Below are 60,948 nucleotides of genomic sequence, written 5' to 3' on the forward strand. Positions count from 1 at the left end.
CAAAATGCGAGATACTCAAGGATTCGATAAAATACATGGGCAGGATGGTGGACAGGCACGGCATCAGACCCGATCCAGATGCAGTAGAAGCAATTCTAACTAGGAAATCGCCAAAAACGGAATAACAGTTGATGAGCTTCCTGGGTTTTGCGAACTATTACAGGGAATTCATCAAGGGCTACGCGGACAAGGTATACCCGATGCAACAATTAATGAGACACAAAGGCAAGAAATTCACGTGAAACAACGCAGCGGAAGAATCATTCCAGAGAATAAAGAAAGAGTTATTCGAGGCACCGGTGCTAGGGATGCCGACAGAAAAAGGGATGTACGTGCTAGACACGGATGCGTCGGTGGTAGCGATTTCGGGCATTCGCCATCAAGAACATGAATGGAACGGGAGGATAGTTTTAAGACCAATCAGGTACGGGAGCAAAGTCTTGAGTGACACGGAAATGAAGTACGGGGCGCCAAAAGCAGAGATGTTCGCGGCGGTTACTTTTGTTGAGAAATATAGAGCATACTTAGGCAGTGAGCCATTCAAGTTGCGAGTCGACAACAGGGCACTCAGCTGGCTGAAGACGTACTCAATGGACCAGAGCTACATTGGGAGGCGGATAGTTCGCCTGGATGGATACAACATGATAATTGAGCATAGAACGAGGGACAAACATCAGAATGCCGATAGCTTGAGTAAGAAGACGGAGTTCTACGAGAGACACGAACAGAGGGAGGCGGATAGGCCTGAAATAAAAGACGGCTTCTCCTTCATGAATAAGGAAACGTATGATAATCTTCCACTCACGAGATGGCTCGACAAGTCAGGCAAACCGATACAAGATCACCCCGAATTACCGAAAGAGCCTCCAGAGAAAACAGTTTTGCAAAAGACAACAGGAATGCCGATAGGGATAATGCTCAAGTCAAAAATTGTGCGGGAGACACTCAAGGCGAAAGGCTACGATCTCAACCAGGTAGAGAAGGGAGATACTCAGATAGACGAAGTTTTGATGAGATTACTCGAGAAACTGGCAGATGACAAACCCGTGATCGAAAGAAAGGGTAAGGAGGAACCGGAAGTCACGATACTGCGAAGGGATGAAACGGTTGGCGAAGAAGACTCTTTAAGAGGAAGCAATACTGATGGCAAAGAAGTCGTGCGGTCACTGGTTGACAAAATCCCTGATAACGTACTTGAGCGGACTCGCGTTAGGAAAAAGAAAGTGGCGTTTAAGGAAGAAGCTGAACACCTGGGACTAGGTCAAGAGTCCGGGGAGTGGTCCACGTTCACAGAGGAAGAAGATACTAGAGAAGAAAAATTGTCCGGGGAGTGTGAAAAATGGGATGAAGATTCGGAAAAGAGCACCGATGATCAGGATAGTCTATGAATGATACTGGCAGAGGAGAAGTTGAGACACCGCGACAGGGAGCTACAAACAGATCCCTCCTCAGGAACCTACAACTCGGATGAACAAGAAGTACAAGGAAAAGAAGAACTTGAGAAAATTGCGGTATCCAGGAAACCATTCAGGGAACTATCGTGCAACTCAAATGTCAGAACAAATCTGGTGCCAGAAGATGATACGAAGATCGTGAAGAGGATAATATGCGTACAGCTGAAGGATGGCATCCACAACCCTGGGGAAATGACTGGACAGATCATGGCACTAAAAGAACATGTCAAAGCAAGATATAGGCTGTCGGACCTGATAAGGGCCCAAAAGAATGACAAGATGACAAGTAACCTCTCCAAATGGATCTGGACGGAGTTCAAGGAGAAAGGAGACCTGGAGGAAGACAGCTACAAGATCTTGAGCCAGTTCTACAAAGAAAGAAAAGATTTAGTCTATCACAAAGCTGATGGGGTGGTAGCGTGCAAGAGAAAAGATGAGGAGAAGATATTACACAAGCACAACCTCATCATATTACCACAATTGTATCAGAGGGAAGTGTTATTCAGATCGCACGATCAGATGGGGCACCATGGGATAGACAAAGTGCAACAGAGAATACTTCACAGGTTTGATAGGCCAGGATTAAGGAAAGCTTGCGAGAGATGGGTGAATGCATGCCTGGCATGCCTGCAAGTAAAAGACCCAAGGAAAATGAAGTTCCCACTCAAGTCCGTTGAAAGCTGGGAATTTATCGAGGTTGAGCAGATAGACCATCAAAAAATCTGCATGATAGAGTCGGGATATAACCAGATACTGGTTATAATAGATCACTTCACAAAGTTGGCAGAAGCGGTGCCGTGTCAGACAGCCTCAGCGGAGGAGACTTTTGACCACCTGATAACGCATATGATATCACGGTATGGTTGTCCAATGACTTTTCAGTCAGACAACGGCAAAGCCTTTGTGGGGGACTTGACAAAAAAATCGACGAAGAGGTCACACATTGCTCAAGCACACTCAACGACTTACCATCATCAGACCAACGGGTTGGTAGAGAGACAGAATAGAACGTTGGTAAACATGTTGAGGGTATACTGCTCAAGATAGATGACAGACTGGGATAATATCTTCCGCAAGTCATAGGGGCGTACAACAGTACGCAACACTCAACAACGGGTATCAGTCCTTTCATGATGTTAACGGGCAGGGAGAGAGCAATGCCCCTGACATTCTTTTACCCGGAATACGAAGGGAAGAGGACGTCACATCAAGCTTACGTGAAAGAAGCGATCAGGAGACAACAGGAACTAAACGAGCTCTCAGGAGGAAAACTGCGCAAGCACAAATGAGACAACGCAAGAAATATGATAAAAAGATACTACAGGCGAAGCCATATGAAGTGGGCCAGTACGTGTGGGTCTTCCAGAATGTCATACCGCCCAAAGGGACAAAGAAACTACTTAAGAAATGGAGAGGACCATTCATGATAACGGAAGTACACCAACAAGGCCGGTTCTACCGCTTGAGTACGGGGCGAGCAGCACATTATGAAAATCTGAAGCCTCACGTCCCATCCCCAGACGACTGGTGTATATCACAGGACATGGAGGGACTTGAGTACCTACTGGTGGAGGCAGCGTGTGAAGTGAACGAAAAAGACACCAGAGAGAAAAATTATGGCAACGAGAACTTGAGTTTGGATGACAATGAAAAGATAGAAGCGGACTCTGAGGCGGAATCCTTTGCGGAAGAAGACTGGAACGATCCTGAGCAGGAAGAGGTGCCAAAATGGACAGAATCAGAAATACAAATACCAGCGGGGACTAGGAGTAGCAATTGCAAACGGACAGGCATGAGGTACAACAGGTACGGATATGATTTCTTGATTGATAAGATACAGCCCGATGAACTAAGCGAAGAGCTACTAAGTGTGGGCGAACTAGCAGCCGACGATGAATGGCAAATTATCAATGATAGTGAACACTACCCGCAGGAAGACTACTCGACACCAGAGCGAGAGACTGATTTGGAACATAACGAGATAGAGAGGAGGGAGAATACGAACTTGAGGATATTAGAGTGGATGCGCGATGTCAAGAACGGAAGCGGCGAAGGGCAAAGCATCCAACAAGTCGACGTGTCAGCGGGAAAGCACATGAAAACAGGGGATCCCCTCTTCGGCTGGACAGCAACAGACAGGCCGCTCGATATTCCACCAGATAATTTGGACCCAGCACCATCGACGGGGACGTCGATAAATATTTTTGTCCGGGGAGTGGGGGTAGGACTTACCCACACCAAAAATTTAATGATAAAGAAGATCAGGGAATTGAGAGAAACGAGCGAACTGGAACTGTATGGGGAGGAGGCTGAGCCTACCATAGGACGGAATTTCAAAACGAAGTTTGAAATACCCAACGAGTACTCGGAGAACATCATGATAACGGACAGCGACTTCATTCTGTCAGACAGGACTAGCGCGATCTGTATCACGGCGAGCATGAGCTTTAAATCAAGACTAGAGGCCGACTTCAAGAGAGAATACCAGAACGTGGAATTTCTATTTAGACAGAGACTGGGGCTAGGAGGAATGGCTGCGCTTCCTCCATCAGTAGCACAAGTCCCAGGCAAATATCTATGCTTCCTAGTGAAGAGGGTCAATGAGAGGAACACGATAGATCCTGAACACGTGATGTTAGCACTAACCAGACTGCGAGACTTCCTGGTTGAAAAAAGGGATAATGGATGTCTCGATGCCTGTGTATGACCCAAACAGGTGCAAAATGAGCCCAAGGGAGTTATATGCCATCCTACACATACTCTTCGCAGAAACGGACATAATGGTACAGCTGCACAAGAAATACTACTTGAGTATCGCCTGAGTCGGGTACATGGGGGGTCTCAAGTTAGATGTTGGGGCACGGAACAGGTAATAAGATCTTAAATGCGATTGGCATGGCAATTAACTTTTAAATGATTGATTGTGCTAAAACATAAAATGAATCTGCATGCTCTTAGAAAACTTCCAATTGAATTATTTTAGTAGAACGAAAGGATAAGGTTTTAACTATAATAATATCAATCTGAAAATAAAACTTGATCTTTAGACTAAGATGCTATGTTCCTAACCTAAACCCCCCAGGTTTAGGTTAGGAACATAGCATCTTAGTCTAAAGATCAAGTTTAATTTTCAGTATTTTCAGATGGATTTGGTAAGTCAAGTTGACGACCCAACTACACTCAATTGAAAGAGAAAAAGAAGGTCTTGAACAGATTCGCGATCAGCAACATTTGCAAGAGATATTTCTTAAGCACTCAAGTTGGTACGATAATACTCAAGCTGGTAGTGCGCAAGATCATCTAGAGATTATAAAAATGGCAGATCGATTCTGGAAGTCCATGCCCGCGGCTCTAAAGATGCCGACGCTTGATGAATTATACAGGCGCTTGAGGGACTTGGACTATACCCAGGTAGATGAGAGGATGGCAGTGATGCTGAATGCCATCCTTCACTTGGAAGAGCAGGTGAATGCAGGGAGTCTGCAACAAAAGCGGTTTTAATGGTCGGCTACACCACTGATGGCATATCCAACCAATAGCAGACCAGGTGGCTGTCCTGGAATGTGGATGGAGGGGTGAGAGGATTCGACTTGGCAAGAAATCCTGGCTTGAGCAACAACACCGAGTACGGCGCAGGGGAGTTCCCACTACCAACCAGACCATCGGTAAGGTCAGCGGGCCAATCCACGAGTAAGCCACCCTCCATGACGCGAGCGCAGCAAACGGAAGAGGCGTATCCCGATCTCAGTAATCTGAAAAGAGAACTTGAGAGGGCACAAAGGGAAAAGAACAAAGCGAATCTTGACCGGGATCAGGCGAAGCTCGAGAGGAATCAAGCGAATCTGGAGAGAGATCAGGCGATCATTGAAAGGGACCAAGCGCGGCGTGAATTTGATATTCTGAAGGCCGAGCACCAGCAAGAACAAAGGGTGCGAGAGAATGCGGCGAAATCTGAACAGCTAAATTCGGAACTTGAGAAATTCCAGCGGCGACAACGAGAGCTCGACATGCAAAAAGGGAGCCAGGCCCAAGGAGGGAACAACCGCAGGTTCGAGGCCGGAGTCACGTATGGAGGTGGATGAGGCTCCTAGATGGAAGGGACGGTTTAACCTAGACCGCGCGGCTTAAGAACACATGAACGAGGGGCTAGAGGTATGGATACCGGTTGAGTCAACGTCCTCCCTGCGTGGTTTGCAGACACAACCGATACGCCCATTGATGGACGTAGCATTGCCGGGGTATACTCCAGGCAGTCAGGTGAGTGGGAGCTCGTCACGTCTGAAAGAGTTGAATGAGAGGCTCCAATTGAGAAGTCGTGAGAGTCCAGCCAGAGTGGAGTTACCCCCGACTTGGAGGGAGCAACCGGTCAGGAATGTGGTAATCGCAAGTTATAAAAAAAACACGGAGGGCAGATACCACAGGCACAACCGCATGGATTGGAATACGGCACAAAGAGCCAGAAGGGATTGCTTTCATGACGCGACTTGGGTGGAGTACCATACGTAGCCACGTGTGCCGGAGGTTACGGTCCACCTAATCATAGGGGACAGCCTGCTGCGGGCGCTGATTCGGACTCAGTCGCATTGGCAGACTGGGATCTTGAGTTTCTCTGGAGCCGCAACGCCACAGATATTGGCATCACTCGAGATGCTAGGGATGGCAAGAGTATACACGGAACTTTAATGATCGGGACTAATGACGTGTCCAAAGGGGAGTCAAGGAAAGTCATGAGGCTACATGACAAAATGAGCTGTATCCTTGAGGAGTTGCGGATTCAAATGGATCCCGCCATACTCACAGTTTGCACCATCCCTTAAAATATGAAGGCTGACCAACATGCGATGGAGATGAATACAAAAGTACGGAACCTGAACGAGATAGTCAGGCAAATACATCAGAGGAGTGTCCTTCCCATTGGATTGCTGGATGTAGCCGAGCAAATGGGGCGATCCTTCCCCGACGATGCATCTTCAGATGGAATCCATTTCGACAAGCCTAGGGGAGTGGAATGGTTAAATGACGTTTTCCAAAGTCACATAAGTGCATTGGAGGCAGATTTGCTTGAGACGGCCCAGTTCACATTTGGCCCACCTCCCAACCCCCCTTTCCCTGGGGGCAAGGGTCGATTCTAGAGACAGCTCGAGAAGTAGCCGGACTAGATTACCGGGTTCCGCGCCGATGGAAGCCGAGGAAGCAACCTCACCAACGCCCCAGAGTTCGGTAGTGTACTCGGTGGTAGTGGTAGAGAGCAAGAGAGTGGAGAGACCGGCGGAGACAAGCCGGACGAGATATCTGGAGAAGTTAAGAGAGCTGGACCTGGAGGACCTGGAATGCGGACAAGAGTTGAAGGAAGCTCTGGGTCTCGAGCACGTGTCGCACGAGGACTTGAGTAGACACCAATGCGTGGACTGGTTAAAGGCCCATGAGACGCATTTCTCGAGTGCAAGAATGATGGAGACGGCAGATCTGACTGGGATTCCCATAAGATCGGTCATGGGACCGATCAATTACAGACCTCTCAAGTTGCTGGGGAGTCCGGTTCATAGTGGAGCCCCCTAAGCACCGGACTAGTGTAGCCAGAATCAGGTTGGCAACTCCCGCCCAGTTGAGGGTAGTGGACAAACTACTGGACCCAAAAGAAATGGAACTGCCAGTGCGAGATTGGCGGACGACCCGAGATATGGGAAACCCTGCGGGAATGCCCAATTGGCCAAGACTTTGGCAGTTTATGATCCAGCAGCCGCAAGGGTAATCCAGCAGCCGCAAGGGTAATCATCGTGGCGGGATCGGACTTCGAGGGAACGTCTCCCAAATTGTTCTGGCCGGAAACCTTGATATAATCACTGCCAGGGGCCGAGTTGAACCAGATGTTAACCCTGGTGGTCGCGATAAAGTCGGAGATGCCTTGTGAGCCAGAGTTACTGCTGTTTGCAGGAATGAACGACCACCTGCATGCGACTGGTTTTCTTGAGCAACTCGAAAGCGATGAGCCTGCGCCAAAGAAAATCTGGGAGGCTATGCAGACGTTGTTTGCGGCGATGAACGAGGTGCAGGAAAACGTCACTTCCCGATTTGGACCCAAGAAAAGAGTGGTATTCACGACGTCCCCCGGGTACGCGAGCATGCCTCCCGCTTTGCAGTTTGTGTGTGCTGTTTTGGTCTTAATAGCTGAAGGGAATGCATGGCGGATCCTGATGGCAGCTCCCAATCTAGAGTTGGAACCGGCGAACTTGAGGCTTCGCAAGTCAGAACTGGCGGCGGCGTGAGCGGATGTGTCCCACGCGTTGAGGGGCTTCTATGAATTAGCAGATATCCTCATTGTATTGGATGAAGTCCTCTTGCTAGTGATATCGAATTTCGCCAGACAACTCAAGTTCAGTCCGGCTATAGGCGATGAACACCCAATAATAAATCACTTGACGGCTAGCTTGTGGTTCCGAAGTATGGATTTGACCATCACGAGCTTCACCAGGAAGTCAAGGGGACCAAGTAACGAGAGAAAAAAATGTGGCTGTGACTGAGAAGCAACTGGAGTCGATGATGTACCGACTAACCCAAGAGAGAGGCAGGTGGCCGTTCCTAACACCAAGGCTAGAAAACGCCACAGACAAGACAAGGGAGAACGCCCCACCTCTTGTGAAGCAGATCTGGAGATTTCTTGAAGAGCATTTGGAAGTGGCCGAGAGTAGGGAGATGACGGTGACCAGGTTCGTCACGGCTGCAAACGAGGTCACCATCGGGGGATTCTGGAGGGACACGCGAAGGGCGAGCTGAGGACAAGAAAAGATCACGAGATTCTCAAGTTCTTGAGTCCTTGTTGGTAGAAGGAATTCATGGCTGGAGTGCTTAGTGCGGAAGAGACCATTTTCGGGGCCTTTGTACAAGAAATACTGAGCATGCCCATAAGCTTTTGGTTGGCCCTGTACCTAGTTTACCCGAGGTACCTATTCAACATGGGTCCAGCGTATATGTTCAGTCGGGGTGTGGAAACACTACGGATTGATGGATATCTGGCACTGGTGCTCCTGACCCATGGTGAGCTGATGTCATTTCATCGGCTGATGAAATATGGGGAGCCCCTGTCGATGGGGAAGACCCTCTCGAGTATAGACACCTACTCGTATAAATGTGCTGCGGGACTGAAGACGCTGCTGGTGGAATATCTCCTGATGCAGAATCGACATATGACTGGCGAGGAGGTTCTTCTCCTCGCCAGTCATATGTCGATTCTGCATCAGGAGATATTCCACCAGCAGCGTCTTCAGTCGCGCAGCACATTTATACGAGTAGGAAGGGTTCAAAAGAGTTGGAAGGGTTGGATGGAGACAAGGAGGTCGAATCAGTGATGATAATGACGACACCCCCAAGTAGAGACGTGAAGTCTCGCAAGAGAAAGAGAGAGGTAGAAGGTTTGAGTACTCCATCGGCGGACGCAGTCTCAGAGAAAAACCTGAGAAGAAGGCTCCCATGGTTCTGGCACGGCGGAAGACAGCAGCCTTCAAGATCAGCTCCGAACCAAGGAAATTGCTCGAGGTAGAAAAAGAGATGGAAGTTTCCACCAGTTTGGCAACAGAAGAAGACTTCCGACCCCAGAAGACGAATACGAAGAGGGGTACGACGAGTGGACAGACCTGGGAAGTGGATGTTGGCAAGGAATGGATCTCAAGTGGACACCAGGCCACCGGGAAGCAAGTAACTAGTGATCCTCTTGAGAGGAACAAAACGAGGAGTACCTCCCGGCCGTGGTGGGTGGCTCTGGAGACATTGAAGGAGCTAGAAGACTGCCTAAAGAAACTCGATAGTGGAGTGTCGCGCAAGCGACGCAATTGGGCTACCCATCAAAAGGCTGAGATTAACAAGTTAGAAGTGGGGAGCCAACTGAAAAGAACTTAGCAGAACTTATTGCGGGATCATTTTGAGGAAGCGATGAGGACACCCTCATCGGCGTTGCCATTGATGACGAATCCCATCGTTAGAACGGCGGGACAACTGATGTTCGCATGGAGCCTGGTGTGAATAGAATTAGAGACGTTAACTCACATGACAAGTTGAAACTGGGTAGAAAAAATCTGGAAGTTTATCAAATGCTAACGCAACACGTCGCCAGGGATAATTCAGGCTTGAGTCTAGCAAGGAGGAAAGATGCTACTTGTTTCTTGAGTTGGATAATGTCGCTGATGACTGATAATACCGTCCTAGCGTGTCAACAGAGAGCCATTGGAAGTAATACAATGGAAAGGAGGATCTCAGCAGTCATTCTGAACGTGTACCAAAGCACTGGGATAGAGAAGGAGGATGGTTCCAGGCAGTCTCTGGAGAGTCACAGAAAGCTAGATAAGATACGGAGGTTTTATAACAAAAAGTTTGAGGAGGGACATGACGTGCATCGCAACTTGGCCTCGTCAGGGGAATACTCAAAACCCAACAAGAAGTGAAAATATCAGTACGTGTCTGGAGTAATGGGGATAGCGTACAAGCCCTTCTTGGACTCGGAAGCCGGAGGCGCTCACATGAACCACGAGGTGGCGGAGCTACTGAAGTTTTGGACGGAGAAGCTAATAGAGATAGACACGGTGGAAAGAGAAAGACCAAGTTTGGGCATGATTCTCGAGAAAGCACCAGAGGTAATAAGCGTGCCGCGCTCGAGTAAAAGAGTTGAACTGAAAAGGAGCAGAGGGAATGGATGCGGTCTTATGAACAATTGAAGGCTTGGGAGGAGATTGTAATCAGCTCCGATGATGAAGAGGCACTGTTGAAACAGATTGTGGGGTCAGATGCGTCCGGGCCTAGTACCTCGAAGTTGAAGAGCGCGAGGTGAGCAGGTGGCTCCATGGGAAATTCTGGAGTCTTGAGTCTTGAGAGGGAAGGAAAGGGGATCGAGAGTGAACTCGGATAAAAACTGGGCTCACAAAAAAGAAATTTTAACAAATGAGATATTGTTACTAATATGCTATATCTATAATATAAATCAAAATGCTGCATGACACTTTCCTGATTGAAAAGGACAAAAGAAATTTTAAATTATTAGCTTAAAAAGTGAAAATTCAAAAGTGCAGGTGTATGCAGATTTTGATTGCTGTTTAGCAATAGTGTGAAAATTTTAAATGGTTGTGAATTTTGGGGTGTAGATAAACTTAAGTCTGCTGCAAACTTCTGTAAATGACCACTGGCACTGTAGCTTGAGCAACACTCGGAATTCTGGGGATTCGCTGACAGGCGGCAACGCGCGATGAGGACATCGATCTTGAGTCCGGGGAGTATGTGCCAGTCGGTCATATTTGGAAGTTTGACCTTGAGCAGTGTGCGGAAGGCATAATTTTGGGGTCAAATTCAAATTTTCAAAAATTCGAAGGGATCCTGTCATGCTCAGTTTTCTCGCGGAAACTGAAAATATCAAAAAAAAAGAAGATCAGAACAACCGAAACACAATTGAGGGAAAGTGGCAAATAAAAACAGTGGGAAATTGCTATTCGCAATTTCCGTCAAAAAAAGCGAGAGTAGAGCTGTCTTGTTTTTGACAGAAAATAATCAACTGAGAAGGGAGAGTAATCCCGAGTGGACCAGAGTGAACCTTCGGTGGAAAGGTGGAAAGCCGAAGTCTCCCAATGGTCCAGACCAAAAACTTATTTCTTGAGTGAAAACTGATTTATAACAAACTTCTCGAGTTAAACTTAATTACTCATCGATTCTAGAGTTACTTACTAGTTTAACTACCTCTAATTCTCAAGTGTGCTGCTTTGTGAGTACCCAATTTAATTCTCTTGAGTGTGTTTTATGATTGTTATTTTGAGATAAGGGGAGTTTTAGGTTGATCGATCTGAAATGAATCGAAGTTCCACTGTCTAATAAAAAGCAACTGTACGGATTGTTCCGACCCTGTTTTTAAGGGCGTTCGTGTATTTTGGGTATTTTGAGACGTAAGTATGGGGACGTTCTTATTTTCTGGACGGAGGGGGGTATTTTGGTAGTGGCTTTTAAGCTGTTTCGGGTTTTAGTCTCATGTCGCAAGTGAAACGACTTGGCTCTGACCTTTTTGAGGTAGAAAAACACAAGAGAGAGTGTCCCTGACTCTTGAGCCAATGGTTATAGGGCCTATTTTTCTTAAGCCCCATATGTGACCGAAAGAGGCGACTGTTATACATGGATGGGAACCACCAAACACACCACATACATGCCCATGTGTACAACCGTTCGCACTGACGCACTCTCTACACTCTCCCAAAGGTGAATACACTCACCTTAGACATAATGAAGTTCGCGATACCTTAGCGACACTCCTGGACGAAGTATGCCATGATGTTGAAATAGAGCCGAAACTTCAATCGTTGGAAGGCGAAAGCTTTCACAACAGAACAACCACTACTGAAGATGACGCTGGACTTGACATCAAGGCAAATGGACTCTGGGGAGGTCGATTCAGCCGAACCTTTTTCGATGTAAAATTTTTCAACCCCCATGCTAAATCCTGCCCTAAAACTATATCTGACGAACATACAAATACCATGAGAGTGTCAAAACATTAAAATACCAACAAAGAATTCTGGATGTGCATCACAGCAGCTTTGTTCCACTAAATTTTGCGTGTACCGGAGGAGCAGCACCGGGCTCTACAAAAATTATCCAGAAACAATGTGCCAGTCGGTCATATTTGGAAGTTTGACCTTGAGAGGAGCAAAAAAACACTTGATTTTGGAGTGAAATTTAATTTTTCAAAATTTCGAATGGAACCTGTCATGCACGATTTTCTCGCGAGAACTGAAAATCAGAAAAAGAAGTTAGAACAATTTCAGAACAATTGAGTCGCACACGCGGGAAAGTTGTAAGAAAAAGCAGTAGGAGATTGCTATTCGCAATTTCTGTCACTATAATAATCGAGAGTAGAGCTGTCCCATCTGTGACAGAGACGAGAGCATTCCCTCGAATTGGATTATAGCGACTGGAGTATTATTCGGAACTGGACTAGAGTGAACCTTCGGTGGAAAGGTGGACAGCTTGAGTGTCCTAATGGTTCACAAGAAAACTATTGTCTAGAGTATAAACTCGTTCTCATTGTTAAAACTATAAAACATTAGACTCATTTAGTTACGTTATTCAATTCTTGAGTTAACTACCGACTGGATTATTTCCCACTTCTTGAGCGTGCTACTATGTGAGTACAAATTTAAATTCCTAGAGTGTGTTTTATAATTGTTATGTTGAGGTAAGGCGAGTTTTAGGTTGATCCATCTGAAATGGATCAAAGTTCCACTGTCTAATAAAAAAGCAACTTAACGGATTGTTCCAACCCGGTTTTTAACGGCGTTCATGTATTTTGGGTATCTAGAGACCTAAGTATGGGGACGTTTCTAATTCTAGAGTGGGGGGATATTTTAGTAGTAGCCTTTAAGCTGTAACGGGTCGTAGTCTCATGTCACAAACGAACCGAACTGGCTCCGACCGTTCTTGAGGTAGAAAAACACAAGATATAGTGTCCCTGACCCTTGAGCCAGTGGTTATAGGGCCTATTTTTCTTAAACCTCATGTGTGACCGCAGTAGACGAATGTTACATAGTGTTTTTATGGCGCTCCTGGGTGTTTACGACATCAAGACTACGGAGTCGAACCCGCTTGAGACAGCTTCGGGCTGAATGCCCATTCTAGAGTACCGGCGGTACGGTTCGACAGGAACGTGCAAACCTTCCGGTTGTACCGTGATAGCTTTTTAAGAAAACTCGAGAAAATTTCCTGGTACGCTCTCCGAACGAGGCTTAGCTAACCGAGTAAAGGGGGGCAACTAGGGGGACAAAAACACGAGCAAAAAGACAAAAAGCAAAACAAAAAAAACCAAAAAAGAATAGAAAAAGGAACAAAAACCATAAAACGAAAAAAGACAGTGACTTTGACACCAGATCAGTTGGATCAAACCTTTATATTAATTAAATAGTATACCCATACTGTTTTATAAGTTCGATCGTTTCGATCAATCTAGCAATTTAACCCAGTAACCATAATAAAGTGCCCGAGTGTGGGGCGTTGTCAAGGGTTTTCAGATAGTTTGGAACTTAGCTGGACAACAAGGAAACTTGACTGGAAGAGGTGACCAGCCGAGTGGGAGGGTTGTTCAGGAGTACCTGAGCTGAACCAATAGGAGACTCGACTGGAAGAGGTGACCGGCCGAGTGGGAAACTGGTTCAGGAACACTTGAGCTGGACCAATAGGAGACTGGACTGGAACAGGTGACCAGTCGAGTGGGAAAGCAGCCAAGAAGGATTTGACAGTTCTCGAGTTCTCAAGTTGGGCAGAACGGGTATCGTTAGAATCCACATTACATTATAGGAGATAAGTGTAAAATTGGATAAGCGAAATCCCCCAGTTTTGAGGAACGTTTTTACTTGAGCAGGCCTGGAAACAGGTCTACGGTTTTCTCTTGAGAGGTTTAGCACCCGGCGCTCAAAGAAATTTTTAGGCTTAAGAAGGGGGGCTAGAAAGGGGGGAGGTTAGAAGGGGGACTGGTTAGGCTAGAGGTGAGCGGTTGCAAATTGTAAAAAGGGGAGAAACTAGAGTAACTAATTAATCGACATCGTTGACTTAGTTACATTAGCCATAACACGCGTTGGTGATAATAGGTGAATATCCAAAATTCAACTCGAGTTAAGACTGGTACGCTGGTTGGTTTGGTAGGGGGGACCGGATATAGACAGCTTTTGTGATACCCCATAATATCACTAGTGGGGGGAGGAAAACGCGTGGCAATTAGGTACCAGACATTTTTTTTTAGACGAAAGGTAGACATTGGTCACCTTAGAATTTCAGGTGGGCTCATTTTTCTGTTTTTATTATTTTTCTTACTTAGATTTTTGTTGCATTTTAGTGAGGATTTGTGTTTGGTTTTATACGAACAGGTGATCACAAGATACCTGCGCACCTACATTGAAATAGAAACAACCAAAAGAAGAGGGGGGTCAGCATTTGGCTTTTAAGAGAGGGTTTTTGGGAAAATTTTACTAGAGCTTGAGTGGTGGTACAAGGTACGGTGATTCAAGAAGACCCTACAACGAGGAAGACACTCCGTGACGAGTATTGGGACAAGACCGAAGAAGTCTTGGGACATAGTGGTCTTGGGACAGGGTCTTGGGACAGGGTCTTGGGACAGTGGTCTTGGGACAGGGTCTTGGGACAGGGTCTTGGGACAGGGTCTTGGGACAGTGGTCTTGGGACAGGGTCTTGGGACAGTGGTCTTGGGACAGTGGTCTTGGGACAGTGGTCTTGGGACAGGGTCTTGGGACAGTGGTCTTGGGACAGGGTCTTGGGACAGGGGTCTTGGGACAGTGGTCTTGGGACAGGGGTCTTGGGACAGGGTCTTGGGACAGTGGTCTTGGGACAGTGGTCTTGGGACAAGGGTCTTGGGACACTAGTCTTGGGACAGTAGTCTTGGGACACTAGCCTTGGGACACTAGTCTTGGGACAGTAGTCTTGGGACACTAGCCTTGGGACACTGGTCTTGGGACACTACCCTTGGGACACTAGTCTTGGGACAGTAGTCTTGGGACAGTAGTCTTGGGACACTAGCCTTGGGACACTAGTCTTGGGACAGTAGTCTTGGGACACTAGTCTTGGGACAGTAGTCTTGGAACAGTGGCCTTGGTACAAGGGTCTTAGGACACTAGCGGAGAGTACTGTGATAGTGACGAATAGTCTTGGGACGGTATAAAAATTGAAGTAAAATTACAACAAGTGTGTCTTAAGACAAAATAAGACAAATCGAAATAGGTACGGTTGAGACCACATTAAGGGAAATTTTTCAAAGGTTTTAGAAAGAGAGCTACAACAAGGTTTTTAACACGTTGTACAAAATTTGTTACCACAAAAAATTTTTTTTTTGTTTTATTATTTTTTTTATTCTTAGAATAGAATCGTGTATATAATAAAATTGTAAATAAAAGCAGTTGTAAATAGAAATAATGAGGCGGAGTAGGGTACCGGTGCTCGAAAAAAGGTCAAGTGGATCAAACACGAAATATAGTTCATCGCTGCGCGGAACGACATCAACAGGCCCAAAAATAACAAAGAAGAACTTTTCAGTTAACATGGTCAGTACGAGGAGTGGCACCGAGAGCAAGACACGAGAAGATGTGGGGGAAAAACAGGTGGAGCCCACAATCGAAATCGACCTAGAGACACCAGACCAGAGCGTAGATGAAGTGGAGAAGAGGACAACGGAATCCACACCGATGCCCCACGTGGAAGACCAAAGTCCAAAAACCGTGGAGTTTTCACGAATAGACGCATTGGAAGACACAACAGGCAATACCCGAGAGACTGTGAAAAACGACTCTCAAGTGAAAAAGACATCCTTCACAGACAAGTTTGCAATGATGGTCGGACTCAAATCGAAAGAAAACGTGACTGAAGAACCAAAAACAGAAAGAGCACGAACATTTGGTACAGTGAGCACGAAAGCGACAGAAGCCGGCCAGAATGAGGAACAAGCTAAAGCAGAGGCTACGGCCGAAGAGAAACCGACGGCTGACCATGAAGAGACTACCATTGAGCTGGGCGACTTGTTGGCGAAATTAAATCAGATCGACAAAAGACTTAAGAACAGTGAAGAAGACAGAGAGGTGATAAAAAAGGAGATAAGATACAACAAGCACGAGTATCTAGACAGTTATTTTAACCTAGCTAAGGCAACAGAGGAGAGACTCAAGGAAATGTCAGATAAGGTAGAAGCCACCAATGAAGAACGAGAAAAGAACATCAAAACAGACATGCAACAGTTGAAGAACCGATATGATGATGTCAACAGCCAATTAGGGAGCCTGGAAAGGAGAATGGACACAATGAGCAAGAGTCAAGCCGAGAGTTCGTGTGCAATACAGGCGAAGTTGGATGCAATCTTGAGAGGTTCTACTCCACAAGAAAGACCGGCAGCGGATCGTACGCAAGGCACCAGAGTTGACTTTGTAGAACCACAAAGGAACAAACGGCAATCGACACCGTTGCCCTTAACCAGGGATGCGATAAGCATAGCACCAACAGCTGCGAAAACAATAATGAAGAATGGAACGTCGAATACAACGACTGGTCCGGGAGATGCAACAGCTAACAGCAACACAGGACCGGATGCTATGACATGGGCCAGCACTTGGGAGATGATGAACAGGACTCTAGAGGCCTTCGCCACGAGGAACACTGACTCGAGCGACAGGAGAGAGGGAAAAACAAGAAAGACATTCAAGAAGCCAAAAGAATTCAAAGACGACTCTGATGGATGCATTGACACTTGGGTGGAAGTGATGAGATTACATCTAGAACAAGATAACTTGAGTGACGAAAGACAAACATGTACAGCCATACTGAGCAACTTGGAAGGAACGGCATTAAAATGCGTGGTCGCAAAGAAGGAGGAAGAACGCGACACCGCGGACAAGATCTTCGAGATATTGCTGAATCGATTCGGGTCAGGCATGAAGGGTCACCAAGCGATGATGCGATTTGAAAAGAGAAGGCAGAGGGACGACGAGTCAATAGATCGGTTCCTAGATGACCTCGAGAGCTTGAGAAGGAGGAGTGACCCAGAGGAGTCGACAAGTAGACGGAATTTTAGCATTGCCTCGAAGTTCATCGATGGGGTGAAAAGTGATGACTTAAGGACAATGTTAGCAACATACTACACATTGTCGAAGGACAGCGCACCCACCCCAGAAGAAATGAGACAGAAATCAAGAGAATACATGCTGATGAAACCTAAGAAGTTCTCATATTCTGAAAACAGGAACACGCAAGGGGGAAGCCAACCCCAGAGGTCATCATGGTACAAACCTAGAGATGATATGGACAAGCGCAGATCATGCGCGAACTGCGGGTCAGCAGATCATCATGTGGCTGACTGCACAACGTACAAACAAGGCATGAAGAGCCTAGGTTATGCACCGGATGAAGAGGATATGAGCCAGATGGAGGAACACGAGTACTATAATGGCTTAATCATCAAGATAGGCGCCAGATGCTTCTTCTGTAACCAGGAGGGGCACTTCAGAATGGATTGTCCCTTGTTCTGGGAAGCGGTCAAGGACCAGAATCACCCCAAACATAAGTTGGCATTAGCGGCGGTGCAGAATCAGCGGAACAGGCAAAACGAGTTTGAATCTAGGAACTTAGGGGCACCAAACACCGAATTGCCGACGAAGACAGTGAAAGCTGTAACACATGTTAGCGGTGCGTTAGAGTCCGCGGCCGGGAGCTCTCTAGAGATAAATTATGAGAAAGCGGCGACGGAAGCAATTGCCAAAGTGAAACAAGATCTGGCTGCGAAAGAAATAGAGCAACGACTAAAGTTGGAGATCGAAAGACAGAATTTTAACGAAGCATTAACCGGATCGAACTCAGTACCAGAGGCTAGAACGGGCTCAACAAAGAACGGGAATTGTAACACCGTGAAAATGGTGACAGGTAAACCTTTTGGAATATCGAAAATCGGAGCAAGAATAATGTCGATAATCACAGTGGGCGGCCACGAAGTAACCAGAAACTTGAGCGAGCCAAGCGACCAGACGATAATGCACATTGACGTGTATGCAGACTACTTGATTGGAATAAGTCCACAAACGACTTCTAGAGCGCTCAGAGCACTACTCACGAGAGGGGGCAGCAAGTCGGTACGTGTTGATAATAGGTACACTGAAGCTTATGGTCCACACGAGGTGATGCTAAATATAGATGGAATCAACATCTATACCAAGACGATGATAACATGCGACGAAGACCTAATTGGACAAATCTATGTAGGGAAAGAAGAGTTGAAAGTAAGGTCGATCGGACACTGTGCCATGCTTGAAGAAGATGCAATGAACATCGGGACGGAAGCAGACGTGACAGGGCACGTGCTAGACATAAATGGCAAAAAGACTCAGTTGCGTGGATTACTTGACACGGGAGCAGTCTTGAGCGTCATACCAATCGAAACATGGGAAAAGATGGGCTTTGACAAAGGTGACTTGATAGACTCGAGAATACGGCTGTCAGCTGCAAACAAAGGGGCCCTACGGGTGCTGGGCAGGACGCCGATAATAGCCCTCAATTTGGGGGAACGTAACCTGTGGATGAGCTTCATCGTGGTAGAAAACCTAGATGAATCTGACCAATTCATTTTGGGCAGAGACTTCATCAGGAATTTCGACGTAACGATAGATCTAAATAATGCAATGTTCAGGATACGGAACCCGGATAGGAGGTACGCAATCAAACCGGTAAATTTAATAATGGCAAATGAGAACAAAGCACCGGTATTCTTGAGTAGGAGAGTGAGGTTAAAAGCTAATGAAGCGGCAATCGTAAGCTTGAGGATGAAAAATTATAATGAACTAAGTGACAACAAGCAAGTGTGTATAGTTCCAAATCCTAATAGTCAAAGCGCTGCTGTTTTAGGAAGATCATTTTCGATAACGAAGAGCGGCCTCTGCGTCAGTGTCTTGTTGAATACCCTTGATATACCGATCACGATACAGAGAGGGAGGAAGCTGGGATATGCTTTACCGGTTAAAACTCGATATGAAACAATTGAAAACTCAAAACAAAATGAAGTTGTTGATTGTCCCAACCACAGGGACAAAATTTGTATCTTGAGACGATTGCAGAGAATAAAAGATTCTTCAGGTCTTATCAAATCACTTAAGTCAGAAACGGACGATGGGCTTTCGAGCTGTTCGAACTTTCCAGAGCGACCCACACCAGATGAAATGCAAACTGATAAACCGGTTCTGCCGGAGATTGAACATTTAAGGGGCAAACTGAAAGATGAACAGCTCGAAGCTATCAAGGACGTACTAGAGCGGAACGAGGAGGTTTTTTCAAGGCATAAGGCGGATATCGGGTGTTGTAATTTTGTTGAACATGAAATAGAACTTGAGGAAAACGCGGTACCACACAGGGAGGGGGCGAGGCGCATGACCCCACACAAATCGGACGTGTGTAGAAAAGAAATCGAAACGTTACTAGAGTATGACATGATAGAACCATCCAAGTCACCGTGGGCGTGTGGAGTAGTGATGGCCAAAAAGAAAGGCGACCAGTTAAGGTTTTGTTGTGACTTTCGATACCTGAACTCCGTCACGGTGAAGGATGCCTATCCCATACCTAGACTTGATGAGAGCCTCTCGAAGTTAGGTGATGCGAAATTTTTTACGACTCTTGATTTAGGCTCGGCCTTTTGGCAGGTACCATTAAGGAAGCAAGACAGGGACAAGACAGGGTTCGCCTGCGAGTTGGGTCTGTTTCAATGGAAACGGATGCCGTTTGGACTCTGCAATGCAACAGCCACGTTTCAGCGGCTGATGGCACACGCGTTGATAGGCGTGACGAAGAAGTACGGCAACCTGGTAATGTGCTACGTGGACGACGTGGTAATAGCAACGCCAACACTAGAAGACCACATCGAGAGGCTTGACGAGGTGTTCGCGTGCATGAAAAGATCGGGGCTGAAGTGTAAACCATCAAAGTGCGAGATACTCAAGGACTCGATTAAATACTTGGGCAGGATGGTAGATAAACACGGTATCAGACCTGACCCAGACGCCGTGGAAGCAGTCCTAACCTGGAAATCACCGAAGACGGAACACCAGCTGATGAGCTTCCTGGGTTTCGCCAACTATTATAGAGAATTCATCAAGGGCTATGCGGACAAGGTATACCCGATGCAACAATTAATGAGACATAAGGGCAAGAAGTTCACGTGGAACAACGCGGCAGAAGAGTCATTCCAGAGAATAAAGAAAGAGCTGTGTGAGGCACCAGTACTGGGTATGCCGACTGAGAAGGGGATGTACGTGCTAGACACGGATGCGTCAGTAGTCGCTATTTCTGGGATTCTCCATCAAGAACAAGAATGGAATGGGAAGACAGTCTTGAGACCAATAGCATACGGGAGCAAGGTCCTAAGTGACACAGAAATGAAGTACGGAGCACCGAAAGCAGAGATGTTCGCGGTGGTCACCTTTGTCGAAAAATACAGAGCATACTTAGGCAGTGAGCCCTTCAAGCTGCGAGTCGACAACCGAGCACTAAGCTGGCTGAAAACGTACTCAATGGACCAGAGCTATATTGGGAGGTGGATAGTTCGCTTGGATAGATACAACATGATAATTGAGCACAGAACACGAGATAAACATCAAAATAATGACAGCTTGAGTAAGAAGACGGAGTTCTACGAGAGGCAAGAACAAAGAGAGGCGGATAGACCTGAGATCAAAGACGGCTTCTCCTTTATGGACAAAGAAACGTACGACAGTCTTCCACTCACGAGATGGCTGGACAAATCAGGCAAACCGATTGAAGATCCTCCCGAATTGCCAAAAGAGCCTCTTGAAAAGACCATCTTGAAGAAAAGCAGAGGGATTCCGATAGGAATAATGCTCAAGTCCAAGATCGTGAGGGAAACACTCAAGGCAAAAGGTTATGATCTCATCCAGGTAGAGGAGGGAACGGTCCGAATAGATGAAGACTTAATGAGGTTACTTGAGAAACTATCAGATGACAAGCCCGTGATCCAAGGGAAAGGTCAGAAGGCACCGGAACTAACCATACTTCGGAGAGAAGAAACAGTGAACAATACTGACGTCTCAAAAGGAAGCATCACTGATAGCAAGGAAGTTGTGCGATCACTAGTTGAAAAAATCCCCGAAAAAATTCTGGAGCAGACAAAAGTCAGGGATAAGAAAGTAACATTCAGAGAAGAAGTTGAACACCTGGGACTAGATCAAGAGTCCGGGGAATGTGGTCCAGATTCATGGAAGAAGACGAAACCGGAGAAGGGAAATTGTCCGGGGAGCGTGAAGAATGGGATGAAGACTCGGATGAGAGCAGCGAAGACCAAGACAGTCTATGCATGATACTGGCGGAAGAGAAGATAAGACAGCACGACAGGGAATTACAGACGGATCCATCTTCAGGGACGTACAATCTGGAAATACAAGAGGTACGAGGTGGTGAAGAGCTCGAGAAAATAGCAGTTTCAAGAAAACCACTAAGGGAACTATCGTGCAACTCAAACGTCAGAACGAATCTGGTACCAGAAGACGACATGAAAATCGTGAAAAGGATGATATGTGTGAAACTGAGCGATGACATCCACAACCCTGGTGAGATGAATGGACAGATCATGGCGCTAAAGGAGCACGTTAAGGCGAGATACAGGCTGTCTGACCTAATAAGGGCCCAGAAGAATGACAAAATGACAAGTAACCTCTCCAAATGGATCCATTCGGGAGTCAAGGAGAAGGGGGAACTTGAGGAAGACAGCTACAAGATCTTGAGCCAGTTCTACAAAGAAAAGAGAGACTTACTTTATCACACAGCTGAAGGGGTGGTAGCGTGCAAGAGAAGAGATGAGGAAAAAATATTACACAAACACAACCTCATCATACTACCACAATTGTACCAAACGGAGGTGCTTTTCAGATCACTCGACCAGATGGGCCACCAGGGGATAGATAAAGTACAACAAACGATACTTCACAGGTTTGACTGGCCGGGAATGAGAAAAGCTTGCGAGAGATGGGTGAATGCCTGCCTAGCATGCCTTCAAGTAAAAGACCCAAGGAAGATGAAGTTTCCCCTCAAGTCTGTCGAGAGTTCGGAATTCAATGAAGTGGTGCAGATAGACCATCAGAAAATCTGCATGACAGAGTCGGGTTATAACCAAATACTAGTTATAATAGATCACTTCACCAAGTTGGCGGAAGCGGTTCCGTGCCAGACAGCCTCGGCAGAGGAGACATGTGATCACCTGATAACGCTTTGGATATCGCGGTATGGTTGTCCAATGACTTTCCAGTCGGACAACGGCAAGGCTTTTGTGGGGGACTTGACAAAAGAGTTGATGAAGAGATCACACATTGCTCAAGCACACTCGATGACCTATCATCCACAGACCAATGGGTTGGTAGAGAGACAGAACAGGACACTGGTCAACATGCTCAGGGTGTACTGCTCGAGATACATGACGGACTGGGACAAATACCTGCCACAGGTAGTAGGAGCCTATAATAGTACTCAGCACTCAACGACGGGTATCAGTCCTTTCATGATGTTGACAGGCAGGGAAAGGGCAATGCCTATAACATTCTTCTACCCGGAGTACGAGGGGAAGAGGACGTCACCTCAAGCATACGTGAAGGAAGCGATCAAAAGACAACAAGAGCTAAACGAGCTATGTCGGAGAAACACGGCGCAAGCGCAAATGAGGCAACGCAAGAAATATGACGAAAAGATACTAAGAGCAAAGCCATACGAAGTGGGCCAATACTTGTGGGTCTTCCAAAATGTCATACCGCCCAAGGGAACAAAGAAACTACTCAAGAAATGGAGAGGACCGTTCATGATTACGGAAGTACATCAACAAGGACGGTTCTATCGCTTGAGTACAGGGCGAGCAGCACATTACGAAAATCTGAAGCCTCACGTCCCGTCCCCGGAGGACTGGTGCCTACCAAAAGACATGGAAGGTCTTGAGTATCTGGTGGTGGAACCAGCGTGCGAAGTGAATGAGAAAGGCACTAGAGAGAAAAATGATGGTAATGAGAACTTGAGTTTGGACGACAACGAAAAGATAGAAGTGGAGTCGGATGCAGGTTCATTTGTAGAAGAAGACTGGAACGACCCAGAGCAAAACGAGGTACCGAAGTGGATGGAGCCGGATCGACCAACACCACCGGAAACCAGGACTGGCAATCGTAAAGGAACAGGTATGAGGTACAATAGGTACGGGGATGACTTCTTGATCGATAAGATACAGCCAGACAAGTTGGGCGATGAACTACTAAGCGCAGGCGAACTGGAAGCCGAAGAGGAATGGCAGGTCATTGACGATGGTGGACATTATCCGCAGGATGATTACTCGACGCCAGAATTGGAGACGGATCTCGAGCAGAGTGAAATAGAAAGGAGGGAGAACACGAACTTGAGGATTCTAGAGTGGATGCGTGATGTCAAAGACGAGAGCCGCGAAAGACAAAGCATTCAGCAAATCGATGTATCAGCAGCAAATTACATGAAGACAGAGGACCCTCTTTTCGGATGGACAGCAACAGACAGGCCACTGGACATCCCTAAGGACAATTCAGACCCGACTACATCGACGGGGACGTCGATAAATATTTTTGTCCGGCGAGTGGGGGTAGGACTTACCCACACCGAAAATTTGATGATAAAGAAGCTCAAGGAAGTGAGGGAAACAAGCGGATTGGAACTGGAGGAAGAAGAACCAGAGCCTACCATAGGAAGGAATTTCAAAACGAAATTCGAAATACCCAATGAATACTCAGAGAACATCATGATAACGGATAGCGACTTCATCCTGTCAAACAGGACCAGCGCGATCTGCATCACGGCGGACATGAGTTTCAAATCAAGATTGGAGGCTGACTTCAAAAGAGAGTACCAGAACGTAGAGTTTCTGTTCAGACAGAGGCCAGGACTGGGAGGCATAGCAGCGCTTCCACCGTCAGTGGCACAAGTCCCGGGCAAATACCTCTGCTTCCTAGTAACGAGAGTCAACGACAGAAACACAATTGATCCCGAACACGTGATATTGGCACTGAGAAGACTACGTGACTTCATGATTGAAAGAGGAATAGTGGAGGTCTCGATGCCGGTGTACGACCCAAACAGGGGCAAACTGAGCTCGAGGGAATTGTATGCTATCCTACATGTGGTCTTTGCAGAAACAGAGATAATGGTGCATCTTCACAAGAAGTACTACTTGAGCATCGCCTGAGTCGGGTACATGGAGGTATCAGGTCGGGTGTGAGGGAGGAGTCTTGAGTTAGGTACTGGGGTGCGGCGCAGGTAAAGGGATCTTAAGATGTGATTGGCATGACAATTGAATTTTAAAAGAAAGAATTGATGGGGCTAAAACATAAAATGAATCTGCATGTTCTTAAGGGAAATCCAATCAAATTGTTTTAAGTGATATGAGAATGATAAGATTTTAACCATATGGGTAAAAGGGGGGTCTCTAGGTTAGGAACGTGACATGCTAAGTTTTAATGAGCTTTCTGTTTTCAGATCAAGTTTGAAAAACAAAGTGAAAATCCAACTACACTCAAGCGAGAAACAGAAAGAGAGAATCTTGATTGAACACGCGATAATCCGAATCTACAGCAAGTACTTGCAAGAGAACAGTTCTAGGTAATTCTTGAGTTGGTAAGGTAATTCTTGAGTTGGTAAGGTAATTCTTGAGCTGGTTAACATCTACCTACATACATCCCGAAGTTACAAAGAATGGCAGACCGATTCTGGAACTCCGTGCCCGCGGCCCTGAGGAAGCCCACTCTTGATGAGCTGTACAGGCGCCTGAGGGACTTGGACTATACCCAAATAGACGAGAGAATGGCGGTGATGCTGAATGCCATCCTCCAGTTGGAGGACCAGGGTGAGTGCAGGGAGTCTGCAACGGAGGCTGTCTTGATGATCGGCTACACCCCCGAGGGAATATCGAACCAAGAACAGACCAGATGGTTGTCTTGGAATGTGGATGGAGGAGTAAGGGGTTTTGTCTTGGCAAGGAATCCTGGCCTGAATAACAATACCGAATATGGCGCAGGGGAATTCCCACTACCGACTAGGCCAACAGTAAGGTCCACCAGCCAGAGCTCGAGTAGGGTGCCATCAATGTCACGAATGCAACAGACGACCGAGGCATATCCGGATCTAGGTGTTCTAAAGAAAGAGCTCGAGAAGACGCAGAAGGAAAGGAATAAGGCGAACCTCGATCGGGATCAGGCAAATCTGGATCGGGAGAAGGTTCAGCTGGAAAGGGACCAGGCGGTCAATGAGCGAGACCAGGCTCTGAGGTTGCTTGAGATACAAAAAGCTGAGCATCAACAGGAGTTAAGGGTGCGGGAGAACGCCGCAAATCGTGATCAACTGAGGTCGGAATTAGACAGAATAGAACAACGACAACGCGAGCTTGATGCACAGAAGGGAGCCAGGCCGAAGGAGCGAGTGGTCACCAGCTCGAGGCCAGAGTCACGTATGGAGGTGGATGAGGCCCCCAGAGCAAGAGCACGGTTCAACCTTGACCGCGAGGCCCGTGAACACATGAGTGAAGGGTTGGAAGTTTGGATACCGAATGACGCAACGTCTTCCTTGCGTAGCCTAGAGACGCAACCCATACGCCCACTGATGGATGTGGAGCTGCCGGGATATACCGCAACCTCGACCTCGAGTGACGGTCAGGTGAGCGGCGGCTCATCGCGTCTGAGAGAACTGGGCGAGAGATTGCGACAAAAGAGTCGTGAGAGTTCGGCAAGACCGGAGCTTCCCCCGACGTGGAGGGAGCAGCCGGTTAGGAGTGTCGTGATCTTGAGTTATAAGAAGAATACAGAGGGGAGGTACCACAGGCACAATCGGCTGGACTGGAGTACGGAGCAGAAAGCTAGGAGAGACTGCTTTCATGATGCGGCCTGGGTGCAATACATGGCGCCACCCCGGGTACCAGAAGGTGCGGTTCATCTAATCATAGGGGACAGCCTGGTGCGGGTGTTGACCCGGATCCGATCGCACTGGCAGACGGGAATCTTGAGTTTCGCTGGAGCTGCCACGCCACAGATGTTAGCAACGCTTGACATGCTGGGGATGACCAAAGTATACACGGTGACCCTGATGATCGGGACCAACGATGTGTCAAGGGGTGAAGCGAGGAAAATAACAAGGCTGCACGATAAGGTGAGCTGCCTTCTTGAGGAACTGAGGATTCAGATGGACCCCATCCTGTTGACGATATGTACTGTCCCCTACAATATGATGTTTGATCAGCACGCCTTGGAGATGAACGAGAAGGTGCGGAACCTAAACAAGGGGATAAGAGACATCCACCGGAAGAGTGTGCTCCCTGTCAGACTGTTGGACGTGGCAGAGCGCATGGAGAAAGAGGGATTCCCTGAAGACACCTCCAGTGATGGAATCCATTTTGATAGACCGAGGGGAGCAGAGTGGCTAAACGACGTCTTCCAAGAACACATGAATGCGCTGGAGGCGGATCTGCTAGAGACAGCCCAATTCACTTTAGGACCACCTCCGAACCCACCATTCCTGGCCTCAAGGGCCTTGTCTGGTCGCTTGGGACCTAGAGTTGACACTAGAGACAGTTCAAGGAGCAGCCAGACCAGATTGCAGAGTGCTACGCCAATGGAGTCTGAGGAGGTGACGTCATCAACACCTCCAAGCTCGGCGATATCCTCAGTGGTAGTGGCAGAGAGCAAACGGGAAAATAAGTCTATGGAGACCGCTCGCTTGAGATATCCTGAGAAGGTGAAAGAACTGGATCTAGAGAGTTTGGAATGCAGGCAAGAATTGGCGGAAACCCTGGGGATCGAACGAGTATCACACGAGGATTTGAATAGGCATCATTGCGTGGACTGGTTGAAAGCTCATGAGGCGCACTTCTCGAGAGCGAAGTTGATGGAGACCACAGACCTGACGGGAATTCCCACAAAAACGATCATGGGACCCATTAACTACAGACCTCTCAAGCTGCTGGGGAGTCCGGGACTTATAGCAGAAACTCCCAAGCACCGAACTAGCATCGCCAGGATCAGGTTGGCAACCCCGGCACAGTTGAAGGTGGTAGACAAGCTACTCAATCCGGGAGGAACGGGATTGCCAGATGCCGCTTACGAAGGCTCGAAATTGGCGGAAGATCCCAGGTACGGGAAGCCCTGTGGGAGTACCCAGCTGGCCAAAACCCTGGCAGTGTATGATAGAGCAGACCCAGCTGCTGCGAGAGTAGTCATTGTGGCGGGATCAGACTTCGAAGGAACGTCTCCCAAGTTGTTCTGGCCGGAGACTTTGATATACTCTTTGCCAGGAGCTGAATTGAATCAGATGTTAACTCTGGTAGTGGCAATAAAGTCGGAGATGCCCTGCGAACCTGAGCTGCTGTTGTTTGCAGGGATGAATGATCACCTGCACGCGATGGGACTTCTTGAGCAACTAAAGGGCAAGGAGATTCCGACATCAAGGAAGATATGGGAGGCTATTCAGGCGTTATTTGCGGCGATGAATGAGGTACAAGAGAACGTAGCCTCGAGATTTGGGTCTAAGACGAAGGTGGTGTTTACCACATCCCCAGGATACGCAAATATGCCACCCGCCCTACAATTCGTGTACGCGGTCTTGATCCTGATAGCAGAAGGGAGTGAATGGCGGATTCTGATGGCAGCCCCCAATCGAGAGCTGGAGCCATCGAACTTGAGGCTTTACAAATCAGAATTGCCGGCGGCATGGGCTGACATATCTCATGCACTGAGGGGCTTTTACGGACTGGCCGACGTCCTGATTGTATTGGATGAGGTACTCTTGCTAGAGATATCGAACTTTGCTAGACAACTCAAGTTCAGCCCAGTCATCGGGGACGACCACCCGGCGATAAACTAGTTGACGGCCAGCCTGTGGTTCCAGAGTATGGATGTGAAAGTCGCAAATTCCACCAGCAGGTCTAGAGGTCCCAGCAACGAGAGAAGAAATGTGGTCGAGACGGAAAAGCAATTAGGATCGTTGAAATATCGTTTGACTCAAGAGAATGGCTGGTGGCCATTTTTGACACCAAGGCTGGAGAACGCCACGAATAAGACAAGGGAGGAAGCACCACTCCTCGTGAAGCAAGTCTGGAGTTTCCTAGAGAAGCAACTGGAGCTGGCCGAGGTAAGAGACATGACGGTGGCTAGATTTGTCTCGGCCGCCAATGAAGTGACGATCGCAGGGTTCTGGAGAGAGCACGCCAAAGGCGAATTGAAGACTCGGAGGGATTACGAGATTCTCAAGTTCTTGAGTCCTTGCTGGGAGAAGGAATTCTTGGCAGGAATATTCGGTACCACGGCGACTATCTTTGGAGCCTTCGTGCAGGAGATACTGGGCATGCCCATCAGCCTGCTCTTGGCCCTGTATTTGGTCTACCCCAGATACTTGTTCAACATGGGTCCAGCATACATGTTTAGTCGGGGAGTGGAGACACTTCGAGTTGATGGGTACCTGGCACTAGTGCTCTTGACCCATGGGGAATTGGTGTCGTTTCATCGATTAATGGAATATGGAGAGCCTCTGTCTATGGGGAGAGTCCACACGAGCATTGAAACCAGCTCCTACAAGTGTGCCGCAGGATTGAAGACGTTGCTAGTGCAATACCTCATGATGCAAAATCGGCACATGACGGGTGAAGATGAGAATCCAACTTCGAGAGAAGAATGGAAGAAGACGAACAGAGGGATGCCTCTGCTGACGGACCTATGCCTGGCAATGAGGTCGGACCCAATGGGGATAATCCGGGGCCTAGAGGAGGTGGTGACCTGCATTTATGGTCCAGCAGTGACGTACGCGTTCCCAGACCCCCTGGTGACAACGTATCGTCACTCTGTAACGCACTTGAGCCTTATCAGTATACTGGATGGGACGGCGTTAAATTGGTGTCAGCAGGAGGTGCTCAGAGGGCGAATGAGCAACACGGTACTCTTTGGAAAGGTGAAAGATGCCGAGCTGATAGTGTACAACTTCAGGGGGCAAATGCAATGTAGAATGGGAGGCAAGCGAGAGGGTCCCATTGAAATGTATCCCAAATTCTGGAACTTGAACCCATTGACGGCGGACGGACGAGAAATCTTGAGAATTCCTGCCTGGAAGGAGTGCTTCGCACTGGTGAAGAGGGAGCTGGAGACCATAATGGAGAAAGAAATCCTCCCGGCCACCATGCCTGAGTTCCCAATAGTCAGGAGGATGACCTTAGGAATGAATAGTCCCTTGGTAGTTCCCTCCATAATGGCGAGGATGACGACGGAGGAAATGCAGAAGGATTTCACTGATGGCTGGGACCCCCTGTTCATTGGCTACACGGCGGCGGTCTACTTCCATACCAGCGAGATGAAGGTAAATTCGTGGACGACGCAAGCGAAAAAGAGTAGAGGTTCGCAGCCCCCAGGGTATGAGGTGCGGAAGGTCTTGAGAACTCTTGAGAAGGAGGGACTTGAGAACATGTTACCCATATGGGATGATGGCAGGATGATCGTGATGGAGGGGCACGTCGCACTGGTGGACGACATGAAATTTGCCACGAGAAAATATAAGGCGCCCTATGGCTTGGAACAGGTGGAAATAAGTAAGGAAGGAACAGAACTAGATGCAGCAGGTCAACTGCATGTAGCACTGACGGAATACAAAAAGCTGGATCCTACGACACCATCACCACTGTCCGTGGACACACCTGGAGACAAGAGGAGCGGACCCGTCGAGGACCGATTTAAGAAAATTCTCGAGAGAAGGAGACATGAGTCAGAAGAAGAGAGTATGGATGAAACTCTCAGTGAAGCCGGTGAAGACATGGAAGTGGGGAATACGCCTGAACCAGGGCCATCAGGGGAGGAGCTCACCACTCAAGAGCTGTTGAAAGATTTGAGCGAGGAGAATTGGGCAGATACTGCCACACCACCCCTGATTCCGTCTCCCCGGAAGGATCTGGAATTGCCATTGGCAGGTGAGACCTTCAATATGGGGATGTTACTCTTGAGCTCGGAGGAAAGGGAGAAGAACACGTTCGAAGGGAACAGGGACATATTCTTGGGATCTCTCGAGGATGACGCTTGGCAGGAATTCCTGGAGGAATTCAATCGAGAAGTGGGCAGCGAGACGACGCTGGACAAGTTCAAGAAGGAACTGTGGGACGCAGTAGTGAGATTCGGGGAACCGCTCCTGATAGGAACGGGCCTGGATGAGAAATCTAGAAAAGAGCTGCTGAACAAGCTAGTGGAGCTGAGGAACGCACGATCGAAGACTAGAAAAGAGAAATGTGAGGACAGCTCTACTCTGAAACAAAAAACTGTGGATAAAATGGTTGATGATATAAAACGGGATAAGGTTGGGACTAGTAATATGATTAAAAGTACTAATATCCTTAAGGCTCGAGCAGGGGGGAGGCAAGAGTTGGAAGGAGTGGATGGAGAGGTCGAATCAATGATGATAGCCACAACACCCTCGAGCAGAGATGTGAAGACTCGCAAGAGGAAGAGAGAAGTGGAAGGATGGGGTAGTCCTTCAGTGGATGCTGTTTCGGAAGGAAACTTGAGAGAGACGGCGCCCATCGTTTTGGCTCGATGCAAGACGGCGGCATACAAGAACAGCTCGGAGCTCAGGAAACCACTTGAAGTAGAAAAGGAAATAGAGGTTTCCGCCAGTTCGACGTCAGAAGAAGACTTCAAGCCTCAGAAGGTAAACGTGAAGAGAGGTTCAACGAACGGACAGGTAGGGGAAGTGGAGATCGGCAAAGAATGGATCTCGAAGGCACATCAGGACATGGGCAAACAAGTGACGAGTGATCCATTGGAGATGAACAAGACGAGGAACACTTCCCGGACGTGGTGGGTGGCCCTCGAAACATTGAAGGAAATGGAGGACTGCTTGAAGAAGTTGGACAGTGGAATAGCTCGCAGGCGACGCAATTGGGCCACCCAGCAAAAAGCCGAGGTTAATAAGATAGAGACGGCAAGTCATCTGAAGAGGTCCTGGCAGAGTTTGTTGAAGGATCATTTTGAAGAGGCGATGAGGACATCCTCATCAGCACCGCCACTAATGGCGAATCCCTTCGTTAGAACTGCGGGACAATTAATGTTCACCTGGAGTCTGGTGGGAATAGAGTTGGAGACATTGACCTCGTATGACAGGCTGAAGTTGGGAAGCAAGAAGCTAGAGGTGTATCAGGCACTGATGCAACACGTGGCCAGGGACAATTCAGGCTTGAGCCTGGCTAGAAGAAAAGATGCCACATGTTTCTTGAGATGGATAATGTCAATGATGTCTGATAGCACCATCCTGGCATGCACCAGAGAGCAAGTGGAAGTAAAACCATGGAGAAAAGAGTCTCAACGATCATCTTGAACGTATATCAGAGTACAGGAATAGAGAAAGAAGATGGTTCCAGACTATCCTTAGAGAACCATCGAAAGCTGGACGAGGTACGGAGGTTCTCTAATAAGAAGTTCGAGTAAGAACATGATGTTCACCGTAACCTGGCCTCGTCAGAACAGTACTCGAGACTCAGTGAGAAGGGGGAATACCAATATGTGTCTGGAGTGATGGGAATAGCCTACAATCCCTTCTTAGCCTCGGAAGCTGGAGGAGCCCACAGAAACCATGAGGTAGCGGAGCTACTGAAGTTTTGGACAGAAAGAATAATGGAGATAGACGCGGTGGAGAAAGAGGGGCCGAGCCTGGGCCTGATTCTTGAGAAAACACCAGAGGTGATAAGCATACCGCGCTCAAACAAGAGAGTTGAAGTGAACATGGGCGGTGGAAATGGCTTGTTAACTACGAACTTGGGAGTGATATGGAAGCTACTAAGACCCTCCTGGTGTCCACATCCCCATGCGAGTCTAATCGAGGAAACCACCGAGCGAGTGAGGTTAGCACCAACGGAAGATGAAGATCTGGCGAAGTTGAGTGTGCTACATAAGCTAATCACGCCCCAGATGCAAGAGCCAAGCGAAGGGACGAGCGACCCCGGGTCAGCAAAGAAATTGGAGCCGGGTAGCTGTCTGGATTCGACGTGTGGGAACGGAGAGCACATCTGCGATGGACGGTCATGCGTCAGAATACTGTCGTTTCAAAAAGAAGACCTGGTCACTTGGTTCGAAGACATCACAGAAAGGGAGAAAAGTGAAGTGCAAATAATAGCGGAATGTTACGCGAGAACCACGGTGAATATAGCGACAGCTCTCGGATTCTTCTCGAGAATGTGTGGTCTGCAGGCACTGGAGAGACTGGAATCTGAACATCATTTAGTGACGGCGTTGAGCGTAGAATCATGGCCCGGGGTGTTGCAGGTGACTCAAAAACACATCCGGAGCTGGAAGGTTGGTCTTGAGGCGGAAATGGGATTTCCCATGAGCGAAGCTTATGGCTTGCCATTGAACGCGAAATCGCTGATAGGGTCAATGATGGCCAACTTGTGCGGAAATCACTACCCGCTACACATGGCGATGGTGGAAGTGTCCAGCCAGAGAATACTGGTGGACAAGGCCTTCTCAGTGCCCAAGTGCGTGAGGTTGGCTCGGATGTCGCATCACTCGCACAAGTTGTTGAGAAAAATCAAAGGGACAGTACCAAAAGAATTGAGAGATGACTTAAGCGAAATCTGGGGAGAAGATCTTCTGAAGTTGGAAAGAGAAAACACAAGCGATCACGAGAGACAAAACGTGATCGGAAAACCTGTGGGAAGTACTCCGAACCTGGAAGACAACGACACGATGCACGAGAAAATGATGGAGCTTGAGCCTCTCTTGGAAGCCTCAGGGGAGCGTAATCTCAGGAGCATTGAGATCTCTCATGGGGAATGCCCATGCCACTGTTTGGCACAAACGGTGTGGTATCCAGATCACAAGAACCTTTGCCTGGTGTGGGATGTGGAAGAGATTCGGTCGATCGGGCTACCGGATCACCGGCAGAAGGTGACGCTCTTAGTAGTGAGTACGATGTTAGCTCTGAGATGGATAGAAGAGAATATAACGAAGTATCGGGAGGCGACGACGCCAACGGCTGAGTCAATATACGCGATAGACTACAGCAGGAGACTCGAGTTGTTTGAGACTGCGTGCAAAGTATTCGCCATACCGACGGAAGTCAGGCACGTATGGAGTCGCTTGAGGTACTTTCCATGGTTTCGGGCGACACTGACGTCTTGGTTGTACATGACAACGAAAGATCACATGAGAAAACATCAAAAAGAGTATCGACAGTTCCAGGCCGAGATTGGGCCGGAAGCTTTCAAGAGACCCCTGCTAACCCATCGTAATGCGATCACGACAGGATGGAAAAGAGTGGGTAAGATGTCTAGAGACAATACCAAAGCGAGGGAGTCGATACTAGAGGAAGACCTGGCGAAGAACGTGAGCTTGAGCCTGCACAACTCCTTTTGTTTGAACCGGGAATCTAGGGTGAAGGCACTACCCAACCAAGCAAAGAGGTTGCAAGAGCAAAGAGAATGGATGCGATCCTACGAACAGCTGAAGGCTTGGGAGGAGATTGTGATTAGCTCCGATGATGAAGAGGAACTGTTGAGACAGTTTGCCGTATCTAGTACTTCAGGGTGCAGTACCTCCAAGGCGAAGAGTGCGAGATGAGCAGGTGGCTCGAATGGATCTTGAGTCTTGAGAGGGAAAGGGGGGCTTGAGCGTGGATCCGAGTGAAACTTGGATTCACGAAAAAGAAATTTTAACAAAGCAAATATTGTTACTAATATACTATATCTATTATATAAATCGAAATGCTGCATGACAATTTCCTGATTGAATAGGACAAAAGAGATTTTAAAATGATTGGCTTGAAAAGCGAAAATTCAAGGGTGCAGGTGTATGCAGATTTTGGTTGCTGTTTAGCAGTAGTGTGAAAATTTTAAATGGCTGTGAATTTTGGGGTGTGGATAAGCTTAAGTCTGCTGCAAACTTCTGTAAATGACCACTGGCACTGTATCTTGAGCAACACTCGGTTTTTCTGGGACTCACTGGCAGAAGACAGCGCGCGATGAGGACATCGATCTCGAGTCCGGGGAGTATGTGCCAGTCGGTCATATTTGGAAGTTTGACCTTGAGAGGAGCAAAAAAACACTTGATTTTGGAGTGAAATTTAATTTTTCAAAATTTCGAATGGAACCTGTCATGCACGATTTTCTCGCGAGAACTGAAAATCAGAAAAAGAAGTTAGAACAATTTCAGAACAATTGAGTCGCACACGCGGGAAAGTTGTAAGAAAAAGCAGTAGGAGATTGCTATTCGCAATTTCTGTCACTATAATAATCGAGAGTAGAGCTGTCCCATCTGTGACAGAGACGAGAGCATTCCCTCGAATTGGATTATAGCGACTGGAGTATTATTCGGAACTGGACTAGAGTGAACCTTCGGTGGAAAGGTGGACAGCTTGAGTGTCCTAATGGTTCACAAGAAAACTATTGTCTAGAGTATAAACTCGTTCTCATTGTTAAAACTATAAAACATTAGACTCATTTAGTTACGTTATTCAATTCTTGAGTTAACTACCGACTGGATTATTTCCCACTTCTTGAGCGTGCTACTATGTGAGTACAAATTTAAATTCCTAGAGTGTGTTTTATAATTGTTATGTTGAGGTAAGGCGAGTTTTAGGTTGATCCATCTGAAATGGATCAAAGTTCCACTGTCTAATAAAAAAGCAACTTAACGGATTGTTCCAACCCGGTTTTTAACGGCGTTCATGTATTTTGGGTATCTAGAGACCTAAGTATGGGGACGTTTCTAATTCTAGAGTGGGGGGATATTTTAGTAGTAGCCTTTAAGCTGTAACGGGTCGTAGTCTCATGTCACAAACGAACCGAACTGGCTCCGACCGTTCTTGAGGTAGAAAAACACAAGAGATAGTGTCCCTGACCCTTGAGCCAGTGGTTATAGGGCCTATTTTTCTTAAACCTCATGTGTGACCGCAGTAGACGAATGTTACACAAGCAGAGAAACTAAGCGAGAAACGGAACGAATCATACTCGGACACAATGAACTTTATAAGAACAAAACTAAGTTTTGCATTTCTGAGGAGTGCAATTCTCTGCCTAAGGTTCAAAAATCTTTAAAATAAATCCAACATAGACAATTCTATCTGTGCTATAAACGAGGAGGGTAGATTTTATTTGACAATTCTCTTGATGCAATAATATCGACTTGATTTATTCATAAAGTTTTGCCGATGTATTTATGTAGCGTTGGTGCGACCCTATCCAATTTGTGCACGTACCGTCGCATGACGGAAGGGCCCATTTTAATTGACGCTTTTTTTAAAAATTACAAATGTAAGAATTATTTGTTTTAACCATTCAGGTTTTCATTTTCTAAAATAATTCTTGAAAAGTGACTCAAGCAGGGAGCATAATCAAACAAGTTAAAGCGACGTTTTCTTACGTTGATTTAGAAATCATTTATCCAAGATATCATGTCAATTGTACGTTGTGCAGTGAAGAGTTTAACCAGCTCAGTTGAAAAACAGTGCTGGGCTCTCAAAAGCACTGCAGGCCTTAATATTCTACCATTTGACATGACTGTAGAAAGTATCCACAAGATGAATTGGTCTCAAATGGAAAAGTGCGCAATTGATACCGTGCAATTTGAAGATGTTAGCCTGCTTCCTCTCTTTGATAGACGGCCGGATAAAATTCTGGGAATTGGGTTAAACTATCGAGATCATTTAGAAGAGCAGAGGGTTCCTTTAGAAAAATATCCGCAAGAACCCGTTGTGTTTAATAAGGTAAGGTTCGGCCCCTCCAGCTATTATAATTTGTAAATTTTTTTAAAAACAGATTTGAATCATATCTTCAGTTTGCTTCAACAGTGATTTGTCATGGAGAAACAATCAAGCATCCCACCGTGACCAACTCACTTGACTATGAACTTGAGTTAGCTGTAATAATGGGAGCTGGTGGTCGCCATATCAAAGAAGCCAAAGCAATTGAGCATGTTTTTGGATACACTATTGCAAATGACATTACAGCGCGTGACTGGCAGAAAACCAGAAATAACAAGCAGTGGATTTTGGGGAAGAGCATGGATACTTTCTGTCCATTAGGTAAAAAATGCTGTCAGTAAAAAAAAAAACAAGTTGACCTATCAGTAACGAACCGGTTGTTGAAGCCTAAAAAAGACATCTCAGCTTTCTACTTGAACTAAATCTACGATTGAACTGATTTACTTATTTAAAACCGCATTTTTACAAAAATCAATTGACTTCTATCTATAACTCGTGAAATAATTTACACTCTTTGCAAATCACTAGTTTTATTCAGTCGGATTGGTGATTTTTCATTTCCCAACTTTTGCTGCACAACATTTTTGGTGCAACGCGACTCACGAACGAACCAAAGATTAGAAACAAAGAGGAAAGTTAAAAATGTCATCACCTGCTAGTGACATGAGCAACGTGACGCTCACTCTTCCTGCTTTGAAGCGATCAAGAAGTGCTAACATCGGTGTCATTACCCGATCAGAAAATGCCGTCTCAGCAATCTTCAACAAAGAGGCATCTGCTCTAACCTACAAGGAAATTGGAACTCTCAAGGCCAATCTCACGATGTGCGAACGAAAGAAAAAGGAACTGGAAGAGCTTAATCAGCAAATTTCAAATTTTCTAAACGATGATGAAGATGCACTTAAAGTTGAATTGGAAGAAACTGAGAAAATCTACCTTCAAGTAGATTGTTTGATGGAAATGATCACAGCTATGTTAGATGACCGAGGAAAATGTTCAACTGAATCGGTCAAAGATGACGACAGCGCAAGCGGAACCGGATCCTACAAATCCACTTCCCAACGTGGTGCTGGTCGAAAACAAGATACTTGCCTGAAGTTGCCGAAACTGAATTCGCCAACATTTAGCGGAAGGTATGATCAATGGCTACCTTTCTTAGATTCCTTTGATGGAGCAGTTCACTCAAATGCATCGCTGTCTGATGTTCAGAAACTGCAATACCTAAAGGGTGCCCTCAAGGATGAACCGTTTCGTTTGCTATCCCACTTGCCTACTACAAACGCGAACTACTCAGTCGCAAGGGAACTTCTAAAGGATCGATATGCTGATGTCAAGATGATCTCACACGCTCACTTGGAAGCAATTTTTGAATTCACTCCAATGAAGCATGAGTCATCCGCTGCAATACGTCGCTTGATTAACACCTACACGGAAAACACGATGGCACTGACAGGACTTGGACTAAAAATTGATCAATGCGATTTGATCTGGGTTCACGTTTTGGCCATGAAATTAGATCCTGTAACTAGAAGACAATGGGAACTTTCCTGCGCGGGAAGTGACATGCCAAAAATCAAGCAGATGAAGAAGTTCTTGGAGGAACGATCTCGCGCCCTAGAAGCTACGAAGGACCTCCAGTTACCTTCAATTCATAGAAAAAATCATCAAGGAAGTTCAGACCAATCTGGAAACTCTAAGAAAGATGACAAGGTACAGACATACCACACGAACTCTGCTAAGACGATCATCTGCCCATGCTGCAGTGGTGATCACCGCGTGTATCAATGCACAAAATTTCAGGAAATGTCTATTTCCAATAGAAGACAAGAAGCCAAATCAAAGCGATTATGCTTCAATTGCCTGTCCCTTGGACACCAAAATCATGAGTGCAAGTCGAAGTCAACGTGCCAAACTTGTCGAAAGGGTCATCACACGTTACTTCACATCCATACAGACCCAAACAAGCAACCAGGACCTGAAAATAAGTTTGCGGGTCATGGTGGTACTACTTGTGCCACTACCATACTGGGAACTGTACTAATTGAGGTGAAAACTGCAAATGGCGGTTATCACAATTGTCGAGCCTTACTGGACAGCGGATCTGAATGCAGTTTCGTTACAACCAGCTGTGCTAACCGACTCAAGCTACCAATCAAGAAATTGACTCTTCAACTAACTCGAGTTGGCGGAGGAGCAAAAACTGTGAAATCTGGTTCTGTCAATCTGGAAACAAAGGATTCTCAGAATCAATCTCTACATATTGAAGCCTTGACTCTTCAAAAACTTTCTGGCTACCTGCCCAGAGAACGGGTGAATATACCGAACAGTTTGGATATCACACGTCTTAAGCTCTCGGACCCAGACTTTGACAAACCAAAGGAAATCGATATAATCCTAGGCTGTGATGTCTACAACGACATTGTTGGCTGCGAAAAGATTAAGCTTACAGACAAGCTTTATGCACGTGACACTCTATTTGGTTGGATGATTAGCGGCAGAACACCCGGTCCTCCAACAACCTTCTTCAAGTCATTTCATGTGTCTATTGACGATAGTCTAAGGAAAATTTTGGGAATTAGAAGAAATTCCTGATTTCAAAAAGACAACAACAGAAGAAGATCGATGTGAATCTCACTTTAAGGAAACAACCATACTACAAAATGGACGATTCACCGTGCAGCTGCCTGTCAAGCCCAATAGTCAACTTGGCGACAGTTAAGCACAAGCAAAAAGCAGATTCAATTATCTCGAGCGACGACTGGAACAGAATCCAGAACTAAAAGATCGCTATACCGCATTCATAGACGAATTTCTCGATATGGGGCATATGGAGTACATACCGCCTGGAGAAATCGAAAAGCCAATTGATAGCGTATATTATCTGCCACATCACTGCGTTTTCAAGGAAGATTCTACTACCACAAAGCTACGTGTAGTTTTCGACGGATCTGCAACAACATCAACCGGACAATCACTCAACGACACTTTGATGGTTGGTTACACGGTACAAGACGACTTCTACTCGATAATCATGCGCTTCAGATTCTACCCAATTGCTTTGTCAGCAGATATCGCAAAAATGTACCGACAAGTTGCTCTAGAGGACAAATCGAAGGATTTCCATCGCATACTTTGGAGATCAAATAAATCGGATGAAATCAAGCATCTCAGGATGACACGTGTTACATATGGAATAGCTTCGTCAGCGTTTCACTCAACAAGATGCCTCAATGAAGTAGCAAATCAATCTAAGAACCCAATGATCAAAGAAAGTCTCAAAAATTGTTTCTATGTAGACTTTCTTGGTGGCGCTAATGATAAGCATGAAGCAGAAAGACTCATCTCTGATTTATGCGAAGAGCTGAACTCTTATGAATTCCCTCTACGAAAATGGACTTCAAGCAATGCTAAAATAATTGAAGGATTGCCAGAACATCTCCGCGAAAAATCGGATGTGCTGGAACTTTTCTCTGACTAATACAAAATCAAGGCGCTAGGAGTCAGTTGGAAGCCCAATAAGGACATCTTTTGTTTTTCAACTGCCTTACCAGAGCTGAAACTGCTTACAAAGAGGACTATTCTGTCCACAATTTCAAAATTGTTTGATCCGATGGGATGGCTAGCTCCATTCATCATCAATTTCAAATGTCTCATGCAACAGCTATGGGTCCAAGGTTTTGATTGGGATTCTGAAGTCGATCAGAAAACCAAGGAAAAATGGTATGAGCTCACCGGAACATTGCCTCAACTACTGAAACTACAGATACCAAGATCTATGAGCTCACATCCAATAAAGGAGGTTCAACTTCACGTATTCTGTGATGCTTCCGAAAAAGCATATGCAGCCGCAATCTATGCAAGAATTACCAATGATGATGGCAAAACTTTTGCATATCTACTGACCTCCAAAACAAAGGTTGCTCCGGTCAAAGCAATCTCTGTTCCCAAATTAGAGCTCTGCGGTGCAAGTTTAGCTACCAAACTTCTTAAATCAGTTCATTCAATTTTGAGGAAGACAAATCTCAAGATAACTTCACACGCCTGGACTGATTCAACAATTGTCTTGCAATGGCTTGCTCAACTTCCAAGAACGTGGAACACTTTTGTTGCAAACAGAGTTTCACAAATACAAGAGACCCTACCCAGAAGCGATTGGAAACACGTGCCAACAGCAGTAAACCCAGCTGATTTAGCCTCTCGTGGTGTATTAGCTGACACATTAATATGTTCCTCACTCTGGTGGAATGGACCAGATTGGCTGACTAAAGATGAAAGGCACTGGCCCAACCTACAACCATCTCTAGTTGAAGCACCTGAAAAACGAACCGTCAAAGCCAGGACTAATGCAGAAAGTGAACAAATTCGAACTGTTCTCGCAAATCATGCTCAAAACGAAGAAATGACGGATGGAATTTTTCGTTTAAAGAACTACAGCACTTGGAACAAGACAGTACGCATCGCATGCTATGTATTATCCTTTGTTCAACATCTTAAGCATAGAGTATCGACAAACTATCGGAAGCGGCTCAGATCTAAGCGGACATCTGATGTACAACTTGAAGAAGATTGTCTTAGTCCTAAAAATAGAATCATGGCAAAAATGCTAATTCTTCGTTTAGACCAAGAAATACACTTCAAATCAGAGCTAAATTGTCTAAAGGTGAAAGGGGAGCTGAGTAAAACATCGAAACTACTCAATCTTGTCCGTTTTTCGACAAGGATTACGATCTACTAAGAGTTGGAGGCAGACTTTCACAATCGAACTACCCAACAGACAAGAAGTTTCCAATACTCGTTCCGAAAAAATCTGATTTAGTATCCCTACTTATACGCAAATATCATGAAGATACTCTTCATGGCGGGGGGCAATTAGTGCTGAACACAATGAGAGGAAATTTGGATAATCGGAGGCCGTGATCTAGTTCGACAGTTCATTAGAAGATGCATGAGATGTGTCCGATTTAGTCAGCAACCTACTTCTCAATTCATGGCTGATCTTCCTACAGAAAGAATAACACCCGCAAAACCATTTGCTCAATGTGGAATAGACTTTGCTGGTCCCTTTGAAATTAAGGAAGCAGAGGTCTCAAAAATTTATGTTGCCGTCTTTGTTTGTCTCGCGACAAAAGCTATTCATTTGGAAATGGTTCTTCGTCTAACCAAAGAAGCATGCATCCTTTCATTGAAACGATTTACTGCACGCCGTGGCAAACCTGAGAAGATCTTAAGTGACAATGGAAGCAATTTTATCGGGGCTCGAAATGATATGATCAAAATCAAGGAACTGCTCGACAAAAATGGAACGGACAAATCAGTTGTTGGTTTCGTCAATAGCCAAGGAACTGAATGGGTCACCATCCCTCCTCGTGCTCCTCACTTCGGAGGACTCTGGGAAGCAGCTGTAAAAAGTATGAAAAGACATATGCGAAAAGTTATAGGACTGCAACGTCTCAGTTTTGAAGAATTTCTTACAATTCTTAATCAAATTGAAGCTGTCTCAAATTCACGACCATTGTATCCAATGTCAAGTGATCCTAACGACCCAACTCCGCTGACACCCGCTCATTTTCTGATAGGGGAATCATTGCTAACTCTTCCCTCTGCGGACATCCAAGTTTCAACCAATGTACGATATCGACTATTACAGAATATGATCAAGGATTTCTGGAAAGTTTGGAAAAGGGATTATCTCATAACGCTACAAATACGGAAAAAATGGTTCACGGATGGCCCAGAATTTAAAGTTGGCAACCTAGTCCTACTTGCCGAAGACAATGAACGACCGCTAGAATGGAAAACTGGACGAATCATAGAAGTTTATCCTGGAAATGACTCAATTGTTCGAGTGGTAAAAGTGAAGACCACAACTGGTGAATACGTACGCCCAGTCGCGAAGCTGCGGAAGCTACCAGTATAGCAACCAAGTCATATCCAATGTGCAGTTCTTTTAAAACAAGAACTTTATAGTGCTAAAAAAAATCGAAAAATATCAAAAATGTGCAGTTTTCAAATTTTAAGAGGTAGTACCCCCATGACCCTTTTGAGAGTAGGAACCTAAATTACCCCCTATGCAATGCATTATGGTCTGAATCGTTCATATTGACCACTTTCATGTAAATTCCCAATGTTGTATGTTCATAAAAGTCGAAAATGATGTAAATTTTCATCAATTTTTGTGCTAAATCGTGCATTAAAATTCGTATGAGGTTGTACCCTCATGACCCAAAATAAAATTATTGTCTGAAGACAGCTAGGATACGCCTACACTACTGTCTTGAATGTAACAATAGGCTCTCTGATCACGTCAACTGTTAAATTGTTATATTTGCCTTTAAATTATATTCAAAGATGTCGTATTGTAATGATTTACAACCATTAATTCGCATAAAATGTTTTTTCTAAGTACACAAACTTTCGCTCATGACTCGTACCGTTAATACTTCACTTGTATACTCCTTACTTATGGTGCAGTCACATTTAGTTCATTTATTGAATAACTGTTAACATATTTACCGTTGAACAGTCATTCGCTGTCATCTGGTCCTCTTCGCTTGTTGACCCTGCAGTGTTGCTGGCAGCGCTTCCACGCAGATGCTACCAAGGAAAGTCTAGTTTGCATCTCCGCATAGTACATACAGCAGACCCTCTCTTCGTCGCAGAGAGTCAGAACTGCATGGCACCACACATATGGAAGATACAAACTTTTCCCCTCCTCAAGAACACCATAGTGGACTAGTTTCTTCTGCCGAGGACCAAGGTTCCTCAGATACTTAGCAGCATCAGTGAACCCCATCTCCGAATCATTGCTACCGGCCAGGCGCTCAAGTTCACCAGAGAGATTAACTTCAGATGTCATCAGCCACAACTTTCGGCCCCCCCCCCCCCCCCCCCCCCCAGAAGACTCAAAACAGCATCATCTTCCTCATCCAAGTCTTGATGGAAAGTCCGGAAGGACGAGGACTCTACAAAAATACCTTGGAGAAGAGAAGAAAAGACCTGCTTTGGCCATCTGGTCTGACCTCCAGACATGACGCCAATAACACCCTTAGCTGTCACACTAGGAGTCTCTCGACAGTTAACTCCAACCTCCCAGCCAGTGAACAATGACCCTTCTACGTTGAGGTCACTGATACGTTTAAGACCTCTAAGTTGCTTCTAAAACAAAACAAACAATTGATGCACACCCGCTATACTCTACTACTATGATACAATGGAATAAATGCTACTCACAGTCTCAGCTTTCGGAAACCGCAGAACTGCCCTATCCACGATTGCAGCTTCCTTCCTTGAAGACTGGATCTCATCCAACGACTTTACAGGAATCGGAGTGAAACCCAGATCTCCTCTGGTCACTGCATCGAAGAAACCCTGCAGGTGCTCCCGGTCGACAGCGCCCCGCCTACTGGACCTTCGCACCTCGCCATGTGGAGGCAGACGTGGTGCTCTGCCCGACTCCGCCCTGCTCTTTCTCTCCTTTGTCTCGTGCACTGTGAATGGATAGTCGTACCCAGACATAATAACGATCTGAAAATTGAAAATACTTCAAGGGAGGCGGAATGTTGAAGCCTAAAAAAGACATCTCAGCTTTCTACTTGAACTAAATCTACGATTGAACTGATTTACTTATTTAAAACCGCATTTTTACAAAAATCAATTGACTTCTATCTATAACTCGTGAAATAATTTACACTCTTTGCAAATCACTAGTTATATTCCGTCGGATTGGTGATTTTTCATTTCTCAACTTTTGCTGCACAACTCCGGTTGCTGTGAGAATTTTTTTTTGATTGCTGTGAAATTTTGAGTCTGAGCTCTCCTTGCAAATTGATTTTTTTTCTATCGGAATAAGCTCTTCACGCCACTATTTGTTGCTGGATATATAGTTTCTTGGTCGTGTTGAAGGAAATCTCGAGACAACATTTATGTTGTTATTAACACAATTTGTATTAAAAAAAATTTGTCGATACTCATGTTCCTTGATCGAAACCTAATATGCTATTTTTAAAAAATAACAAGAATAGCCGGTGACTGTGCAAGTTGCACAGAATGTTTCGACCATACTTTAGGAAAAACACAACAAACAAGTTTTTTCAAATTAGTGTCCTTTTCGGCGTGGTGTCATAAAAGGAGCTGAACGAAAACCTTCAGCATATTCGACAGTCATGGTAAAATAAGCAAATTGAACGAAAATTTTTGTAGAAACATGGTTAGAAAAAAATCCATTTTTGTATTTTTTTTTGCAGTTTGTAGAATTTTTGAAGTTTTTGATTCCTTAAGGACGCTAAAATATTCAAAAAAAACTAACGTTACTCAAGTAAAAATAATTTTTTACCCTTCAAATTAAGCTATTGAAGCTTTTAAGCCATTGAAATGAGCTATTGTAAATCTGCTCGCTCGCTTTATTCGCTCGAATTAAGGCGAACAACCAAAAATTTCTAACCGGTTCTTCTCGACACTGGAATTTTTTTTGAAGTGCATTAATATGATATATCACTCAACTCTCTGCGATGATTTTTTGTGGTAGCTGATTTTGTGTGGAAAAGAAAACTATAACACACCCGAATACCGACATCCTCCCCATTTTTCAATTGGTCAACTAATTATTGCCAGCTTGTAAGAAAATAAAATACTAATTCATTCCAACAGTTGAAATATAAAATTCTACCTCGCTGAAAAATGTAAAGGGTAATACATAAAAAACTCCTTTTAAAACTTCCGTAAACTGTATGCACGAGACTTCTTTAATCATGAAATAATGAATGAACTAATTTGAAAAATAGTATCACTTGTAGTTGAACAATGGTGAAATTTAAGATTTTTTCTTGCTATTGTTGAAAAAAGATCGTATCAGTGGCAACCGAATGGTGAAATTTCATGTAAAATTTCAAATTACCTAATAATTAATCCACAACAATGATGTTTTTCTAATCTTATTACAGAAGCATAGCTTGTGTTATAGTATGGATTTTCTTTTTTTTTTAACTTAATTCGCAAATATTGTTGCGATGCAATTGTTACGATAAAATGTGTTCATTTTGAAAGTTTGTGTTATAGTATGAATTTTCTTTTTTTCCCAGCTTAATTCGCAAATATTGTTGCGATGCAATTGTTGCGACAAAATGTGTTCATTTTGAAAGTGTGTGTAATAGTATGAATTTTCTTTTTTTTTTCAACTTAAGTCGCAAATATTGTTGCGATGCAATTGTTGCGACAAAATGTGTTCATTTTGAAAGTTTGTATTATAGTATGAATTTTCTTTTTTTTTCAACTTAAATTCGCAAATATTGTTGCGATGCAATTGTTGCGACAAAATGTGTTCATTTTGAAAGTGTTAATTTTGATGCTATTAAGTACAGCCAAGCTATGGATGTTAACACAGACTATTATATTACAAAGAGCACTTAAGCTTCAAGGCATCATGGATCCTTAGCCTAGAGGTAGGGAAGGAGACCAAAAGCAAAATAATAGGATTCGAACCTTGGCAGGGTCTGATGTTTTTAATGAAATTCTTCGTATACTAGTTAAAATGCGTCCGCCCTATATATAGAGGCATGTTAGTTAGTAAGTTTCTTTTTTTTTCAAATTGACTGGTACTGCTAATGCGTCATAATTGGCTTGCGTTACTTAGCAATTATGTAGACACATAATTGGCGTGCGTCACTTAAGAAATTTTGTGGACTCAAAGTTGTACTCATTCAGTTTTTTCCAATAGCGTTGTCGGTCATATTTTTGCTTGTGTATGCGAAAAGCAACTTCGCCTCTGTGTTAGAGGATACTGATGTGTACAAGAATTTATATTTAATGTTTAACTTCATTGAAAGACAATATTGACGTACAACCAGGGTTGGCAAAATGTAAGTTAAAAACAAAAATAACAAACTAACTGTTATTTTTCGAAAAAAAACTTGTTATTTTTGTTAAATTGCTAATTAAATTAACAAATCAACGAGAGTTGAGTTTCTTGAACAGAAACGCCAACTTTCCGGCTTTCTCAACGCCGAGTTGAGCACGAAGCTTCCCATACGTCAGTCGCAGGGTGGAAAAGCACCTCTCAAGCCCTGAAGCTGCAGGGCATGCGCTGACCAGACTTCTTATCGAAGCTCAAACGAGCACCAGATGCCCACCTAGCAAATTTGAATCTCAAATTTGTTAACGCTAGCAAATTTGAATCTGAAATGCATGCGTTGTGTTTTTCTAAGAATTACTCATATTTCTAAGAAATAGCTAACATCACTGTTAGAAAATATAAATAACACTGTAAGTTAAATTCAATGTTAAATAGCAATGTTAAATAACATGCCAACCCTGCGTACAACTACCTATCTGAAACCAAAAACATTTGGATTAAGCAAAAAAAGTTATTCTTTTTAAAAATAAAATAAATGTCAAAAATTCCCGCCATTACCGCTCGCGAAACGTTGTTGAAGAGTTGAATCAAGCAAACGCATTTTCTATGAGGTCTAGCCTCGGTGGTGTCTGAAATGAATTCAAAGGTTGATCATATTGCATAGGCCCTGCAATTGTGAGCAAAGAAGTGATAGCTGAGCCGCACAATTTGGACATCAGCTGCTCAGTTAATGGGGAAGTGAGGCAAAGCAGCAATACGAAAATGCTTCTCTTCAAAATCCCCCAGTTGATATCCTACATCTCGAGTCTGATCACACTTCTCCCTGGTGATGTCATACTAACTGGGACCCCGGGAGGAGTTGGGGCGTTCAGGGACCCCCCGCAGTTCCTTCAACCAGGGGATACAGTTAAATGTACAATTGAACATATCGGAGAACTTGAAAACACAGTTGAGATGGAAACTTGATTGGACTATTTCATATTGTATTAAAGTTTATTCTTATATTCTAGTCCAGAAAACTTGAAGCAGTTGAAATTTTGATTTAAAATAGGTTCTCAATACATGTTGACTAATTTTTAGTTTGGGTTGGTATTGAAGGGTTAACTTTGTCTGAAAATAACTGCGTCTGCAAAAAATATTTGCTGACTCTTAATTAAGTTAGTATTTCTTGCATTTTAATGCCATGTTATTTTGTTTTTCAGATGTAAACAGATGCCATTCGATGAACGCTCATTTGATAACCCTTTCTTGAAAGAGAAACCGATTAGTTTTTCCTCCAAAGCAGAAGTTATTCCTCCGAACTTCGCTAAAAAAGTGGAAGATTTCTTGTTCGATAAAGTTCAAATCATCCTTGAACAGTTGCGAGATGGAAATATTTCGTCCAAAGATGTTTCAGTTTACACAGGATTGTCTGGCATTGCGTTGATGCTTATGAAGTTACAAAACAGTGGCATTCTCAAAAACCGATTAAGCGAAAATCTACATGACGTAGCATTCAAAATTACAAAACACAATGATTCGAGAAAATCATCTGCATGTACATTTTTGTGTGGCGATCCAGGCTCAATGTTTGTTAAAGTTTTAGCTGCCGATGAGGTCAAAAAAGGTCAAAGAGGTGACCTTAAAAGAGTAATAGATGCGGGAGAAGTGTTAACTCGTCAAGGAGGAAAGATATATGATGAATATCTGTATGGAAGAGCTGGGTATTTGGGCTGTCTGGTGTTTATGGGGAAACATTTTCCAGATTTCAAAGACGAAGCTTTAATGGATCAAATTTGCAAAGTGATGATTGAAAGCGGAATTAGTGGTGCAAAACATAACCGATTGAGTGAGTTTCAAATTAGAATCGATCCAATATGAAAGCTAGAAAAAATGTTAAAGCCTAATTGCTTAAATTTGACTCGATTGATTTCGAATTGTGAGTGCGAATTGGTGAAAATAGAGAAGTACTCGCCGTAAAATATAAGTACTGGAACATGATAAAAAACCAGAGTTTGTGTTTTAAAACAACCTTAAAGTCTATTTGAAAAAAAAACATTTTGGATAATAATCAAATAAATGCTATTGAAAATGCGTATGTTAGGGAGCGAGAGAATATCAGTTCTCATGCATTGTTTCTTGATTAGAACAGCCTATGTATTACGAATGGCACGAGAGTGAATACGTAGGAGGTGCTCATGGCTACGCAGGAATATTCTACTATCTGCTCAAATTGAAACACCTTCCATCAGTACAACAGGTATGCGAATATGGTGATAGGCCAACAAGCCGAAACAAAGATTACCATTCCAAAAATTACTGCTATGCAACATAAGAGATTGCCATCGTTGCTATGCAATTGTTACGTAATTTTGATGTAATTTGTATTTTTGTGATGTAATTTCGGCTTCAAGATATGGCTGTTTGTAGATAAGACAGTTTGTTGAATGTCTGCCGCGAATACAGTGCTGTTTTAAATTAACCGGACAAAACGCGTTAAACTTGAAATTTAAAACCCGTTTTTCTCGAAATGGGTTGAGTTTAGGTGAAAACTTATGAAGACAAAACTTGCTTAAAGTTTTAGCAGAATTCATATGCTGTAATTTGTTTTGCGAAATTCGGGCCCGAAATTTTACCCCAAAAATGGGTCATTTTGGCTTTTCTTAATCAAAATTTACGCCGAAAATACCCAGTCGATCACAGACATAATTATATCAAAGTGAGCCCCTCACGTAGTCCAACAAACTTTAAGAAAGGTATATTCTTCAAAACATTGTATAATTTAATTTATTTTTTTTTGATAGACAAAAGGTCGTTTTTACTATATAAAATACCAACTGTTTATTTAAAAACAATTTTCAAATGGGTTGCAAACTTTTTTTGGAGATTATACCCTTCCTTAAGTTTGTTGGGCTACATAAGGGGCTCACTTTCATATAATTATGCCTGTGATCGACTGGGTATTTTCGGCGTAATTTTTGATTAACTAAGAAAAGCAAAATGACCCATTTTGGTAAAATTTCGGGCCCGAATTTCGCAAAACAAATTACAGCATATTAATTCTGCTGAAATTTTCAGCAAGTTTTGTCTTCATAAGCAGGCGCGATTCTAGGATTTTCTCAACGGGGGGGCACTTTCTAACATAATGCGATTTTCCGAAAATGAGTCACAGCTGTTAAATTCACGCCTCATTTTGTCGCCTTTTTCAGAAATATGTGTGATTAGCGGTTCTGGATGAATACTTTTGAAATACAATGATGCGAAAACTTGAGTCCTTTGAAATTCACACATGTTATTAACACTTGTTTTTTTGGCCGCAAAATTCAGTATATATTTGAACGCTAAATTTACAAAATCATTCCACTCAAATTCACTTTCAGAGTAATGTCTAAACGCAGTTCGACAACAAATCCGTCACCGAGGTCATCCTCAAAGATTACGTCCTTCTTTGGTTTTTCAACTCCACAAGCATCACAATCCAGTGAGTTTCAATTTTTATTTTCATTATTTTTTCAATCAAAATTTTGTTTTATTGGTTAGCGTTTTGATCGTTTGTGGAACTCTACGTTTTGTTTCAGGCGACCTATCCCAGTCTCCCGTGACAGAATCAGATGTCGTGACCGAGAATCAGCCTAGCACTTCTGGTACCCAACCTGCAGTCCATGAGGCTTCAACGGACACCCCTGCTGACATTGGTGTTTTTGTGGGCGATCCTTCGTCAGCAACTGATGGACAGAAATATGCTCTTCTGAAGACTCGACAAATACCCGTTTTCCCCGGAAACAACTGGCCGCATGAGACAAGATCGGGAAAAAAGAGACACCTCAATGCACGGCATTTCGAGATTCATGGATCGTGGCTGTGTTGAGAAAAATGCGTTTTAAATTTCAAGTTAAACGCGTTTTGTCCGTTAATTTAAATCAGCACTTTATAACTCCATTCTACAAAAAGGGCAGGTTGCCTCATAAGTTGTTTTTCGAAAGACGATAATGTTTTGAAATTAATCAATGCTTTTATATGTTTGGAATACAACTTAATAGTTTCATATGTTTTTCAGCTAACCTTTTCCCATGTTTTTTTTTCTGCTTAGTTACCCCCGGGTTGAGCTCACATTGAAAATTAGCCATAAAAAAGTGGAAAAAAAAATAGCGATCGCCATCGATGAATTATCGATGTTCATTGCCACAATAGCAAATTTTATCGATAAAGTATCGCTAGTTTGATTTATTTTCAGCGATGAAAGAACTGTAAAAAACCTATCAAAAAATGAGCAAAAATAGTGCTCTAACAGGAGTTCGATCCCTCATTATTTCATGTCTGCTACCTCATGCTTTGTAGACATGTCTGCTACATCTGGGCGATCAATAGGTATACTCAAGTTAAAGGTTTATCAACTAAAACTTTCATATGAAAGGTACTAGAATAGTTAAAATTTCCCAAGTTTTAGCGATGATTTTCTACGGAATCATTACTGAAATAGCTCTGAAATATCGCAGATTTAGCTATGCAAAAGAATTATACATGAATCAGCGCTGGAAAATAGCGATCACTGGGATACTGCAGAAAAAGCGATAATTAACGGTGGGAGTTCAGCCGGGCCTCCTGATATTTTTATCTGCATGGTTAACACTGACAGTTGTGTTTTATAGCAACGTTCCTCAAATTGAACCGCATTTGAGACAAACATAAGAAAAATTATTCGATGTTTAATTCGATAAATTCTATGTTTTTGTCCATTTCGGGATGTTGTTGCCAATTATCTCATCTCCCTAAGTGTCTCACCAACGAGAAGCTTTTCCTTGGACAATTTTTGTTACAGGCCGCCTCTTGATAACTGAAGTCTCAATGAACCAAGAATAGACCATATTTACAATGAAGAAAAAGTATTTTTCACTCCATTCTTCTTCCTATTGAGCGAAAAACGTGAATATTTTTAAGAGTAATAAACGAAGTGAATAAACGATGGGTCTTGATGAGTTATTTTTTTAAGAGTAATGAACGCAGTGAAGACTCTTATATAGGTCTTGTTGAGTTTTTTTTTCAGGAAAAAGTCTTAAAATGTGCATAAAAGTCTAATAACTACAGATGTGCATTCATACATATTGATGCATTTATGAATGCACTTAGGTATAATGCACTTTTTGAGTATTCAATTGAATTTCATCTGCTGAAATGGATGTAAATAGCACTCTCTTAATACGAACGTGGAAATTGCGCAAAAAAAATGTGAATACTTTGTTTTGAAAGTGAAATGTAGTTTTTAGATTTCCTAAATTTTACTTATTGATTCAGTTTTCTCTAGTTGGGTTCATGTTATCAAAAAAGCGCTAATTACAAATTGTTCTAGAAGTTCAAAGAGCTTAAAGGGCATCTATTTTTTCGTTGAAATTCGAAAGGTGATATTTTTTCAAGAAAGTCAGTGTTTTTTGTGTTTACTTGCGTTCATTACTCCTTTCGAATCTTCGATTGGCTATGTTTTCAGGATAATTTCCTAGAGTGCTGAAATAATTACAGTTGTGCATTTATATATATATATATATATATATATATATATATATATATATATATATATTAAGGCATTTATGAGTGCACTTAGGTGTATATGCATTTTTTGAGTTCATTTTAATTCATCTCACGAAAGTGTTCGAATACAAACGTGGAATTGGCGCTATAAAACTTGAAAGATTTCTATTTTGAAAGGGAAATAAAATTTAAGTTTTCCCAGCGGAATCAAAACTTTACCTTTTGTTCCACTTGTCTCAAATTAAGTTAACTGTATAAAAAAAGTTTCGATCTTTTATTTTTCTTGAAATTCACCGAGGGTTAAGGCCATATATTTAAGCGTAGTGTATTAGTTCGAACCTTCATTTTTTTCCAAGGTTACTCGCTAATAAAATTGTTCCTTGATAGTGGAAAGTGTTTCTCTTATTTGGTGGCACTTATGTTATAATCGCGATCTAGCATTGGAACTTTCATAGCATCTCTTCTCTGCTTCATTTAATGTTAGTGTTTGTGATGTAATAAGCATGCGTTGCTGAGTGGTTAGTGCGTGAGAGGCATAATCTCTAGGTCGCAGATGGAATCCGAGACCTAGCCAAATTTAAACTGATTCGAGGCTACCTTTTCTCATTGCACTTCATAGAACTGCTTTTTGTCATGTTCTCGCTAGTGTTTGCGAAGCGAAGTTTCGTTTCAGTGTTATTACTTTGAAATTCGAAAGCTGCATTAATTGCTTTTTTCTAACTGTCACTTGGCTATGTTTAGTTTTATAAGTAGGTTTTAGTTTTTTCACTTGCTTGGGGTATCTTTGTTCGCGGTTCGAATCACGGCCGGGAACGTTTTTTTATAATGGTCGTTTTGAATAATTGGACTTTTGTGGGACCTTTTTTTTAGATACCGATTTTTTAAGAAATTCCGATTTGCTTCTGGGTGATAAATTTAAACTCAGAGGATTGTGCTGCGCCTTCTGAGCAGTGGTAATACCCTTGCTGGAGGCGGGCGACAATGGCCTTGATTTCGGTTGACACCTGCTAATTTCTTGAAATGAACATTTTCGGCTGTTTTTAACTTTTGTCTGTCTGCTTTTTTGTCGGATTAATTTCAGCGGTCTTTTGAAGTGTCCGTTTTGTGCTTGCACTCTTTTGAATACTTTTTGAAATTTAAAGTGGTCTAAGTAGTTTTTCCTCAGTTTTTGCTCATATGTTTTTTGTTAGAAAAACGATTTGTTTAATTTTTTTTCAATCTGATTTGCTGATTCGTCTTAGCTATGTAATCTTAACTTGTGTCAGTCTAAAAATTTGTCTCGCTTGATGAAAGTTGATATTTTTTATCAGAATAATTGTTGCTTGGCTATTAGCTTGTCCTTTGTATATCCTCGCTGATTTATGCTTCCTGGTAGGTTTTTGAATTTTCATTTATATACTCTTGTGATTGGCTAGCGGTATCAAATCGGAACGTAATTTTTTGCTGGTTCTTAAGTAATTTGAGAAAATGACTGAATCAGTTAGCCACCAAACAGATTTGGCCAACAGATGCATTTTGCGCAAGTTTTCCTTTCAAATTTCAGTAGTTTTTGAAATCTGAGTGATAAATAACCTATAGAAATTCTTTTTCTTTAGGCACTTCTTTTCCTCTCTTAGTAGCTTTCAGGTTCCTTCTCACTTGGCCTAGGGGTAATGCCGTCGCCTCTGCACCCTTAGATTTGGTATTCGAGTCTCAGCCGGATCTTGTTTTTTAGTATTCATGTAATTGAAAAAAAAATTGTTCGTAACTGAATTTTCGGACTTTCGTTTGTCTGCTCAAGTTTTGTCGGCTAAGTTGCCAGATCACGTATTTTTCTTGTGCTCCAAGCACCTTTTATTGTAGTTGCAAGTGCAAATGTTGTTCATAGTAGTTTCAGGTAGGAGTTAGAGTTAAATTTCGATAATTTTTTTTTATAAAATCTTATGTTTTTCGGCAGCTTTATTCATCTTCGTTAGTTTTGTTCCCATGTTAATTTATTATTAAAAAGTCTGGCAAGTTTGCCTGACATTTAAAAATGACGATTGAAAATCTATCGACACATACAAAGGTTTGAATTTTGCTAGACCAAGTTTTTTCTCAATTTTTTTTCATTCGTTTTCAATTTTTTTAAATGTTCGGCTGGGCTTTTTTGGTTTTTTTATGCTTGCGATTAGCAAGCGTTATCAAACTGGAATATAGACTATGGAATTTGGATATCAGTTGAATCAGCTAGCTCGGTTGTTCTGATAGCAACAGAAGAGATTGCCTGTCAACAGATTTTTTTTCGAGCGTGTATGCCTTTTAAATGGCCGTTCCATTCAAATGTTTATTGTTGGTTGTAATTCAACTCTTGTTTTCAATTTTCGTTTTTCGGCTCTCAGTTTTTCCGGCTCAAATGGTTTCGGCTGATGTATAACTGGTAATTTATCTGCTCAGTATCCGCTTAATGAATTTTGTTTTATGCTTATTTAACACTGGCAGTTGTGTTTGTCTGTTATGTTCATTAAATTTACCGTATTCCAGACAAACGTTAAAAAAAATCCGTTTTTTAATTGATTTTATATTTTTTTTTCGACTCCGTTCTTTGGGCTAGCCGCCGTGCAATTTTTTCGTATCGCACATGGCGCGAAGCTCCGCTTGGCCTCTGGGTAAAATTTTCAGTAGGCCCAAAAGGTTTCGGCTAATCTGATAGCGGTCGGCCCATATTTCGTCGTTTGAAAGGTGATCAAAAACTTTCATTCTCAAAGTTTGGGTCTATCCCATTAACTACCTTCTAACCTGGGAGAAAAAACTATAGCTCCGCACACCGTAGTTGGGTATTATGGCAAGCTAAATTTGCTGAGGGCTATAACTGAAAAATTGTAATGACAGAATTTTTTTAAAACTCAATTAACAAAGTTTTGTCGGCTTAGTTGCCAATTTATAATTCTTGTTTTCATGCTAATTCACTGCTGAGAATTGTATTATGTTTTCATTCGAATTAAATTTGATTGAAAAAAAAAACGTACGCAGTAGATCTAGTTCTCGATTACTTCGTACAATTTTTTCTTCTTCAGAGTTTCGCCTAGTTTTTCAAAAGTGGTTCAAAGCTCCGCTTCTCTGTAAAAAAATTTCCCGCGGAACAAAAAGATTGCCAATTGACCAGATTCAGTGTCAACCATAGAAGACTTGTGATAATCAAATTAAAGTGCTTTAATGTGATGATGTGTTTTTTCTTTGCATTTCGGAAAAGCGAATTTTATTCCTGATCAAGCAATTTTAGCTGGTTGCAGGTACTGCAGAAAGAGCTTAGAGATGCACTGTACTGGTTTGTGAGTCTGCAGACGAGCAGTGGCAACTATCCTTCCTCCATTGGCAGCCAGAGTGACAAACTGGTCCACTGGTGTCACGGAGCACCCAGTGCTGTCTTCACACTCATAGAAGCATACAAGGTATTTTTATTCAGGTTTTTTTCTGTTCAAACATCCGATGTTGGTTTTGGTAATTAGCATTAGTTTCATATATCTCAACAACGGTCATTCTGTCGAACTTCCGTCTATTTCCTAATAAAAAGATCAAAGTTAATGAAATACATTTCTCGTATTTGGATGAATTTTAAAATTATAATTTATTTGATGAAAATGTCAATAAATATTAACCACTGATTGCACGCTTAAATTGATGTTTGTATGAGAGGAATTGACAGAAATTAAATGTTGGTCAATTGTCCAAGTGATATATAAATTAGTTGAGAACACGTGAAGAGTTTCAGGTGTACGGGGATGAGAAATTCAAAGAAGCGGCAATCAACTGTGGCGAGTGTGGGTGGAAGAGGGGCTTCCTCAAGAAGGGCTTCGGAATATGTCACGGAACTGCAGGCAACGCATACACGTTCATCGCACTCTACCAGTTAGACTAACAAGTTCAAAACAAATCTACTTGCTGTTTTTGAAAACTTTCAAAATATCTTGCAATCGAGTACGCAGAAATTTTCCAAAGAGGGGTTTTCCAAAAATTTTGAAAATTTTGTCGACTTTTTTTAGGTGGACCAATTTAATTTTTGAAGCTCTCCGAAAATACTAAAAAGACCCTAATTGGTGATTTGTTACAATAGGTGGTAATTTTGAGTATAGTGCATGTATTGATTTTGAGAACTATAATGCATAATAGTCATTTCATTTTCAATCAATTGTACATGCTACTAGGTTTTGAATAGTTTATTTAGGAGAGTAATATTATACAGACAGGTAAACAATAAACCGCATGTACAAATCAAACCCACCAAGGATCATGCAAAAAGCTATGCAGCTTATTGAGGCATGACCCTGAAAAAACCTATGACAGAAGTTGCGAGATAATATCCGACTTGATGATTCAAAAAAAATAAATCTAGAAGATCTCCATTATCATTAAGAAACAAAGAAAACATTTTTTTGAAATACCCATTTAGTTGATGCTCATTTAACTGGTTTAGGTTATCTGGTATCAGCTCGTTTGATTTCAAAAAATTATAACATTTTAGAGACACATTTTTCCATGTACACTGCATTATTTGTGTTCTAGTTTTCATGCTTGGTAAAGTTTTTGCCACATAGGCCCGAGTAACCCGACGATTATTTAGAGTTTCCAAATTAAAAGTTTCAAGAGCAGTTTTACCACGAAGTTGATTAAAAGTTTCTTTGAATATTTGTCTTAAATATAAGTCAAAAACGGTGTCAATCTCAAACGAATGTAGGATATATGAGGCATGCTCAAATTTTCTCTTGAAACAAATAGTTTTAAGAATACGTTTTTGCATCACAAATATTTTTTCTAATAGGCGTTTTGATGTTGCACCAAATGCAATTAAACCGTAGGAAATGAGTGGCTTTGCATAGCAGTTATAAAATTTAACCAGCACATTTTTTGAGAAATAGTTTCTACCCTTGAATAGTAAACCGTTAAATTTAGCTAATTTACTACAAACAATATTAATATGACTTTCAAATTTGAGTCTGTTGTCCATTTGAATTCCTAAATACCTAAAATCAGAAACCTCGGCGAGTACATTATTACCAAAAGAAAATATTTCATTTAAGTTATCTCTTCCAAATTTCATTATTTTGTACTTCTTTTGATTTATGAGCAGTTTGTTAATATTGCACCAATTACATATTTTATTTAATTCGGTCTGGAATTTCGTTTTGGATGCAAAATTTTGAGCATCAAATACCGTTGAATGATCTGCAAATAATCTTAGTTTAACGTTGCTGGCCGACGGCATATCATTTATGTATAAAAGGAACAGAAATGGCCCCAAAACTGAACCTTGAAGAACACCTTTTGTACATTCTCGCATATTCGAGACCGATTGCTTCGAATAAACATATTGCTTTCTCCCTGTAAGATAGTTTGTCATTAACTTGTGAATTTACACTCTGAACCCATATTGATAAAGTTTGTCAAGCAAAATTTTCCGATCAACTGTATCAAATGCTTTTTTCAAATCAATAAAGCAGGAGTAACCAAATTTTTTATTATCAATTGATTCGCGAAAAAAGTCAGTAATGGAAAAAATGGCATGAGTACAGGAATGATTACTTCGAAATCCAAACTGATGCTTATCAATCAAGTTGTTTTTAGCGGCAAAATTGGATATGCGCTTGAAAATTAGTTTTTCAAAAAGTTTATTTATACAAGACAACAAACTAATTGGACGGTAGTTATCGGGTTCAGTTTTTTCGCCCTTTTTATACAAAGTTAAAATTTTTGCAATTTTGAGAAAATTAGGAAAACACTCTTTTTCGAAGCAGATATTGAAAAAAAGCGCTAAATGGTCAGCCAGCACCGGAGCAGAAAATTTTACCATTTTACTACTTATCCCATCATGACCAGTAGACTTTTTATTGTTCAAGTTTTTAATTTCTTCTAGTATCTCATATCGATTGGTATCATATATAACGAACGTGTTTTTATTAACTGGAAAATTTGGTCTATACACGTTTTGTTTGAATTTTTCTGTTAATTTTTCTACAATAGTAGCAAAGTGTTCATTGAAAACATTAACATCGAACGAAGCAGTATTCACATTTTTTTTTACCACAAAAATGTTTTAAAGCATCAAAAACTCCGGACGAGTTCTTCCTCGTTATCATGTTATCATAGTACCGGCGTTTACTCACCCTTATAGCCTTAATAACATTGTTCCTACATGAGGCGAAATTATTTCTGTTTTCAATGGATGGTGTCTGAACCCACTTTTTGTGTAACACTTTAATTATTCATCATTTTTTTAATTTTCAGATTAATCCATGGGTGGTTGTTTTTATTCTTTTTTCGGATTTTTTTTGAGCAATACTTTGAAAATTCATCAATCAAGATTTGGGTCGTTTCAATGATGTAAAGGTCAGGATCATCATCATTAATTTTGTTCAATCGATTTTTTAGCGAAAATAAAAATTTTAAACAATAGTCATCATTCAGTAGTAAATCATAGTTGAAATCCGATTTATATGAATCCACGTTTTGCTTTTCTGAAATAATTTTTAGGTCACACATAAGTCCATAATGGTCACTAATAGTACAATTTATTGTTGTTACTTGAGTTTCCTCCGCCGCAATTATATGATCAATACATGTACTTGATGTTTTTGTTACTCTAGTTGGCTCGATGTTTTGCACTTCTAAGTCAAAAAAAAGCAGAAGATTTTTGTAGTCAATAAAGTTGCGCTGGCTACCTTTAATATCGATATTTAAATCACCCATTAGCAAAATTTCACCGCTTAATGCTTTCATTTCAAGCAATAAATCTTCAAATAAATTCAAAAAAGTTCTAGTTTGAGATTTGGTGGACGATATATTATGCAAATATTTAGTGGACTGTGATCGACAAAACACATCTTGATAACTATGTGCTCCAAACTGACTGGTAATTTAAAATAACTATAGTTAAGGCCAGTTTTAATGAAAGCTGCAACGCCCCCACCTCTAGCGTTTACGCGGTTTGAACAGACAATATTGTCATAAACTTCTAAGTTATATATGCCAATAGGATCATTGTCTGAGAGCCATGTTTCAGTCAGCCCGATTAATGCAGGCTTGTTATCAAAGGATTCAATTAAAACTGATAATTTGTCATGATGGGCTCTTATGGATTGAACATTTAGGAGAAAAGCTGTTTGCGTTGTTGTCTGGTCAGTCATATCTCGCAAAAGGTTTTTCTAAATTGAAAACAAAGATTTACGGCAAAAAACTGTAAATAGAGTTGAAATGCTTTTGCCACTAATCAGAATCATTTTCATGATTATTATTTCCGTTGTTGGCGAATTTGGACTGTGGAGAATCTCTTTGAAGTGATTCCACAAATTGCACCAATTTGACGGGATCCGATACCCTACTGTATAATTCATCAATCAGATAATTTCTTTCCACATTATTCGGGGTTATTTCTGTCACGTTTCTTCACTGAAACAATAGGAGGGCGAGAAAAGTTGTTTTGATTATTTTGTACCACACGAGGATCTTGTTTTCTAGCATTATTTGCCTGTCTTGCCATCATTGGGTTCTTGTTTTTGAAAATTTGATCAGCAACCTTAATATCAACTAAGTTGTGCCTTTGAAATCCACCATCTGCTTTCGAAACGAAAACTTGAGGAGCAATGTTATAAGTAACTGTGTACATTCCCAGACCCCGAGAATAATCAAGAAGCTCTGAATCGCGCTGAGTAAGTCTCTCTGTTATATACACTGGTTGCTTATTTACAGGGTGCAAAAAATCTTTCAATAACTTTTTTCTGCCATAAATTCTGTTTTTTATATCAAAGTAGACAAATTTTAGTATAACCACACATTTTTGGTTTTGACTCACAGGGCCGAGGGGATGGCATGCCTTCAGGTCGTAGCTGTTCACCTCCACGCCCATAATTTCATTTAAAAAGGTCAGGACATCTTGGGTAAAGTTTCCGGATCGTAAAGGTAAATTTTGCAAAATAACACAATCTTTTGAACTATATCTTTCCATTTCATTAACTTTATTCTCTAGAAAATGCACCCGATTTTGCAATCCAACAATGATATCATCCTTAGCATTTACATTCTCAATTAGCCCTTGTAATAGGCCTTTCAATTTAGGATCAATATTTACTGTATCTTTTATTTCATCGAATAAAGTATTGAGATTCGCCATTGAATAAGTGTGCGATGTTTTAAATTCGTGGCAAGCAAAAAGAGCAGTTTAGAACCGACTGTTTATCATTGAAGGTCAATCTGTCCGACCGACTGTTTCTCATTACTGCTACTATGATAGTTTTGGTAAATATATTGATCTGTCAGATCAAATGCTATTCCATTTTGCCATTTTACACTTTTTGCCATAAAGTTTGGCTTTAGGCTTTTGAAACAAATTTTTAATGTGCGAAGTATAACAAAAAGCGATCGAGTTATTTAAATTGAACCTATCACCTATTGTAATAAACAAGCAAAAACAAAACGAAATGAGCCTTTAGAAAATTTTTGAGGATAGTCGGCCAAAAATGGGTGTCGTAAATTTATATCTCAGGGGGACCCTTTAGAAAAATTTGGCAACATGAATTGAGGGGGAGGGGGATCGCTCCCCGCCTCCTCCCTCGGCACGCTACTGTGTTCTTGTCAATCATGATTGTTTTGAACAAATCATTTTTACAATATCTGTCATGTGTTTTTGTCGCTGAAATTTTGCATGATTTGTTTCAAATATTACGGAGAGAAAACTTTTCTTCTTAAATATGCGTGATGTGCTGGTTATAAAAGTTTTGATCAATCTGCTTGCTGAAATTTTTTGTCCTGAAAAGTTTTCTTCAGAGAGAATGATAGCGCGATACCCATTTTTAGTTTAGAGATCCAGCTACCATGCCTGTATTCTGAAACAATAGTTTTAATATACTGTCATTTTTTCCACATAACACTTGGATGTCCATGACCGTTTGCTTATTTAGATTGACGCGGGATCTGAGTCACCTCCACAGAGCAGTCTGTTTCGCTCAGTTGTGTGTGGATATGGACAGAGTGGAACACAGAACAGCAGACAGACCCTACTCTCTCTTTGAAGGTCTGGCTGGCACTATGTACTTCTTGATTGACATGATGGATGTAGAGAACGCCACATTCCCGTGTTACCAATTCCATTAACTGTCTCCATGTTTGATGAAAAGAACAATGGCTGTTACGAATCCAAGAAGAGGGTGGCAAACCGACTATGATGATGATTGGCAACTGAGGTTTCATGGACAGAAGTTGTTTCAATTCGCTCAGAGGATATATTTGCAAATAGTTAATGGCAGTACCTATTATTTCCGAATCTTTCGAGGTTCTGCTAATGAGTTCAGATGTACGTACTGAAATTCTCAAAATGACCATGCTGGCATTATAAATGATATTTGTAAATAGTAGCCGTTACAAAGAATGAAATTGACCTGGCAGTCACAGAAAATAGTCCCACAGTTAACATTGTCTGTTAGCCATAGGCTCACAAAAACTTTTGTTATAGCTCTGCTGGCTTATTCATCTTTTTATTAAATTTTCTTTGTGATTACCCGGGTTGACAAAAAAATTCTAATCATACAATTCTACACAAAAAACGAGAATTTTAAAGCATTTAACATAGAGGCTAAGCGGAGTTCCGCATCACTTGCGATACAACGAAAGCGTAGCCTTGCAAGCTGCCTTATAGACTGTGAGATAAAAATAACTAGGGCGAAAAAAAACTAGAAAAAAACAACATTTTTTTGGAAATATGAAAAGTTTAATCTCAGAAAAGCAGACGAGAAAAATACAATCACTAGCGTTAAACAAACTTCAGGTATTTTACGAGCATTCAATAAGTCAACGACATGTTAGACATCAGATGATCTGAAAACAAAAAAAATGCCAAAAATAATACCAAATAATGTCATTGGA

General features: G+C 42.9%; 2 protein-coding genes across 2 annotated transcripts; both read left to right on the forward strand.

Moving 5' to 3' along the window:
• The first annotated feature begins 34,949 nt into the window (after positions 1-34,949).
• On the forward strand, positions 34,950-46,651 carry LOC134855254 (fumarylacetoacetate hydrolase domain-containing protein 2-like). Its single transcript, XM_063871720.1, has 3 exons — positions 34,950-35,732; positions 35,804-36,050; positions 46,241-46,651. The coding sequence occupies exons 1-3, from the start codon at positions 35,421-35,423 to the stop codon at positions 46,540-46,542; spliced, it is 861 nt and encodes a 286-aa protein (XP_063727790.1). The 5' UTR covers positions 34,950-35,420; the 3' UTR covers positions 46,543-46,651.
• Positions 46,652-46,782: 131 nt separating this feature from the next.
• LOC134855670 (glutathione S-transferase LANCL1-like) lies at positions 46,783-60,717 on the forward strand. The gene is made up of 5 exons (XM_063872240.1): positions 46,783-47,404; positions 47,703-47,815; positions 54,330-54,488; positions 54,809-54,945; positions 59,988-60,717. The coding sequence occupies exons 1-5, from the start codon at positions 46,789-46,791 to the stop codon at positions 60,178-60,180; spliced, it is 1,218 nt and encodes a 405-aa protein (XP_063728310.1). The 5' UTR covers positions 46,783-46,788; the 3' UTR covers positions 60,181-60,717.
• The last annotated feature ends 231 nt before the right edge of the window (positions 60,718-60,948 follow it).

This window comes from Symsagittifera roscoffensis, chromosome 10, assembly GCF_963678635.1.
Source record: "Symsagittifera roscoffensis chromosome 10, txSymRosc1.1, whole genome shotgun sequence".
Lineage (NCBI taxonomy): Eukaryota > Metazoa > Xenacoelomorpha > Acoela > Convolutidae > Symsagittifera > Symsagittifera roscoffensis.

Bases quoted from the DNA above. Each gene is read 5' to 3' on its own strand.
- LOC134855254 (XM_063871720.1), top strand. From the start codon at position 35,421: ATGTCAATTGTACGTTGTGCAGTGAAGAGTTTAACCAGCTCAGTTGAA. The intron at 35,733-35,803 runs GTAAGGTTCGGC...TCATATCTTCAG, and splicing joins AACCCGTTGTGTTTAATAAG to TTTGCTTCAACAGTGATTTG. The intron at 36,051-46,240 runs GTAAAAAATGCT...CATATTGCATAG, and splicing joins GGATACTTTCTGTCCATTAG to GCCCTGCAATTGTGAGCAAA.
- LOC134855670 (XM_063872240.1), top strand. From the start codon at position 46,789: ATGCCATTCGATGAACGCTCATTTGATAACCCTTTCTTGAAAGAGAAA. The intron at 47,405-47,702 runs GTGAGTTTCAAA...TTTCTTGATTAG, and splicing joins TGCAAAACATAACCGATTGA to AACAGCCTATGTATTACGAA. The intron at 54,489-54,808 runs GTATTTTTATTC...GAAGAGTTTCAG, and splicing joins CACTCATAGAAGCATACAAG to GTGTACGGGGATGAGAAATT.